Here is a 72,089-nt window from a genome sequence, read left to right as displayed (position 1 = left end):
TCACAAGCATTTTAAGTTGCCATTTTCACAGTTTCACAAACCCCTGAGCCCTCCTGTAACAGGGCTCGAATGCAAATGTGTCCTGTGCTTTTCCAGAAACTTTGCTGTGCCGAGGCAAAGTTCAGAGGCGCCGTGGGTACCTTATCCGGGGACCTACTTTCTCAAATAATGGAAAGAAATCTTCCATATCTTTTTCCTCGAACCTTGTCAGTGCCTGTTATACTTAGAACCTTTCCTGGATCAACCTCGAATTTCTCCTATGACTCTCCACATTTTTGCTTCCAAAAACTTCTGGGGGAATCAGTCCCATCTCTCCTCGCTTTAACTTCAATGACCTCTGTTTGTTTTCCTCTCTAGCTTCGGCATGCAGCTCAATTTCTCTTCGTGCTCCGTCTTGCCGTTTCTTACCCCGAGCTTCTATACTTCCTTACTGTAGCTACTCTAATCGACGTGTTGCCTCAGACTATTCACTTCATTTCAATCGCTGTCGTTTCCCTGTAGCTCGCTCTGCTGAGAAGGCTTAACCCCGTCACCAGCAAGTGAGCCTTCCATATTTTTGGTGGGACTACGAATCCTAGAGCCCTGCACCTCTACACACGCCCCGTTTTCTCGCTTCAGTATTTACGGAGATTACTGTTTGCAAAATTTCCATTTCTGCTGTCACGTTTACCTCACAAAGCTCGTTGCCAGAAGTCTTTACTTTTCGTTCAGTCATTGCTGCACCAGCGAACTGTTCCAGATCATGGGCATGCATCCCCAGTTGTGTCACACACAGAGCTATAACCACACGGATAAACCAAAAGTCTGTAATATGAAATGAAACTTTTGTGATGTTATCTCATTACTTCTTTCCAATTGAACTGTCAGTCATAATGCTACTATTGGTCTAACATTACTACGAAGGCTACTCACTATTTATTTTATGTAAAACAGGAATAACTATTTATGAGCAACAAACAGTACGTTACAAAATTCTAGTAATGGTAATGATACAACCTCTTAAAATCATGAACCAACTACATGATCTGACCACAACCAACGCCCCCCCCCCTACCCCACCCACCCACCCTTACCCCAAACTGGGCGTATGTCTGATATACAAGACAAACGGTTAGCAGTGGAGTCGATAAAGAATGGAACTGGAAAGAAATAACAGGTCAGACAACAGCGAACGAACAGGAAAGTTAACGTCGAATCGGGGCCTAGGTCAGGACTGGAGAAAGGAAGGAAGCTCAGAAATGAAAGGATGGAGGATATGGGGCTGGGGGGAATGTAGGTGAGATGGTGATAGGTGGATGTTGGTCGGGCGTTATTGTGATTTGTCAGAGGGAAGCAGATAGGTGAGAAGGAAGATGAACAGGTCAGAACAGGCGGGGGAAGGCTGAGAAGCCGATGTGGTTGGGAGTGAAGGGGTGTGGGATTTGACGCTGGTGAACTCTATGTTGAGGCCATTGGGTGTTGTTCCCCCAGTTTGCTTCATTTTGACAGTGGACATGGTGGCAAAGGACTAGGAAGGAGAGTTTAAATAGCTGGCAATGATTGAAGTACACACATTGCAGATGCTCCGTGAAGTGGAGACTTGACATTAGGTTCAAGATCGAAAGAGTGAATTTTATAATCCCGACGGGGGGATGAAACCACAGTTAAGTTGTCCTGACTCGAAATATGCTGAACCCCTCTGATCAGACATTTGCAAGCGGTGGACTGGTGCCTTATTTTGCGCACTCTTCTCAACTTACCTTGCCAATCGGGCACTGAGGACAGATCTTTTCGCTGGAAACAGTCATCTAGTCGATTTGCACCGCTCCAGTCACAGCTTATCTGGTTTTGCTTCAAGCAGTGTCCTTATGGTTCTTTATAAGCGGTCACTCAGGGTTTGTCTCGCTCAGGGAATGCTCTTTCCCGGTCCTGACTGTTTAACATCTAGCAATGGACTCCTCAAACGTGTCTTCCGATTTTCTCGTTTCAAATTTGGCCCCTCATTTCCTCTCTAGATTGCAATGTTTCTTTCCAACTTTTTTTGTGTACTGCTGCGAGGTTAGAGCTGAATGCTTTCTTCACTATGGTTTTCTGCAGCATCGTCGTGATCAAACACCAGTCAACCTCAAACCATGATGGTTTCTGCTGTATTCAAATTGATTTCTTAGGAGCTGGAGATGAGTGGGGGTCGGTTGGCAGAAGCGTGGAGAAATTGGATGAGGGTCAAATCTGGAAGAACGGTTAGGATTATAACAATGCTCAAGTGTAAGTACTGATGGAGTCGCATGGAGACCAGACCAGGGAATTTTAGCAGTTCCTCTCAATGAAGGACCATAAGTCTTTTTCTGGCATCTTCAAACCTTCTATGGTCTTGTCTGAAGAACAAATTCCAAACCTCATTAAGTTGACAGCAATAACATGAAAAGTTTGTGGTGATGACAGTGATGGTTAGAAATGGAAACTGGATAAGCACAGAGGAGAAAGGATCAGAACGAGCAACTGACATGAAGAATTGTGAGAGGAAACAGATGTCAAGAATGAACACCAGCATGGATATATTGGATGAATGCCCTATTTCTCACTAATTCTTTGCTTGCAAGTTTCTGTTGTTGCCTTTGAACCCACAAGCTCACTACAAATTCCAGCACCAGGATCAGTTATCTTGCATTCATGGAAACACAGTTATCTGATCTCGTGGAACATCAACGAACCCGCGTGGGACCCAGACCATTCGTGTGTCATGTTTGGTAGAAATGTGTCATCCTTTTCTTTCTCAGCCGACACCGACATCTGAACATGGATTTTAAACCTACTTCTTTGCATTTAGAGTTATCTGCGGTCTTCCCTCTCCTGTGCCCACGCAACTTCTCATGTTTCTGCCCTCTCTGTATCTACTCTCTCTCATAACAACGATAGGTTCCCCTTTACCGCAACTTTCTCCTCCTTTGACCGGCCTTTTCCACCCGCATTGTAATATCATTACCACTCGCATCTCCCTCAATCAGACTGCAAAAAGGATCATTCCACTGACTCACTTTGTTTTGTTTTGCAACGATCAAATTAAATGCTTCCAAATGGCAATTTAATGTTTTGAGAAATATGCGTAATTTCTTCCGAATACAATGATATTCAGTACGTTGAGTCATAGAGTCATAGAGATGTGCAGCAGGGAAACAGATCCTTCAGTCCATCTCGTCGATGCTGGCCAGATATCCGAGCCTAAATCCATCCCACTTCCTAGCACTTGGCCCATATCCCTTTCCATCCTTCTTATTCATGTGCCCATCCAAATGCCTTTTAAATGCTGCAATTGTACGAGTCTCCACTACTTCCTCAGGCAGGTCATTCCATAAACACACAATCCTCTGGTTGTAAATGTTGCCCCTTAGGTCCTATTTGTATCTTTCCCCTCTCATCCTAAAACTGTGGCCCCTAGTTCTTGACTCACCCATCCCAGTGAAAATACTTTGTCTATTTATCCTATCTATGACCCTCATGGTTTTATAAGACTCTGTATTTTAAAACCCTTCAGTCTCCAAAGCTCCAGGTAAAACAGCCCCAGTTTCTTCAGCTTCTCCCCATAACTCAAATCCTCCAATTCTAGCAACATAATTGTAAATCTTTTCTAAACCTTTTCAAGTTTTACAACATCTTTCCAATAGGAAGGATATCAGAATTGCACGCAATATTCCAAAAGTTGCCTAACCAATGTCCTGAACAGCTGCAATATGACCTCTCAACTCCTTTACTCAATTCTCTGACCAAGAAAAGAAAGCATACCAAACGCCTCCTTCGCTAACTTATCTACCTGCGACTCTACTTTCAAGGAGCTATGAACCTGCACTCCCAGGTCTCTTTGTTCAACAACACTCCCTAGGACCTTACCGTTGTGTATAGGTCCTGCTCTGATTTGCTCTTCCAAATGCAGTACCTCGCTTATATCTAAATTACATTCCATCTGCCAATCATCAGCCCATTTGTCCATCTGATCAAGGTCCTGTTGTACTCTGTGATAACATTCTTCACTGTCCACTGCACCTCCTATTTTGTTGTCATTTGTAAATTTACTAGCAATGCCTCCTCTGTTCACACCCAAATCATTGATATAAATGACGAAAAGTAGTGGACCCAGCAGCGATCTTTATGGCACTCCACTGGTTACAGGCCAGTGTCTGAAAAGCAACCCTCTGTCTTCTACCTTCGAGCCAGTTCAGTATCCAAATGGCTAGTTCTCCCTGTATTCCTTGATATCTAACCTTTCTAACTAGTCACCCATAGGCAACCTTGTCGAACGCCTTACTGAAATTCATATATATCACGCCCACCATTCTGCTCTCAATCACAATCCTCTTTGGTGGTCTTTCAAAAAAAAACTCAGTCATTTTCGTGAGACATGATTTTCCACGCACAAAGCCATGCTGACTATCCCGAATACGTCCTTGCATTTCCAAATATATGTCAATCCTCTCCCTCAGGATTCCCTCTAACAACTTGCCCAGCACCGACATCAGGCTCAATGGTCTATAGTTCCCTGGCTTTTCCTTACCACCTTTCTCACGTTGGTACCATGTTAGCCAACCTCCAGTTTTCTGGCACTTCCCCTTTGTTTATCACTGATACAAAATCTCAGCAATGAGCCCAGAAATCACTTTGCTAGCTTCCCACAGAGTACTAGGTACAACTCTTTCGGTCCAGGGGATTTATCCACTTTTATGCGTTTCCTCACACTCAGCACCTCCTCCTCTGTAATGTGGACATTTTTCAAGATGTCACCATGTGTTTCCCTACACTCTGTATCTTCCATATCCTCCTCCACAGTAAACACTGATACAAAAAATTCGTTTAGTATTTCCGCTGTCTCCTGTGACTCCACACAAAAGCTACCTTGCTGATCTTTGAGGGGTTGAAACTTTATTGCTGGAACAGCACAGCAGGTCAGGCAGCATCCAGGGAACAGGAGATTCGACGTTTCGGGCACAGGCACTTCTTCAGGAATGATCTTTGAGGGGCCCTATGCTCTCCCTAGTTACTCTTTCGTCCTTAACGTATTTATAAAGACCCTTTGGATTCTCCTTTACATTATTTGCCAAAGGTACCTCATGTCCTCTTTTTGCCCCTCTCTTATTTCTCTCTTAAGTATACTCCTACTGCCTTTCTCCTCTTCTAATGCTTGCCTGGATCTCTTCTGTCGAAACCTGACATGTGCTTCCTTCATTTTCTGAACCGAAACTTCAACTTATCTAGTCATCTAACATTCCCTGCATCTACCTGCCTTTTCTCTCAACACCTCCTTTCTGAACTCTTCCCATTTTCTCGCTGTCCCTTTACCTGCAAACATTTGCCTCCAATCAGCTTTTGAAAGTTCTTCCCCAATATAGTCAAAATTAGTCTTCCCCCAATTTAGAACTTCAACTTTTAGATTCGGCCTACTTTTTCCATCACTACTTTAAAAATAATAGAATTATGGTCGCTGGCCCCAAAGTGCACCCCACTGACATCTCAGTCACTTGCCCTGCGTTATTTCCCAAGAGTACATCATGTTTTGCACCTTCCCTAGTAGGAACATCCACATACTGAATCAGAAATCTTTTTTGTGCACACATAACAGATTTTTCTCCATCTAAACCCTTAACCACAAGGCAGTCCCAGTCTATGTTTGGAAAGTTAAAATCCCCTACCATGACCACACTATTATTCTTACCAATAGCTACAATCTCCTGTCAAATTTGTTTCTCAATTTCACTCTTATGGGTGTCTATAATATAATCCCAATAAGATGGTCACCCTTTGCTTATTTCCCGGTTCCACCCAAATACCTTCCCTGGATATATTCCCAAGAATATGCTGCCTAAGTACAGCGGTAATGCTATTCCTAACGAAAAACGCAAATCCCCCTCCTCTCTTGTACTCCTTTCTAACCCCCCTTTCTTTCCTTCCTATAGCATTTGTATTCGGGGACATCAACCTGTCAATCTTCTCCATCCCTGAGCCACTTTTTTGTAATTGCTATTGTATCCCAGTCGCAAGTTTCTAACCATGCCCTGAGTTCTCTGCCTTCCTTGTTTGTCCTCTTGTGTTGACGTAAATGCATTTTAACTTTTGTTCAGGCAAACTACACGTTCCAACATTAGCTCAAACCACCTTTGCATATAGGAATTTCACTAACACAATTAGAACAAATTAACAAATTCGCTTCTTTTATCTTTTGAAATAATGAAACCAACCCTGACATAGAAAAGCTCAGTCTTTCTCGGATACTGTCAGTACACTGGAGCAGAGTAAAGCTGAGACTCAGGTCCGGCATACGCAGAATACACAGAAAATGTAAAATGGAGATTAAAGCAGATTCAATGCTTGGAAGTAGCTCATTTGATTTATGTGCTGCAGTCATACAGGAACAAAGAAACATGAGTTGGAGACTCAGCTCCTCCAGTTTGTCTCACCATTTACGAAGATTAAGGTTGAGCGGTGGCCTAACCTCACACGTCTGCCTTTGTCCCAAATAACTTAATGCTTTTGCTTAACAATAACAACAACAACAAAACAAAAATCTCAGATTTCGAACTAACAACTGATCCAACCTCAAACGCCATTTGTGGGAGAAAGTTCCAAATATCTACTAGCCTCTTCTCTACAAATGAATCGTCTTGCCGAATTTTGCTCCCCTGCCCCTTAGTTCTACAAATAAAGGCTACATGGGCATTAGTTTTCTTGATTATTTTCATGACTTTTTAAGATCTATATACCTGGGAAATATTCATCCTGGAGTTCAGTTATTAGTGGTGTACTGCAAGGATCTGTTTTGTGTCCACTGCTCTTTGTCATTTTCATAAATGACCTAGATGAGGGCGTAGCAGAATTGGGCAACAAATTTACAGAAGACACTCAAATATATGGATTTGTGTTCAGTGCCGAAGGATGTTGCAAGTTATAGATGGACGTAGATAAATTGCAGATCTGGGCTGAGAGGGGGCAAATGGATTTAATGTGGAAAAATGTGACGTGATTCGCTTTGGAGGGAATAACAGGGAAACAGAGGACTAGACTAATGGTAAGATTCATGACAATGTGGATGAGCGGAGAGATCTTGGTGTCCATGTGCATAGATCCCTGAAAGTTAAGAAGGCATGCAATGTGTTAGAGGGATGAGGTTTCGGAGTCATGAGATCATGTTGTAACTGTACAAAAGTGTGTATCAGCCGCACTTGGAGTATTGTGTACAGTTCTGGTCGCCACATTACAAGAAGGATGTAGAAGCATTGGAAAGAGTGGAGAGGAGATTTACCAGGATGTTGCCTGGTATGGATGGAAGGCTTTATGAGCGTTTTGAGGCTGTGAGACGACAGGTGACTTAATAGAAACATATAAGATGATCAGTGAATTAGATAAGGTGGACAGTCAAAGCCTTTTTCCTGTGATGGAGATGGCTAGCACGAGGGGACATTACCTTAAATTGAGAGGTGATAGATATAGGATAGAGGTCAGAGGTAGTTTGTTCACTCAGAGAAGTAAAGGTATGGAATGCCCTGCCTGCAACAGTAGTAGAATCGTTAACATCAAAGGAATTTAAAAGGTTATTGGATAAACATATGGATGAAAATGGAATAGTGTACTTTGGATGGAATTCAGGTTGGTTTCACAGGTCTGCATAACATCGAGGGCCAAAGGGCCTGTACTGCGCTGTAATGTTCTGTGTTCTATGTTTTAGAGTTGGGGAAGCGAGGAAGAGACGACATGAGTTTAAGGGTAGAAGGAAAAGAATAAAAGTGAACCTGAAGGGTAACGTTTCCACACAGAGGGTAGTGTGCAGTGTGCTGCCTGCAGAAGTAATTGAAGCGGGTACATTAACACCATTAAAAGGTATTTTAACAAATACATGGATAAGAAAGATTTAGAAGGATATGGACGAAGTGCACAGAAATGTGATTATCGTGGATGGACATTTTGATTGGCATGGACCAGTTTGGGCCAAAGAACTTGTCTCCGTGCTGTAAGACTTCAAGAATCTATGATATATTCTTGGTGGAAACTATCTCGGATAGGTTTCATAAATTCATTGAACTTCCTCACGCTTGTTTGTCTCTCCCAAATTATGTCTAAGTCAAAATTCTCCAATAATGTTCCGACTGTGGTACAAAATTGCCCAATTTCTGTTTTCATGTCGGTTAACACTTCAGAGCTGCTGCCATTATGTCTGTACACAACATCCAGGAGAGTTTCACATCTTTAATGATCACACAGTTTTAACCATACGATCTCTACTGAATGCTCAACCCTCATTATATCCTTCACCACCATTACTTTAATATTAGAACATAGAACATAGAACAGTATAGCACAATACAGGCCTTTCTACTCATGATGTTGTGCCAAGCATTTATTTAAATCCGAGATCAATGTAACCTACACATCCCTCAATTTCCTGCCGTCCATGTGCTTGTCCAGCAGTTGCTTATAAGTCCCTAATATCTATGATTCTACTATCACCACTGGCAGTGCATTCCACGCAACATTTCGCTTTTATCCAGTTTGAATTCCACCTGCCACTTCTCAGCCCAGCTCTGCATCCTGTCAATGCTTTGTTGTAGCCTCAACAGCCCTCGACACAATCTACAACACCACCGACCTTTGTGCCATCGGCAAACGTGCTAACTATCCTTCCATTTCTTCATCGAAGTCATTTGTGAAACATAAACAGAGCAGAGGCGCAAGAATCTCTGCGGGACATCACTGCTCACCGACCTCCAGGCGGAATACTTTCCGTCCACGACGACTTGCTGTCTTCTTTAGTCAGCCAATGGTTTCTAATGAGCAAGGCTTTGTCATGTCGTTTGCTATTTTCCTTGCCCATCCTGTAAAACAGATAACCTGCTATATTTAGTTCTCAATCTCGACTATCCTACAGCCATTATATCATAATCACCAACTTTAATTTATACCTGCAGCTCACTTTATTTATTCCTTACGTTGATAATTTATTCAGCTCTTATTCCGTCATTAACTTTAATGAAGAGATGATGTTTTGGCAGATTTGTCATCACTTGACATACATGCAACATGATTCCAGACTGTTTCTCACTTTTTGGTCACATTACTTGATTTTTATAGATTCTCTCCAACCCCATCCCGATGTTCTCCTGCCAGTAGCTTACGAAATGCCACCCTTTTTTTTCCTGTACCCTTTCTTTAGCCACTTGATTATTTCCATAATTTTCCATCTCTTATCCCTGTTAGCTGTACATTAAGTATTATTTGAAACATATTTTTGAGCCAATTCTGCAGCTCCTCTCTGAATTTGTTCTGGGTCTCTGCGTAAACAGATGTGTTTGTGCGGGTGTTCAAAAGCAGGAGAATAAAGTGTAGTCTGCAATTAGCATGGGGTCATTCCAACCTGAGTAATAATAATAATAACAACAATTTGTCAGTTGATATACGAAGAAATATATCACATATGTTATCCATAAGATTTCGCAACTTACAGAAACATAAAAGTGTAAGATGATAGATTTCCTTAGCTTCTCCATGTCTGGATTAATTTGATCCACATCATGCTTACTCCATCCCAACCACCTGCAGATTCTACCAGATGTTGAAATGTGCCACAAGGTCAAAACAGTAAACAGCACGATCAGGTTTGTTGGAAGCAGAGGAGTTAAGGAGTGGTCAGTCCAGCTAAATGTGACCCATGTAGCTTGACTGTAAAATTCCAGTTTATAATTGCAGCCCTAGCTTATATTGTTGATTGTAATGAACGGTCTAAATGCAAAATAGAAAGGAACGTTTTTGGCACAGAGCAGCAGATAGCCTGTTGCAACATTCACAACTGCAGCTTTCCGAGTGCAATGTTTTCTCCTCAGCTTCTGGAAGCATATGGTAATAAAACGATGAAAAGTGAAAACGACTGTTAACCAGACAGAAATGTCAGTGGCTGTACGAGCTAGCATGTTAACTACATGCTCGCCTTTTTTCACTGCCCTGTCTACTTTTGAATCCACTTTCAGAGAACTGTGCACATGAACCTCAAATTCCCTCTGTTCCACTACACTTGTTAAGGCCATACCATTCACCATGAAACTCCCACCTTGATTTCACTTTCCAAATGCAAGGCCTCACCTTTATCTGTAGTAAATTCCATTTGCCATTTCTTGGCCCACTTCCCTAGCTGATCAAGGCCCTGATGCAAATTCCGATCACCTTCCTCACTGTCCACGATACTGCCTATTTTCGTGTCATCGGCAAACTTACTAATCATGCCATGTGTATTCTCATCCAATTCATTAATTAGATAACAAACAGTAATGGGCCCAGTGCTGACCCCTGAGGCACTTTACTAGTCACAGGCCTCCAGTCTGACAAGCATCCTTCCATCATTACCCTTGGCTTCCTACCATCAAGCCAATTTGTATCTAATTTGCCAGCTTACCCTAGATACCATGCGATCTAACCTTCAGAGTAGCCTGCCATGTGGAACCTTATCAAAGGCCTTACTGAAATCCATATAGACTATGTTTACCGCCCTGCCCTTTTCAACCTTCCTGGTCAATCCATCAGAGAACTCGAACAAACTTGTGAGGCATGATCTCACAAAGCCATGCTGACTAATTCTAATCAAACCCTGTCTTTCCAAATGCATTTATATCTTCTCAAGTCCCCCACCACAGATCTCTTACTGTCGGTAGTTCCCAGGTGTTTCTTTGCAGCCCTTCTTGAATAATGGCACAACATTCGCTACCGTCCAACTTTCTGGGACCACACCCGTGGCTAATGATGATGCAAAACTATCAGCCAGGGCCTCCACAATTTCCTCTCTCACCTCTTGCAGTGTTCTCCGATATATCTGGTCAGGACTAGGAGATTTGTCCACCTTCATACATTCTAATAAATCCAACACCTCCTCCACTGTGATATTGACTGTCCCTAAGATATCACCACTAACTTCCCCAAGTTCCCAAGTCTTCATGTTTTTCTTCACAGTCAACACAGAGGAGAAATATTCATTAAGAACCTCATCCATCTCCTGCAGTTCATGTCCACTTTGGTCCTTGACAGGTCCTATTCTTTTGCTAGTTTTTTTTTCTTTGTTATACTTAAAGAACCTCTTTGCATTCACCCTAATCTTCTGAGCCAAGGCTATCTCATGTCCCCTTTTTGCCCTCCTGATTTCCTTCTTCAGTAAAGTCCTGTATCCCCCAAATACCTCCAGGATTCCCCTGATCCCAGCTGCCTGTACCTGAGCCATACTTCCTCCCTTTTTCTGGTCAAAGCCTCAATATCTCTTGTCATCTAGGGTTCCCTATTCCTGCAAACCTTGCCTTTCACCCTCACAGGAACATGTAGACCTTGAATTCCAGCTAACTCACTTTTTAAGGCCTCCCACTTGCTGGAGGTCCCTTTGCCTGCAAACAAACTACTGCAATCAACCCCTGCAAGCTGTTGTCTAATTCCATCAAAATCCACCTTGCCCAATGTAGAACTTGAACCTGTGGACCAGTTTTGTCCCACTTCATAACTATTTTAAAAGTAATACAGCTATGGTCACTGGTCCTAAAGTGCTCCCCCATTGTCACCCCTGTCACTTGTCCTGCTCTATTTCCCAAGAGTAGGTTGTGTTTTGCTCCGTGCTGAGGAAACTGCTTGAGGAAACTTCCCTGAATGCACTTAAGATATTCCATCCCATTTAAACTCTTAATGCTCTGCAGTCCCAGTATATGTTAGGAAAATTAAAACCCCTGCTATGATAATTCTATTGATCCTACAAGCCTCCTCAATCTCCCTGCATATTCATTTACCTAACTCCTGTTTTCTATTTGAGGGCCTATAGTACAACCCCAATGATGTCACCATCCCCTTCATATTTTTTCACTCCACCCACAAAGCCTCACTGAATGGTTCTTCAGTTATTTCATCTCTGATAACTGCTGTGACACTCATCTTCATCAAAAATGCAACTCCCCCTCCGTTCTTTACACCACCTCTGTCCGCCGAAATCATCTGTACCCGAGTGCATTAAGCTGCCAGTTCTGTCCCTCCCTTAGCTACGTTTCTGTAGTGTCTGCAATATCCCAGTCCCATGTACGTATCCACACCCTGAGTTCATCAGACTTACATGTCAGCCCTCTTGCATTGAAATAGATGTTGCAATTTAATCCAACAGGCATTGCTTGCTCCCTGTCGTGTTCCAGCTTGATCTGTCTCTTCACTTTACTATTTCTGATTACTGTATTTCCTTCCAGCCTCACACTTGCCTCCCTGCTTTTCAAGATCACACCTCCCTGCCAATCTAGTTTAAACCCTCCCTTATAGCAATAGGAAACTTGGCCATCAAGATATTGGTTCCCCCTCCAGTTCTGATGCAACTCATCCTTTATAAGCTTTATAAACCTTTCACTGCAATCATGTGAGTACGCTCATGTGCATTCCTTTGCCTCACAAATTACTGCAAGAAACTGCTCCACCAACTTCCTTGATGGGCTCCCCTTCCAATCAACGAGGTGAAAATGGGGACTGCAGATGCTAGAATTCATAGTCAAGGGTGTGGTGCCAGAAATGCACAGCAGGTCAGGCAGCATCCAAAGAGCAGGAGAATCGGCATTTCATCAGGAAGGGCTTATGCTCCTCGGATGCTGCCTGACCTGCTGTGCTTTTCTGGCACCACACTCTTGACTTGCCTTCCAATCAATTCTGGCAGCTCCTCCCTCATGTCTTTGTAGTTAACTTTACTCTGCCATTACATCTGATTTCAGCTACTTCCACTCAAACAGCAGAGTGAGTTCTATTATATTATTGTCATTACCCCCAAGCTGAAGGTTCCTTTACTTTCAGCTCTGTAATCAAGTTTGTCTCATTATACATCACCACATCCAGAACTGTGTGTTGCCTAGTGGATTCTGCTACAAACTGCTCCAAAAATGCATCATATCAACATTCCATGAATTTATTTTCATGAGATCCACAATTGTTCTGATTTTCCCAGTGCACCTGCATATTGAATTCCCCATGACATTGTCTCTGTGCCTTTTTTACATGCCTTTTCTATTTTCTGCTCCACATCCTGACTACACAATGACAACCTGCACAAAACTCCCATCAGGTTTTTTTTTGCTTTAATCATTCCTCAACTCTACCCACGTTATTTCTACACGTTGTGACTCTATATCACTTCTTGCTATTGATTTAATTTAATTTCTGATTAACAAGGTGGTCCCACTGCTTTTGTCCATCGACCTGTTCCTCCAATAGGATGTGTGTCCTCGAATGTGTTTAGTTCCAGCCCTGGAGACAGAAAACAAAGCTACATTTTAGATCCCCAGAAACCATCCTGTGACTTGGACTGTCGTTGGGAAATATGAGACCTAACATAGCCACCAATTTCAAACTGCATTACAACCTTATTTATTTTGTTTTGTATATTGGGTGAATTTCAGTCAAACAGTCTCAGTCCTTTCTCTGCTGTGCCTAAAATTAAATACCTGAGCCTTTCCATACTCTCTGTGCTGTTACTTGTTGTGGAATCTTTCATAACCCCTGTTGAATTCCAACCCCTTCTACCACCACAACCAACTCCTTTAACGTTTTCCATAATACAATACAATGGAACCCGTGCACACCCCTGCACCATGATTTACTACAAAGCCCTATCCACAGCTCTTAATCCTGACCGTAGAGAACAGCGTCTATTCCCCTGTCCATCATCTCCACAATTACATTTCCATTTTTCTTTCCCCTTGAGTAGCTTCCTGTGTTATGGTGTTCTGGTCAGTTTGCTCATTCTCTCTACAGCCCCTGCTGTCATCTACACAAGGACCAAGAATCTCACATCTGTTAGACACACTCAAGGGCTGAAGTTCCTTTAGCACTCTCTCCAGGATCCCTCTACCTGTCTCATTTGTAATCATACCTTTCTCCTCTGACCACTGACTGAATTTGAGGTAGTTAACGTACGTGGTGTGATGTCCTCTTGAAACATAGCATCTAGGTAACTCTCTGCCTCCCTGATATGTTCGAAGCTCATCGGTTCTGAACGGAGTTCCACAAGCAATGAATGCCTATAACAGAGATAGTCACTATGAACGACAATGTGGACCACCAGCTCCTACATCATATTGATACAATTCAGTGCTGGGCCCTGCAGCTCCATTTTATTGACTTAGTTCTTAATTTGCTTTTTAAAACTTTCCTACTGGTCTTGTAGTTTGTAAACTTTAACCTCAAATATAACCCCCATAGTGACTTAATGATTAGCACTACTGCCTTACAGCAACAGGGACCTGGGTTCAATTCCAGTCTCAGGCACCTGTCGGTATGGAGTTTGTACATTCTCCCCGTGTCTGCATGGGTTTCTTCTGGGCGCTCCAGTTTCCTCCCACAGTCCAAAGATGTGCAGGTTAGATAGATTGGTCATACTAAATTGCACATACTGTTCAGGGATATATGGGTTAGCCATGGGAATAGGGGAGGAGTGGTTTGAGTCTGGGTTTGATGCTCTTAAGGGAGTCAGTGTAGACTTGTTGGGCCTGTTTCCACACTGCAGGGATTCTAAGCATTTACCTTTAATCTGAAAGTAACCTATTGCACATAGTCAAATTAGTAACTATTACCATCTAATGAACTTACGGTTTTCCTGTGCTGTCACTCTTTCTTTTTGTGCTGGGCCATTGAACCTGGGCTTCAATTTATCCTGTAAAAAGACCTTACAAACTATGAACAAAAAAAGCATCTCTTTCCCCTCTGCATTAATTTCCCAAGCTGCCTCCAAATTCTCAGACCCAGGGGATGTGATGGCCTAATGGTATTATCACTGAACTGATAATGCAGACACCCAGATAATGTTCTAGGGACCTGGGTTTGAACCTGCCATGCCAGTTGGTGGAATCTGAATAAAAAAAAAAAACTCTATAATTAGGGATGACCACGAATCCATTGTTGATTGTCGGAAAAACCCAACTGGTTCACTCATCTCCATTAGGGAAGGAAGCTGCCATCCTTACTTGGTCTGGGCTGCATGTGAATCAAGACCCACAACAATATGGTTGACTCTTAAAGCCCTCTGGGCAATTAGGGATGGACAACAAAGCTGCCTAGCCAGTGATATCCTCATCCTGTGAATGAATTTTAAAAAAAATCACTCAGGTTGTGTCTCTCTGAATGTGATCCCTTCTTCCTGACAGTGTGAAGCTATTGGCCCACACCGTGTCTACTCAGTCCATTTTATGTCAATGTAATAATGATGTGATATGTACTCCTTACACTGTTTCAAATTTCATTTCATATTCTGGGATGGTTCTTGAATTATTTTCAAATGTTTTGTTAGTTTGGGTTTAGTTTGTTGTGTGCTCAACATTGATGTTCGTCTCCTGGTTCTATTAAACTTCTGATAAGATTTTTCACTCACAATAAATATATTTTTAAGCTTGATTAAACTTCCTGATCTGTCAAACATTGTGTGTGTCTATTCACTGAAATTCAGGATCTAACCATAAGAGTCCTGGACACAAAATATGGGTCAATGTCACTATATTCTGGGATACTTTCTCCATCACTGTTCATTAGGTAATATTTCCATGAGAGAGAAGTGCAGTTACATATCACTGACACAAAGTGAGTCATCAAACAGTAATCCACAACCACACTGACGTGCTTCTGAAGTGTTGTAATGTGCAAAACAGGGCAACCAGTTCATGCATGTCAAGCTCCCATATATCTGGTCATTGTCATAATGTCATAACATTGATTGCAGCATCCATTTTCACCAGGACATCAAGGATATCTCCTTTGGTTTTCCATAAAATTTGCAGGTTATGCTCTCTTTTACATTCACCATGAAAGGGTCGCCAGGGCTGTGGCTCAACTCATCTGAGTGACAGTTACACTCCTTGTAACACCCTGAGGAAGTTAGCCCCAGCTCTCTAGCCTTTGGGGTGGGACGAACCCATAACCTTCTGACTCAGAGACAAGAGTGAGATCTAAAAGAGGGCTGACCCCCATAAGACAAATTAGCAGAATTAAACCATTCAGCCCATCGAGTCTGCTCCACCAACCAATATGTTAGAATATTTATGTTGTATTAGAATTAGTTTCCAAGTGGTTCAGTGCAAAGTCTGTGTACTGAATGCTTTCTCCCCATAAACTAGCAGCTTGAAAGTTTGATTTGATTTAAAGTGTTAATGAGTTGGAGCTGCAGATGTCAGTGTGGTCTTCGAGTTTGGGTTTCTAAGGCCGGGAAAGGGAGTAAAATCTCTGCTGTCAGCTGGAGTGGACATTTTTAAGGATTGCTGATGGACCATTCTGCTCTCATTCAGGAGCATTCTGTAATTTGGACAAAGTTCTTTCTGTGTGTCATGATTAAAACTCTTGGGGTAATCCACTATTCTGAGGAAAGCTGAGTTAGTTTCACTGAAGTTTTTGAGTATGTTTTAAAAACTCTTTATGTCTTTCCCTTCCTGTAATCTCTTCTACCTTAAATCCTGCACTGGAATATCAGCCTGAAGTTTTTGTGCATCAGTCCTGGAGTGGGACTTGAACCCACAACTTCTGAGTCAGAGAACAATGTGTGGGTTCAAGTCCAACGCCCAATGGATTATTCCATGGATACAGATTAAAGTTATTGTGAAGGCCATATGAATAACTACCCAGGCTTTGTGCTCCCTGTGGACAAATCACCCCTTGGCCCTGACCTCTGTTTGCTGAAACACAGCTAAATTGTACATTGAGTGAAGAATTGTGGGCACCTCCTCTTTTACGTGGACTGTCCACTACTAGGTTATGGTCTTCCTTTTGATATAAAATGGCCGAGATTGTAGCATAATCAAGCTTCTTTACTGACTATATATACACACAAGGTACAAGTAAACTCACAAAACCTACCATGCGATAAGTGCCCGTCTTCAGGTGGTCAAATGGCTGAACAAGGCCTTTATGCAATTTCAGTGATTTACCAGACCACTTCCTGCTGATGATCATGCTATCCCTCTTGAGCTCCTGATGATTAACGTATGAAATATGTGAAACCTGATGCTCACACCCCCTTCAGGGTGTCAGAAAACAATAGTATAGATATTTATCCAACCCTGGGATTGTTGCCAATCACTTGTATTCACCATTTCTCCTGTCAATCTTGTGACTTTCTCTCAACTGAAGTCAGAATTTTAAGGTTCACCAGAGTTTGACCTTGGAATAGGGAAAAAAAAACTTCAGCATTATTGGCCAAGGCCTTCTTAAAGTTAAATAGTCTCAGCTCTCATCTTGTCAGGTCCAGTTGACAAGTAACAAGTTCTTGTAGATGATTGAAGCAGAGGAACATAACTTTTTTGATCCTTGACCATTAAGGAGTGACCACAAAACATTGTTGCCTTCCTCTCTTCAACAACCCTTTTGTAATTTCCCACATACACCATTGTGAATAGCCATGTACAATTGAGTAACTACAAAATTGGCTACACAACACACGTAAACATTAACACACAAATTACTTGATATTATGAGCATTCGAAACACAATATCTACAAAGACTAAGTGGGTTAAAATATATCTAAAGTCTTCCAAAATTATCCTGCAAATGTTTACAAACTGAAATGATCCTGACGCCTATCAGATCACAATATACTACCTGCTAAATACAGTTTATGTTGCTTGCACACACATTTTTTTCAGTATTTGCTTTTGGAAAGCCTGGCAAATACGCAACTGCAAGGGCACAGATTCTGCCTGAGAGTTTGCACTAGTTTGTGTTTGTTGAATCATTGCAAGCTGATTAAAATTGACTGTAATTGGAATTTAAAATATTAGTTACATTAAGTGTAAATTGAACATTTGTGATCTTTGACACTGACTTATGAAACATCAGCCAGGAAGTTTGTACCAACTGCAGAAATGACCATGATGGAAATGATGAGAATTGTAAGTTTCTGCTGATAGTATGCATTTGAGGCAACTTTTCACAATACAGTCAGGATTTTTACACACCAATGGTTAGTGATATTCGTGATTCCAGTCTACATGCTGGGCCAGCAATTATTTTAGCAAACTTCAGGCCAGGACAGGATGGAGGGTAAAGCAGAATCATTGACTCATACGGTTGGAAACAGATCCTTTGGTTCAACCAGTCCATGTCAACCAAATTGGCGGCGGCACAGTGGCACAGTGGTTAGCACTGCTGCCTCACAGCACCAGAGACCTGGGTTCAATTCCTGCCTCAGGTGACTGTCTGTGTGGCATTTGCACATTCTCCCTGTGTCTGCGAGGATTTCTTCCGGGTGCTTCAGTTTCCTCCCACAGTCCAAAAATGTGCAGGTTCGGTGAATTAGCCATGCTCAGTTGCCTGTAGTGTTAGGTAAATGTCGGGGAGCAGGTCTGGTAGAGTTGCTCTTCGGAGGGTCGGTGTGGACTTGCTGGGCCTGTAAGTAATCTAAAAAAAAATCTAATCTAAACTTGCCTGTGTTTGGCCTATGTCCTTTAAACCTTTCCTATTCATATAACTGTACAAATGTATTTTAAATGTTATAACTGTGCCTGCATCTACAACTTCCTCTGGCAGCTCATTCCACATATGAATCACGTTCTATCTGAAAGGTGCCCCTCAGGTCCCCTTCAAATAATTCTCCTCTCACCCAAAATGTATACCCCCAAGCTTTTTACACCCTAGGGAAAAGATTCACCTTATCTATGCAACTAATGGCTTTATAAAAACCTTTCAGGTCACCCCTCAACCTCCTCGGCCGGTAGAAAAACAGCCTATCCAGCCTCTCCTTATAACTCAAACCCTCTCGTCCCAGAAGCATGCTGGTAAATCTTTTCTGAATCCTCTCCAGTTTAACAATATCCTTCCTAGAGCAAGGCGACCAGAATTGTATACAGTACAGCAAAAGTGGCCTCATCAATGTCCTGTACAATCTCAACATGATGTCCCAACTCTCACATTCAATTGTCTGGGCAATAAAGGTTAGTGTGCTAATCACCTTCTTGACCACACTATGTACCTATGTACCTGTGACTCAAACTTCAAAAATTGCCAACCCCAATTAATCAATTTCCATTTATAATCTTAGACAATTCACTGTCGACAATTTTTCACTCATCCTCAAACTTCGTAACCATTACTTCTAAATTCTCATCCAAATCATTTATAAAAATGACAAATTACAGTGGACCCTGCACCGATCTCTGCAGAACACTGCTGGTAACAGGTCCCCAGTCTGAAAAGCAACCCACCATCGCCACTCTCTGTCTCCTACTTTAAAGCAAACTTTGTGTCCAAATGACAAGCACTTTCTGGATCCCTTGTAATCAAACTTTATTAATCAGTCTACCATGTAAAACCTTGTCAAAGACTTCACTAAAGTCATATAGACAAGGTATACAGTCTGCCATCATCAATCTTTCTGGTTATGTCCTCAAAAAACTCGATCAAGTATGTGAGACACGATTCAGGGTGAAGTGGAAAGAAGAGTTTAGTAGAGATAGGTCGGAGAGGAAAGAGAGATGGAATATGGGGAACACAGAAGAATAAATTGCTCCCATCTTCATCATACATCGACCATCAGAGCCCCTTCCTCTCTGTCCTCCTGTGCATGTGATGATTCCACCATTGCACATAATCACTGTCTTATGAGTCTTCTTCTTCTCATCTGCTGTCAAACACATTTGAGATTCCACATCCCACATTGATTTTGTCAATTTGAAAAACTCCAAGGATAAAGAATGTTATTCCCACACTAGAAGCTCTGTCGCATTTTTAACCAAGGGAACTGAGACAGCAGCTGCAATAAGTGAGGTTTTATTTAGCTGGGACAATGACAAATTTAAATCTCCACCTGATCTGCTGCTCAGTCACCTCCATTTAACTAGTAAGTTTCCCCAACTTCAGAACTTCAAGTTGGTCCAGAAATATCTGGAGAAATTTGAACAATGTTCCATGAGGTGTGTAAATTGGATACTGCCATCTACTTACATTTTAAGACACTAGAGGTCACAACAATGTGGCAAGCCATCGTGTATTAAAATATTTACCCAATACCTTCATGTTATTTTTCAAATTTTTATAGAAAATAAAAGTTGTGCTGCAAGTTACTTCATCTACAAAGTATGTAAAGAAAATTGCCACAGATAAACAAAGAAACTGCATGTGCTTCAGACTTCGATCCAATTCTGTCTTTCCCAATATGAAAATTGCACACATGATCTTTAACACATTCAGGACTTCTTGTACATGCAAGAGAATGGTTGGGTGAGATAGATGGATGACCTGGGTGAGTAGTTGTCAGGTTTGATGAAGTAAGCCGAGTGTTTCGGGTGGGAGATGGGTGTGTGGTTGAATAGATCCGGGAGTTAGGTCAGCTCGGAGGTTGAGTTGTGCAGTCATGCTGGGCTTCAGGAGATTCAGAGGTGGTCAGGATCATTGAGGCTTCAGTGTGAATGGTGAAAGAATCAGCTGCTTTTAGGAGCTGGGCTCAGTTTTTAAATAAGATCTCCTGAGTAACTAACCAGGTAAGCACATCAGAAGTTATAATGAATATAACTGCTGCTACTGTGTGCCAATTGTGAAGGGAGAGAGTACTGAAACACTGAAGATGATCAGTGCAGAAATCCACACAGAGAGTCATGAAGGGAATCAGTGCAATCACCAATAAATTAATAAGTTGCTTTGTTCTAGCTGGTGTTGAGTTTCTTGAGTTTTGTTACTCATCCACTCCTGACTTGTGGATGGTAGATAAACCCTAGGAGATGAATGATAAGTTACTCACTACAGAAGTGGAAACAAGAAATAAGGGAAGCAACAGGTGATTTAGGGGAGGTGATGGCCTAGTGGTGTCATCAATAGACTGTTAATCCAGAGACCCAGGTAATGTTCTGAGCATCCAGGTTTGATTTCCATTCCAATTTGAATTCAGTGTGAATCTGGAACTAAGAGTCTGATGACCATCGTTGATTGTCAAGTAAAGGCCACTTGGTTCAGTCAGGAAATTGCTATCCTTATCTGGTCCAGCCTAGTCCAGACCCACAGCAATGTGGTTGACTCTTAACTGTTCCTTTGGACAATTAGGGATGGATATAAATTTTGGCCTAGCCAGTGACACCCACATCATGTGAGTGAATTAAAAAAACCTAGAATTGAATACTTTATGAGATGATCCCAGGGAATATTCCCTCAGAATTTCAAATTTATTGTGAAATACTATTGACTCACTGTGCTGGATTTGCAAGGAATCCTAACACACATTTTTGGGTTATGACTAGTTTCTGGAAGATTTGGCCCAATATCTTTGCTGGGTTGATGAATTCCAGAGCATGTTGTTCTGTTGTTTCTTGTGTTTTTGTTAAAAATTGGAATGCAGCCCAGGTGTGTTCATATTTCAGTGAAATACTGCCTTATTACAGATAGTCATTCTCATCAAGATGTATAGCACAGAAACAGACTCTTCAGCCCAACCTATCCATACTGAACTGATATTCAAAATTAATCTAGTTCTATTTGCCAGCATTTGGCTCATATCTCTCTAAACCCTTCCAGTTCATGTACCCATCCAGATAGATTAGATTAGATTACTTACAACGTGGTAACAGACCTTTCAGCCCAAAAAGTCCACACCGACCCTCTGAAGAGCAATCCATCCAGACCCATTCCCCTACATTTACCCCATTCACCTAACACTATGGGCAGTTTAGCATGGCCAATGCACCTAACCTTCACATTGTTGGACAGTGGGAGGAAACTGGAGCACCCGGAGGAAACAGACGCAGACACAGAGAGAATGTGCAAACTCCACACAGACAGCTTTTAAATGTTGTAATTGTATCAGCCTGCACCATTCCTCTGGCAACTCATTTCATGCATCTGTTACCTTCTGTATGAAAAAGTTGCCTTTTAGGTCCCTTTTGAATCTTTCCCTTCTCATCTTAAATGTATGCTGAGTAGTTTTGGACTCTCTTATCTTGGGGAAAAGACCTTGGCTATTCACCCTATCTGTGCCCTTCATGATTTTATGAACATCTACAAGGTCACCCCTCAGCCTCCGATTCATCAAGAAACATGACAAAAAAGAAAAAAGTATTATCTACACAGCCAGATTTCATTCTAGGATATGACTTATCCAGTAATAACATCAGTTGGAATAATAATACATTGATCAGTAAGTGTTAATACTCTGGATACAAACAAAACGGGTTGTCTTCACTGCATGGGGGTTACTCCGTGTCCTGTTTCAGTGACATCACACTGCAGGGTCACTCCATTGTTAACATTATAATCCCTCAGCGCTGGTGATGTCATCACTAATTGCTTGATGGGATTGAAAGCTGCTTTTTTCTATATCTGATTCCCACTGAACATCCTGCAGTGAGCTTGATTCACGCATTCATCTGCAAATTCACACAGTAAAGACAGGTTGTCAAGAACATGGCTGGGTTCCTGATTATCTGGGAGGTACAACAACTGTGAGGATGATTTATTACAGAACTCACACACTGTTAGCATTTCTTCTGTGTGTCAATGGACCAGGAGATGTGCTTACTGCGTGGAAGCCTCATCATAAACAGGAGTAGGGACGGAATCACAGAATCTGGTGCAGAATCTGGCCCAATCTCTCTCTGTCTCCCAGATCTGCTCCTTGCTGCTGACCTGAACACAGCTGTACCTCTCCAGTTGCTGGCCATGACATAGTGGAGGCCCAGATGTGTCCCCCTGATCCAGGATAGGTCTCAAACGTTGCATCTTGAACAGCTTCTATCCTGTATGCATCCTGTGGTGTGCTGGACGTTAAAGTCATCATGCAAGCTTCATCATAACCCTCAGAGGTGAAAAGTTACTCCATGACATGGATCCTCTGATGGAGCAGAAGGTTCCAAGATCTTGAGAATGATTTTTCACACACATTGCAAGTGAATGGTCTTTCCCCTGTGTGAATACATTGGTGTGTGTAGAAGTTCCATGACTGCGAGAATGATCTGTCACAAACCTTGCATGAGAATGGTTTCTCCTCTGTGTGAACACACTTGTGAACAAGGAGGATCGAAAATTGTGAGAAGGATTGTCACACACCATGCAAGGGATGGTCTCTCCCTTGTGTGAATACGTTGGTGTGTGTGGAGGTTCCCTGATGGTGAGAATGATTTGTCACACATGTCACACCTGAATGTTTTCTCTCCTGTGTGACTCTGTTGGTAAATAAGGAGGATAGATGACGACAAGAATGATCTGTCACACACCTCACACCTATATGGTTTTTCCCCTGTTGATGAACAAGGATTTATGACATTGAGAATAATTTGTCACACAGCTCGCATGCAAATGGCCTTCCCCTGTGTGAATGGGCTGGTGATTCACCAGACCTGATAACTGCATGAAACTCTGGTTACACACGTCACATGTGAATGGTCTCTCCCTTGTGTGAATGTATTGGTGGTTGCGGAAATTTTCTGACCACAAGAATTATTTATGATGCACTTCATAGGTGAATGGTCTCACCCCTGTGTGAATGCATCAGTGTGTGTGGAGGTTCTCTGACTATGAGAAAGATTTGTCACAGATCACGCATGTGAATGGCTTTTCTCCTGTGTGACTACATAGATGTTTACAAAGCACTACTAATGTCAAGAATGATTTCTCACATACTTCACACTTGGATATTTTAACCCTTGTGTGAATGCGTTGGTGATGAGGAGGGTCCATGATTGTGAGAATGACACACCTTGCATCTGAATGGTTCTTTCCGTGTGTGAATAGGCCAATGTTTCACATGTACAAATGACTTGTTACAGACCTCATATTTGAATGGCTTCTCCCCTGTGTGAACATGTTGGTGACTTGTCAGTGTCAATGATCTTGAAAACGTTCGCTCACGCACCTCACACTTGAATGGTTTTTCCTCCATGTAGCTGAACTTGTGTCAATAGTTGTATAATGGATGTCCCTTATGTGTTAGGAGATTTTACAAATTTTGGTAGCCTTCCTCGCACACACATCACACTTAAACAACTCCTCACCTGTCGGAATGAGTCAGTAGTTCATGAGTCTCGACGATTGATTGAAACTCTCAGTGTACTTGGAGCCACACATGTTCCCAGCCTCACCCTGACTGAGCACTCAAACCGAAACCTTCAGAAAAGTTGGTTCTGTTGCAAGACTCCACACCTCTGACCAATTTCAGATCTGATGATATGTCAAAGCTCTCCTGATGGTTTAATTTCCAGGTGATGGTTTCACTGCCCAACCTTCTCTATGTTGAACAATGCTGTGAAAGGACTGAAGTCTTCCCACAAATGTGCAGCAGTTCCTTGATTGATGTTTGGTTTACACCCGCAGTGTCTATCCTCTCTCTACTCTCTGGTACAGTATGCTGCAATCCTTCTACAAAACAAGAAAAGGAAACATGATTTCCTCTGACCCCCGTCTCTCCCTTGTGAAAGGGCTGACTCTTCAGTTCCTCTTATTCATGAAGCCAACGGGGATGGCTCTGATCTAACTGCCCTTGGTGCTGAAACACTATCATGAAGTTTAGGAAGGGATTTCCAGCATTTTGACACAGGGACATGATGACATGCTGATATGTCTTCAAGTGTGCGCAATTTGGGGGGTAACTCCTGTGTTTCTGCTGTTCTCGTTTGTTTCAAGGTTGAGGAGACCGGATTGCAATGTGTTGACTTGAGGATTTGCTCCCGTGCATCTTTGAAATGTATGCATTGCAGCCCCTGTTTGTGATGAAGGGAGTGAATGTTAAAGGTGGTGGATAGGCTGCTGCACAAGTGGGCTGTTTAGTTCTAGGTGTTGATTAAGATTGTTCAGTGTCATCCAGGCAAGCAGGGAGTAGCTATTAAATAACGAATGTTCAAAGAGGCTTGGGCTCCCAGACATTATGAAAAGATCATGAGCAAGTGCCGAAAATAGTCAAAAACATTATTCTTATTGTTCCAGCTGTGTTTCGATTGGCTGTGAGAGCTTTCAAACTGCCAGCCCACCCACTCTGGCCATTCTTTGTACCAATAGTATAGTCCATACTATAATAACCAAAATTGCTGGGAAAACTCAGCAAGTGTGGCAGCATGTGTAGACTGGAAATAGAGGTAATGTTTGAGTCCTTTGACCCTTTTTCAGTACTGATTTAGCTAGAATAGATTGGTATACATGCTTAAGGTGGAGTGAGAGAGGGATAGAGTAAAACGTAGGTGGAGACTGAGCTCATAAAGAGAGATCAGAAACTGGGCCGACAAAGGAGTGGGGAAAGGTCAGCCTGGGAGAATGAAGAGTTGCTGTATGGGGACTATTAGAAGCTAACCATGGGTTAGTTGTGGTTGGAGCCCATGTGATGACAAGACCTGATGTGTGGGGTTCAGGTATGGATATGCAAGAAGATGCCTGGAACTAAAATTATTGAATGCAATATTGAGTCTTAAAGGCTGTATGATCTCCAAATGGAAAATGGGATGCGTCTTTTCCAGCTTGCGCTGAGCTTCTCTAGAGCGCTGCAGCAAGCCTGAGATGGTGATATTTGCCAGGGAACTCAGCCTTTCTTTCTTGTTCATCATCATTACTTTCACCGTTGCTCCTGGTGTTTAAGAAGGTATTTCCAAAAACTGGTTTCTGCAGCCACGTCTTATTTCTCAGTGACTGCCTCTGGCTCAGAATAATTCAATTTGGCTTCTGACTGAAGTTTTATCTTTTATGTTTCTAATCCATCCAGGATCACAGGTATCTTTGAGATGTACGGATAGCTGTTCAGGCCACATGCTAGGGATTCACACTCAGTGTCGTGCATCACCATATGCACACTTTTGGCCTCTCTCTCTTCATCAGCTTGGCCTCATGTTAGCTCAGAGCTGACCTGCCCACAATTCTCTGTCTCATTTGACATTTTAGCAAGACACTTTTATCTTTTCCTTTCAGGCATTAAGGAAGACAAGATCAAAAACTTACAGATACATCCTTCCAGAACCATTCTCTCCTCCCTTCTCAACTCCAGCCCCTCTCAGAACCCCACCACTTGTTGATTATCTACTATCCCTTCTGACTTTCTACGGTTTAATACTGAATATTCTGCATTCAGAAAAAGGTCTCAGCTTTATCCCTGTGCACACCCACCTCAATAGATTTTTGATGCAACACGATGTTGAATTCTTCTGCATCTTCATGCCCATTTATTTAGACTAGAATCATCTCCTGTCCGACAGATCCCTTTACCCACCTTCAACACTCTCCTTCCACATGGTCCCCTCCCTTTGGCCTTACTTGAACAATCTGTTCATCCAGAACTGTCAATGCGACATGGGTTCCCGAAATTCCCCATCCCATTCGCCTCACCCATTCGTACCTATCTCCTTCTGAACTGACTAAGTCCCTGCTCTTAGATCCAACTCTGACTTTGTCGTGAAGTCTACTGATATGGTGGTGGTGTTGTTGTCTGGGGAACTGACCTCTACATTGTGAGGCTGAGCGTCAGCTCTCAGACATCTCCTCTTATTTCCCCCTGGACAATCACCCCACCACCAGTGAACACCAGGCTACTGAAATGTGTTTGGTCACTAATCTCATTTCATCTGGTGATCTCCCTCACACTGCCTCCAAGTTCACAGTCCCCCAACCACAATAACCCACTCTACCTCTTTCCAAAGACAAGACTGTTCAGGCAGTTTCTGTCTGCTACTTCCCCACATAATTCATCTCTTCTGAACTCCACTCGACTTTTCTCTCCCCTCCTCCAGTCCCTTCCCACTTACATCCATGATTCTTCTTATGCTGGATGTCAGTTTCAGAATTTACTTCTTCACAATGGATGTGCAATCTCTTTACACACCCATCCCCCATCAGGATGCTCTCAGGGCCCACTGACCCTTCCTGGAAAAAAGGTCTGAACCATTTCCATTCACTATTATCTCCTCCACCAGGCCAAATTCATCCACATTTCGAAGAACTTCTTCTTTAACACATCTCACTGCCTTCAGATCAAAAATGTGGCCATGGAAATGCATGTGTGTTCCAGTTATAGAACATAGAACATAGAAGAATACAGCGCAGTACAGGCCCTTCGGCCCTCGATGTTGCGCCGATCCAAGCCCACCTAACCTACACTCGCCCACTATCCTCCATATGCCTATCCAATGCCCGCTTAAATGCCCATAATGAGGGAGAGTCCACCACCGCTACTGGCAGGGCATTCCACGAACTCACGACTCGCTGAGTAAAGAACCTGCCCCTGACATCTGTCCTATACCGACCTCCCCTTAATTTAAAGCTATGCCCCCTTGTAATAGCTGACTCCATACGTGTAAAAAGATTCTCACTGTCAACCCTATCTAAACCCCTAATCATCTTATACACCTCTATTAAGTCACCCCTAAACCTTCTTTTCTCCAATGAAAACAACCCAAGTGCCTCAGCCTTTCCTCATACGATCTTTCTACCATACCAGGCAACATCCTGGTAAACCTCCTCTGCACCCGTTCCAGTGCCTCCACATCCTTCCTATAGTATGGCGACCAAAACTGCACACAATACTCCAGATGCGGCCGCACCAGAGTCTTATACAACTGCAACATGACCTCAGTACTCCGGAACTCAATTCCTCGACCAATAAAAGCCAGTACGCCATATGCCTTCTTCACCGCACTATTTACCTGGGTGGCAACTTTCAAAGATTTGTGTACATGGACACCAAGATCCCTCTGCTCATCCACACTACCAAGTATCCGACCGTTAGCCCAGTACCCCATCTTTTTATTACTCTTACCAAAGTGAATCACCTCACACTTAGCAACATTGAACTCCATTTGCCACCTTTCTGCCCAGTTCTGCAGCTTATCTATATCCCGCTGTAACCTGCCACATCCTTCCTCACTGTCTACAACTCCTCCGACTTTTGTATCATCCGCAAACTTGCTCACCCAACCTTCTAACCCCTCCTCCAGGTCATTTATAAAAATGACAAACAGCAATGGTCCCAAAACAGATCCTTGCGGAACACCGCTAGTGACGGCACTCCAAGATGAACCTTTGCCATCAACTACTACCCTCTGTCTTCTTCCAGCCAGCCAACTCCTAATCCAAACCTCCAACTCACCCTTAATCCCATACCTCCATATTTTTTGCAGTAGTCTACCTTATCAAACGCCTTACTAAAATCCATATACATCACATCTACTGATTTCCCCTCGTCCACCTCCTTAGTCACCTTCTCAAAGAATTCAATAAGGTTTGTGAGGCACGACCTGCCCTTCACAAAACCATGCTGACTATCCTTGATCACATTATTCCTATCCAGATGTTCATAAATCCTATCCCTTACAATCCTCTCTAAGATTTTGCCCACAACAGAAGTGAGACTCACCGGCCTATAATTACTAGGGTTATCCCTACTCCCCTTCTTGAACAAGGGAACCACATTTGCTAGCCTCCAATCTTCTGGCACTACTCCTGTAGACAACGAGGACATAAAAATCAAGGCCAATGGCTCTGCAATCTCCTCCCTTGCTTCCCAGAGAATCCTATGATAAATGCCATCAGGCCCAGGGGACTTATCTATTTTCACCCTTTCCAGAATTTCCAACACCTCTTCTCTACATACCTCAAAGTCATCCATTCTACTTAATTGTGACTCAGTACTCACATTGACAACAATGTCCTGTTCCTGATTGAATACTGACGAAAAGTATTCATTCAGTGTCTCCCCAATCTCTTCAGCCTCCACACGCAACTTCCCACTACTATCCTTGACTGGACCTATTCCTACCCTAGTCATTCTTTTATTCCTGACATACCTGTAGAAAGCCTTAGGGTTTTCCCTAATCCTACCAACTAAGGACCTTTCATGTCCCCTCCTTGCTGCTCTTAGCTCTCTCTTCAGGTCCTTCCTGGCTACCTTATAACTCTCAATCGCCCCAATTGAACCTTCACGCCTCATCTTTACATCGGCCGCCCTCTTCCATTTAACAAGGGATTCCAATTCCTTATTAAACCATGGCTCCCTCACACGACCCTTTCCTCCCTGCCTGGCGGGTACATACTTATTAGATTAGATTATATTACAGTGTGGGAACAGGCCCTTCGGCCCAACAAGTCCACACCGACCCGCCAAAGCGAAACCCACCCATACCCCTACATTTACCCCTTACCTAACACTACGGGCAATTTAGTATGGCCAATTCACCTGACCCTGCACATCTTTGGACTGTGGGAGGAAACCGGAGCACCTGGAGGAAACCCACGCAGACACGGGGAGAACATGCAAACTCCACACAGTTAGTCGCCTGAGGCAGGAATTGAACCCAGGTCTCAGGCGCTGTGAGGCAGCAGTGCTAACCACTGTGCCACCGTGCCACCCGGTGGCACAGTTATCAAGGACACTCAATAGTTGCTCCTTGAACAAGCTCCACATATCAATTACACCCTTGCCTTGAAGCTTACTTTTCCAGGCCACACATCCTAAGTCATGCCTCACAGCATCATAATTTCCCTGCCCCCAGCTATAACTCTAGCCCTGTAGTGCACACTTATCCCTCTCCATGACTAGAGTAAAAGTCACCGAATTGTGGTCACTGTCCCCAAAGTGCTCACCTACCTCTAATTCTAACACCTGGCCTGGTTCATTACCCAGAACCAAATCCAGTATGGCCTCACCTCTTGTTGGCCTATCTACATATTGTGTCAGGAAACCCTCCTGCACACATTGGACAAACACTGACCCATCTAACGAACTTGACCTATAGCTTTCCCAATCAATATCAGGAAAGTTAAAGTCCCCCATAACAACCACCCTATTACTTTCACTCTTCTCTTGAATCATCCTCGCAATCCTTTCTTCTACGTTTCTAGGACTGTTAGGAGGCCTGTAAAAAACTCCTAACAGGGTGAGCTCACCTTTCCTATTCCTAACCTCAGCCCAAACTACCTCAGATGGCGAGTCTTCATCCATCGTCCTTTCCACAGCTGTTATACTATCTTTGACAAGCAATGCCACACCTCCCCCTCTTTTACGCCCACCTCTGACCCTACTAAAACATTTAAACCCTGGAACCTGCAACAGCCAATCCTGTCCCTGTTCTACCCATGTCTCTGTAATAGCCACAACATCGAAGTCCCAGGTACCAACCCACGCTGCAAGTTCACCTACCTTATTTCGTATACTTCTTGCATTGAAGTATACACACTTCAAAGCACTTTCCTGTTTACATGCACCCTCTTTTGAAATTGATGCCATGTTCCTAACCTCCCTACACTCCAGGCCCTGCACCCTAAAGCTACAGTCTGGGTTCCCATGCCCCTGCAGAGTTAGTTTAAACCGCCCCCCCCCCCCCCCCAAGAGCACTAGCAAACCTCCCACCAAGGATACTGGTGCCCCTCAGGTTCAGGTGCAGACCATCCTGTTTATAGAGGTCCCACCTTCCCCAGAAAGAATCCCAGTTATCCAAATACCAGAATCCCTCCCTCCTGCACCATCCCTGTAGCCACGCATTTAACTGTTCTCTCTCCCTAATCCTCGACTCTCTATCACGTGGCACGGGTAACAAACCAGAGACAACAACTCTGTTCGTTCTAACTCTGAGCTTCCAACCTAGCTCCCTGAAAGCCTGCCTAACATCCTCAGCGCTCCTCCTACCTATGTCATTGGTGCAAATGTGGACCACGACTTCGGGCTGCTCCCCCTCCCCCTTAAGGACCCGGAAAACACGATCAGAGACATCACGTACCCTTGCACCTGGGAGGCAACATACCAAACGGGAGTCTCTCTCGTTCCCACAAAACCGCCTATCTGTGCCCCGAACTATCGAGTCCCCAATTACTATTTCTCTGCTCTTCTCCACTCTTCCCTTCTGAGTAACGGGGACAGGCTCCGTGCCAGAGGCCTGAGCCCCGTTACTTACCCCTGGTAAGTCCCCCCCCCCCCCCACAAGTATCCAAAACGGTATACTTGTTCTTGAGGGGAACGGCCGCAGGGGGTCCCTGCACTGGCTGCTTCCTCCCAGTCTCCCTCACTGTCACCCATCTATCAGCCATCTTTGGAGTTACTACTTCCCTAAAGCTCCGATCTATGACCCCCTCTGCCTCCCGAATGATCCTAAGTTCATCCAACTCCAGCTCCAGTTCCCTAACGCGGTCTTGGAGGAGCTGGAGATGGGTGCACTTCCTGCAAGTGTTATCAGCAGGGACGTCCATGGCATCCCTCACCTCAAACATGCTGCAAGAGGAACATTGCACTGCCTTCACTGCCATCCCTCTGAGAGTAACCTTTTATAAAAAAAAAACTGGGTCTAAAGAATACAACAAGCAAAATGCAGCACTTACCTACTTACCACAACGGGTCTTATTATTTAGGTTAGAGGAGGAGGGCGGGTGGGGGACACTACCTCTGTAGTGTCTCGGGTTCTTCTCCTGCGCACTTTTAAAGGGAAAAAAGGGAAATAAACCTACCCGGCTGCCCCTCCGGTCTTGGTCACTTCCCCCTGCTGCTCCCGCTCTTTCTGTAAAGAGAGAAAAACACACCGCTGCCCGCTACCGGTAAGTAATTTTAAAACAAACTGTCTTACCTTAGCTGCTGCTCGCACTCAAAGTGACCGTTGGCGTCGAAGGGTGAGTATTTATACTCACTGCTTTCCTTCCCGGCTGCCCCTCCGGTCTTCGTCACTTCCCCCTGCTGCTCCCGCTCTTTCTGTAAAGAGAGAAAAACACACCGCTGCCCGCTACCGGTAAGTAATTTTAAAACAAACTGTCTTATCTTAGCTGCTGCTCACCTCTTAGTGGAATTCTTGGAACATTTCTGCTTCCAATCCTACTAGGATCCCTCCTTCCAAATCTGGTACATTGATGATATCATCAGTGCTGCTTCCCTGTCTAGTCTGGAATTAGAAAAAAAATATCAATTCTCTTTGAATTTTCAACATTCTCTCACCTTCACCTGGTTCATCTTTGAGTCCTCCGACTCACATTCCTCAACATCTGTTTACATTTCTGAGGAAAGGCCAGCCATCAATATCCACCAGAAACGCACCAACTCTGACAATTAACTGAACAATATGTCCTCATGCCCCACTTCCTGTAAAGACTCCATTCCATTCGCCCAGTTTCGTCATCTCGGTTGCGCCTGTTCTGATGATGTCAGCTTCTTTTTTAAATTCATTCATGGGATATGAGCATCGCTGGCTGGCCAGCATTTATTTCTCATCCCTAGTTGCTCCTGACAAGGTGGTGGTGAGCTGCCTACTTGCAGTCCACATTGAGTAGGTGTACTCACAATGCCATTGGGAGGGAATTCAAGGACCCAAATGGCAGCCTCCAAAATGTCAAAAATCACACAACACCAGATTATAGTCCAACAGGTTTAATTGGAAGCACTAGCTTTCGGAGCGTCGCTCCTTCATCAGGTGCACTGGAGGGCTCAATCCTAACACACAGAATTTATAGCAAAAATTTACAGTGTGATGTAACTGAAATTATGCATTGAAAAATTGATTGTTAAGCCTTTCGACTGTAAGAATACCATGATGTGTAAATCACAAAACCGTTTTTTAAAATTTGCATTCTCAGGTTAGCTGTTAACAATGCTCAAAAACTGCATGCAATCATGTAAAACTCCGTTACCTCACTTTTTGGATTGGAATCAATCTAAACATCATGGAATAGACAAAGAACACAGAGGGCTAACACCTTTAACATATTGTCTCGCTATCACCATTGTTAACAGCTAACCTGAGAATGCAACTTAAAAAAAAGGTTTTGCGATTTACACATGAAAGAAGTGAAACTATCATGGTATTCTAACAGACGAAAGGCTTAGCAATCAATTTTTCAATGTATATTTTGCATCACACTGTACGTTTTTGCGATAAATTCTGTGTGTTAGGATTGAGCCCTCCACTATCACCTGATGAAGGAGTGTCGCTCCGAAAGCTAGTGTGCTTCCAATTAAAGCTGTTGGACTATAACCTGGTGTTGTGTGATTTTTAACTTTGTACACCCCAGTCCAACACCGGCATCTCCAAATCCAAAATGTCCACTTTTTTTTTGCTTTTGTATTATAACTATCGTATATGAATTAATCATGTTTTGTTTGAAAACTCGTAGATTGTCCGATCAAATTGCATAAGGAACGCGGCACCTTACACTTACCTTGAATACAAGGACAAGTTGGGGTTTAAACTGTCTTCTTAACATGTTTTGAGGGGGTCTGGTCCATAATGAATTGGGGCTCTTGTTGGGATCAAAATTTCTAATTCCTGATTGGGTTTAGGATTATTGGATTCAAAGGCATCAATTGGCAAAAATTAATGTATTTTATTTTGGGTGTTGAACTAGGTTGGTTTAAACGGGCTGTACCTTGTGTAACAACAGCTCCTCCTGTTCGGAGTTCCTTGTGGGTGGAAGAAGTCACTGAGTGGATGTAAAAGGAAGTGAGCGAGGCTAAGCTTTGCGAAGTTGCAAATAGGTGGGGTGGTTCATGTCTGCGAGGAAAGTTGAGAAAGTTGTAGCGATCATGCAACATTTACAAGTTCCACGGTTACCATCAGAATCTTTGGAAATGGCTAAAATTCAATTGAAAATGAAGCGGCTTGAACTTGAAAAAGATATGAGACAGTTTGAGTTACGATTTAAAGCAGGAGAGAAATAAAGGGAGAGGAAATCCATAGCAGAAGAAAGAGAGCAAAATAGACAAGAGCGAGAGAAAAAGCAAATTTTTCAACTTCAGAGATTAAAACTGAGAACTCGCATTTGACTGGCATTGTTGGAGGTAGCGATGAAAATAGGACTAGTGATGAGGATGGTGATGGAAAGCAATCCCATAGCAGCCAAAGGCTAAATGGCTAAATGTGTCCAAGCTTTGCCTAAGTTCAAAGAGAAACTAATGAAATTGCTGGTGACCGTGTGTGCATTGTTGATCAAACCAAAATAGGTAGGCCAACCTAGTGATGTATTTGCATTGCTGTCAGAGGCACTATCTAGGGAATGTAATGAGGTGCAAATGCCGCCTTAAGTGCATATGACCGAGTACCAGAATTCCACGACATTTCAGGAATCTAAGGAGGGAACATTGTCAAACATACACCGAGTTTGAAATGATCAAACAAAATAATTTTGACAGGTGGATAAGAATGTTGGAAATAGATCAAATATATGATGGTCGTAGAGAGATGATTATTTTAGAGAGACAAACATTATCTTCCTGAAGCCGTCAGAACTTATTTGGAAGAGTAGAGAATTAAATCTGCGAGATGAGCAGTGAAAATTACAGATGATTGTGATTTGGTTCATAAGTCAAAGCTTCTGACTTCAATTTCAAGCTAGATAGAAATAGGAGAAAAGATAAATACACCGATGGTAACGGAAAAGGAGATTTCTTTGAATATATTAAAGATAGTTAACCAAAGGCTAAAAGGAAACCCGTCAGGGGGAAAGAGAAGTAAAAATGGTTAGATGTTTTCACTGTAACAAAGTGGACCACATGAAGTCACAGTGTTGGTGGTTTAGAATATAAAAAAACACTTGAAGAACAGATGTAGAGAAGCAGAATATGCCAGTATGTTTATTTGAAATGGTAAAGGACATCACGATGGAATCTCAAAAACTGCAACAGAATATATAACCTGATTAGTGGTTAGTTTAGAATAAATTTTCAAATCTTTTCAAATAATTTTCCTGCGAGGGTAAGGTTTACTCATGCATGCCAGGAGGAACAAGGAAAGTAATTAAAATTTGAAGAGGTATGGGAGCAAGTCAATATTAATTGCGGGAAATGAGGTGGCATGTAATTGAGAGGAGGTGGTCGAAAAGGGTGTAATATCTGGAATTGGTAAGCAGTGTCCCATTTTATAGATTTTTAACAAATTTATTAACCAGTACACATTACAAACAAACAGTTAGCATAAACCGATGTATACCAGAAGCAGCAATTTACAGAGGAAAGGGGTGGCAAAGCCAGACCCCAAACCCAACGTACAACCAGTTTGCAGGAAAATGAGGACAAAATTCGAATCTCATCTTAACATATCAAAGAGAAACCAATGAACCCAATCACCTGCGGACAGTTCGATAACCTGAACAATAAAACAGTGCATATAACACAGACACCACCAGGCCCTCCACCTTCCGGCCACTCAAAGGCAGCCACCCCTAGTGTCCCATTATATATGTTTCATGTCATATGTGTCAGATAATTGGATACTCTCAGGCAGTGATGAAACACACACTCTTAATACTCATTCCCTTATTTCAGGAACCTTTTACATAGGTCCTAATTGATTGTGTATGACCCCTGTCTACAACAAAAAGTAGGAATTACTGTTTGTTGACGATAATAGATGTGTCAACTATACCACCAGAGGTCACACCATCATTCAGTTTTATGGATAAAGGATTGTGGAAGAGTTGTTCATTTCTTTTTGCCAGATGCACACTACCACACAGATACAATCAGATCAAGGGTCAAACTTTACATCAAACAGCTTCAACAAAGTAATGAATAGCTTAGGAATAAAGCAATTTAAATCCGCTGTGTACCCAGAATCAGCAAGAGCATGAGAACTTGAAAGGCATCAAACTTTAAAGACCAGGTTGAGGGTTTCTGGGCAAGACCTGGGCAAAGGAATTCAAAGAATTGGGTTAAAGGAATTCCATTTGTACTTTTTTTTTGCAATTATAGATGCACCAAATGAATCTATCAAACTTAATTCATTTGAATTAATTGTTGGGCAAGGGGTGAGAGCGCCACCAACATTAGTTAGGAGAAACTTATCAGTTCAGAGACCGCAAGTCTTTGTGTCAAATTTGAGGGAAAGATTAAACAGATAGTGCCAGTTGGCTGGACAGTGTTTTAAAGTCGCCATGTCAGGGCACAGGCTACCTTCGTCAAATATATTGAAGGGGGGCCTAGCCTGGTCAATTACTGTGAGTTCTGTATATTGCAAAAATAAATCTGTACAAATTTCTTCACTACTGCCATGTGATAGTCCTCAAAGGAATAGCCTCTGGCAATCATGTATCCATGACTGTCATGATCTATTGATTATTAGACCTGTCTCCAACAAAGGAATGGCAAATCAGTTAACATTAAGCTAAACGGTTCTTTGAAAACCAGATTGGGAGTTGGGGTGCTGGTTTGACCTTATGCTTTCCCCTAGGCCAGACAAGATATGCCACAGGCTCCTGTTGGAAGCAAGGGAAGAGATTGCTGCATCTTAGGCAAAGGTCTTTGCATCCCCTAGGCCAGACAAGATATGCCACAGGCTCCTGTTGGAAGCAAGGGAAGAGATTGCTGCATCTTAGGCAAAGGTCTTTGCATCCTCAGTGCCCACTGGAGTAGTGCCAAGTGATTGGACCGTGGTAAATGTTATTCCCTTGTTCAAGAAAGGGAATATGGATAATCTTGGGAATTACAGACCAGTCATTCTTACATCAGTGCTGGACAAAGACTTCGAGAGAATTCTGAAAGGCAGGATTTGTGATTACGTGAAAAACCATAGCTTGATTAGACAAAGTCAGCATGCATTTGTCAGGGGCAGGTCGTGCCTCACAAACCGTACATAATTATTTGAAGATATGACAAAACACGTTGATGAAGGTAGAGCATTGGATGTAGTGTACATGGATTTTAGCAAGGCATTTGATAAGGTTCTCCATGGGAGACTCATTGAGAAAGTAATGAGGCATAAGATGCATGGAAACCTGTCTGTCTGGATACGGAAGTGGCTGACCCATCGAAGACAGAGGGTGGTGGTAGATGGAAAGTATTCAGCCTGGAGTTCGGTGACCAGTGGTGTTCCTCAGGGATCGGTTTTGGGACCTCTGCTCTTTGTGATTTTTATGAATGACTTGGATGAGGAAGTGGAAGGGTGGGTTAGTAAGTTTGCCATTGACCCGAAGGTTGGTGGAATGGTGGATAGTGTAGAGGGCTGTTGTAGGTTGCAGCGAGACATTGACAGGATGCAGAGCTGGGCTGATAAGTGGCAGATGGAGTTCAAACTGGAAAAGTGTGAAGTGATTCATTTTGGAAATTTGAATGCAGAATGCAAGGTTAAAGGCAAGATTCTTGGCAGCGTGGAGGGAAAGTAAGATCTTGGGGTCCATATCCATAGGTTCCTCAATGTTGCCACCGAGATTGATATAGCTGTTAAGAAAGTGTATGGCTTTCATTCGCAGAGGGATTATTTTAAGAGCCGTTATTCTGCAGCTATATAGTGTCCTGGTTAGACTACACTTGAAAATTGTGTTCACCTTATTATAGGAAAGATGTGGAAGCTTTATGGAGGGTACAGAGGAGATTTACCAGAATGCTGCCTGGACTGGAGGGCGTGTCTTATGATGAAAGGTAGGTAGGACCTTTCTGATTGGAGCGAAGATGGATGAGAGCAGACTTGAAAGAGGTGTACAAGATGTTGAGAGGCATAGAAAGTGTGGCAAGCCTGAGACTTTTTCCCATGAAATATCTATCACGAGGGTGCATAATGTTAAGGTAATTGGAGGAAGGTTTAGGGGAGATGTCAGAAGTAGCTTCTTTATTCAGAGAGCAGTAGGTAGTAGGGTCAGATACATGAGGGGCATTTAAGCAATTCTTGGATAGGCACATGGAAGTTAGTACAATGAAGGGTATGTAAGTTAGTCTGATTGTAAAATAGGATAGAAGGCGGGCACAACATCGAGGGCCGAAGGGCCTGTGCCATGCTCGACTGTTCTATGTTCTCTGTTCACGCTCTAATCACTCTCTGTTGCCCCTCATGTCCTTTTAAATCTTCGTCCTCTCTCCTTAAGAATATGCCCTCCAGTTTTGAACTCACACACCTGAGGGGAATTTTCTCTTAGTCTTATCTACGTACCTCATCATTTTATAAACCTGTATAAGGTCTAAACTCAACTTCCTGTGCTCCAACGCAAAAAGTCCCAGCTTATCCAGTTTATTTTTATAGCTAAAATCCGCCATTCCTGGCAACATTTTGGTAAAACCTTTTTTTGGAGCCTTCCCAGTTTAATAACATCTGATCTATAATGCTCAGAAGAGGCCTCGCCAGATCCTCTGAAACATGAGCAAAACACACCGGCTGTTGTACTCAAAGGTATGAGCAATGAAGGAAAGCGTACTACACGCGTCCTTAAATACTATGTTTACCTGTGGCACAAATATCAATGAATTATTTACGTGAACCCCCAGGTTTCACTGTTCTACAACACTGCACAGTGAACTACCTTTAATTGTGTAAGTTCAGCATTTGTTTGTTTTACCAAAATGCAATACCACACATTTGTCAAAATTAAACTCCGTCTGCCACACCTCAGCCCATTGTCTCAATTGATCAAGACCTATTTGCAATCTTAGATAATCTTCTTCACTGTCAACTATACCACCAATATTAATATCACCCGCAAACGGACTAACCATGCCTCCAATATTCTCATCCAAACAATTTATCTGCATGATGAACAAAAGTGAATCCGGTGCCAATTCCAGTGATCAACGCAGGTCACAGGCCTTCAGCCCGATTAACAAGCCACTGCCCACCAACACGCTCTGTCTCCAACCGTAAAGTCGCTGTTAGTTTCATTGTGCCATCATTGGAACTGACCATCCGCTTTCTCTTCATATAATCATCATTTTTTCACATTGATTTTGATGGAATTATTTTCATAATCCCTCGTTGAACTGTTATGAGTTGCTTTGTGGCATTTGCTGGTCTTTGTATTTTTCGCAGTCAGCAGGATGTGTGCTGTTACTTCTATTTATGTAAGGCTTTTCTCTCAGATTAAGCAGTTCCTTAGCTCACTAACTGTCAGTGTCCTTTGTTTTATAGGATCAGAGATTCTGTGACAGCAATAGCTGTTATTTCGTATGTGAAGTCTAAGGCTTTCCGCTCAGGTGTATAAACTGGTTTTGTGTTGTCTTAAACATCCTCCATGGTGTTGGGTTATTTCACCGTTGAACAGATTTTCCCAGTTTACTGTGGAAAGTGTACTGTATAACTCATCTTGTTACGCTCATCCTTTCCTAAATCTAAATCTCCAGCAGCTGATTCATGTTTGTTGCTTTGAAACGTTACGTTGAACTCGTCATAACATGATTACGATTTGATAAACGTTCACTCATATTTTGGTTACCCAGTATATGCTCGTGTAAAAGTCGATTTTTTAGACTACATTTTAATGTTAAATTTTGGGGTCCACTGTTACAAGGATATTTCTTTTAAGCGTCTGAACTTCGTACGACAGTCCAAAATACTGTGTCATGAGCAGAGGCCCAAATAATCTCGAAATTTTTTTTTATAAAAACACTAAGGGAGGTTGTCACCTCACTCTGACCTGATGCGTCCAAAACATTTGCACCAAATTCTTCCATTTTCCTCCGTTTTCTCTCGTCTACTGTTGCTTCAGTGTTTTTTTTCAAACTAGCAAACTAACTGAAAAAAATAATTTCATCATGGTAACATTTATGTAGGGGATAATACCTTGACTCACAAATTTGGATCAGTTATCTGTGAAGAACGAGGGTTGACTTTTACATGAGATAGACGGAAATTTCCAGACTTTTTGGCTAAAACTTAGGGATCGACTTTCACATGAGTATATACAGTACTGATGAAATCTGATTCATTACCCATCACTAAATCCAATATTGCCTATCCACTTGTTGCATCCAGGATATATTGCTGGAGGAAACTATTCCGGGTACACTTCAGAAATTCTCAATCTGCCACACCCAATCCATATTTAAGGTGAAGAGCTCCAATAATGGTTTTGCTAAAATTACTGAATATCTGTATTTAAGTAACAACACTTCAGAACTGCTACAAAGAGGTCTATGCACAACACATTTGAGAGTTTTAGATCCTTTTTGATTCCTCAGTCCCAACCAATGATTGCCATTGAATGTCCATGCCTCATTATATCCTTCCTCACCGTGAAAGTAATATTATTTCAAATGACCTCTGCGATTCTCCTTGCCAGTTCTATATATCCTGCAAACTGACGTATTTCTGCCCCAACCCAGACCATCCTACGTCCACGTCTGTATCATAATTACCAATTTGAATTTGTGCCATCAGTTCACTTAATTTATTATGCACCCTGCATTCGAATACAAAACTCTTATTTTGGCCAAACACTATGATCTGTCCCTAACCGCTGATACTTTATTCACTTATTGATTAACTCCAGTTTAATCAGTAAATCATTAATGTTTTATATTACTTGCCATACTTGAAGTGAGATTCCTGAGTGTTTCTGAGCTTTCAGTTATGTTACTTGATTTTGATAATGTAAGGACTCCGCCTTTTCCCCTCCCCCGCCACCACCCCGTCTCCAGCCAAATTTGTTCATGCTGACGGAATGCAATCCCTATTTCCCATTCTATTCGTCCATGCACGCATCGCTTCCATAGTTTTATTTCGAGTAGATGTTTAATCCAATTTTTCAGCTCCTCTCTGAATTTTGTTTGGATCACTGCATAAATAAAAGTGTTTGTGCAGGTGCCCAAATGAAGGAGCATAAAGCTGGTAACATCTGCGATCAGCATCGGGTCATTCCAACTATTTACATAATGATAATTTGTCGCTTGATATAGGACGAAAACTGTGACATACGTTATCCATAAGAGTAGGAAATTTCCGGAAACAGCAAAGAGTAAGATCATGGATTTTCTTCGCTTCTCCAACTCTGGGTCATTCTGATCCACATCATTCTTACTCCCCCTCAGCCTCTTGCGGATTCTACTGACTGTTAAAATGTATCCCACAGTCAGCACATTAAGCAGCAAGATCAGGAATGTTGGAAGCAGTGGAGTTAAAGTGCGGTCAATCCAGGTATATGTGACCCATGCAGCTTCAGTGTAAAATTCCACTTTAAAATTGCAACCCACACTGGTGTTGTTGACTGTAAAATATGGTGCAAATGCAAAGCAGAAGGGAATGTTTTTAGAACAGAGCAATAGACAGACAGTTCCTGTAACCACTGCTGCCGTTTTCTTGGTGCAATACCTGAGCCTCAACTTCTGGCAGGAAGTGCCAATGTAACGATCAAAAGTGAAAGCGATTGTTAACCAGACAGAAAGGTCGGTGGCTGTACGAGCTAACATGTAGATAAAAGAACAAACAGGAGTGTAAAGCAGGAAGGTAGTCGGGAAGTAGCAATCATTGATCCGAACAAATACGACGTCAGTGATAAGAACCAGTAAATCCGCAGATGCCATTGTTATCAGGTAGTGAGAGATACATCTGGAGAGACCACATTTTCCCTGCGACAGGATCACAATAGTTATCACGTTAGCTGTAAAATGATAGCAAACAGAAAACAGAAATTACCCATTAAATTATAACGAACCAGTGACTTTTGCACTTGTTTTGGTGAACTTATCTGACCATTGTATCTGGCTTTGTATGCCACTGGAAAACAGTGCAATTGAAAGCAAATCAAAATAACATTTTGATGTAGCAGGTTGAAATAAAGAAATCAAAACACAAACCTTTACTAAAGAGCATGGTATTATCCCGGTGGGATTCTTAGTGAAAAAAAAATCTGTCGGAGCTGCTGCTATTCTTCTGCAAACAAAATGTGTTATGTATACTCTCTGGCGCTGCCAGGGAATTGGTAGCCAGTTACCTTAATCAGAAAATTAATTGCAGGATAATGAGCTTCATAGTTATAAGGAAGCAAGCAAAGAACCTTAAGGAAAAAAAGAGAATTATTCAATGTACTGATGTTATTGAGAAAGAAAGCAATTGTGAAGCATTTTTCTGAGAAATGACAAAGAAGTACATGGCAAAATGGCTGTGTTTGTACCAGGACCACAGTTTGGGACTAAGTTACCTGTCAGGGAAAATGCTTCGAGTTTTCAGTTCATACTCACAGACAAGTGATTATTACTAGAGGCTGAAGAAGAGCAACAGTAACACAATACAATGCAGTCATATACACCCTGTACTTTCCTCAGATCTGGTTAAGTGAACCATGAAATATAGCGTATTGTGCAAAATTCCTTGTGGCTCAGGAAAGAATCGAGATGTTACTACCTTTCAAGTTATGATTCTTAATTTGAAACTGAGCTCTTCATGTTGACTGTGCAGATTTCCTTTCCTCAAAATCACTATGTTGTTGGTCCTGACCTGGTTAATTTCCACCCACAGCATTCCTAAATGATTGTTCCTTCCCAGCTCTGAGCAGGTGCTTGAACTTTTGCAAAGGGCAAACAGTGGACTCACAATCTGCTGCATAGAACAATGTCAATCCCCTTACTATACTGTCCCCTCCAACTGCTGTATTTGTTTCCCTTACCCTTCACCCCATCCCACATCACAACTTGGTTGACTAATTGTACTGTACTACAATGCTTTTGTCATTGGGTGTGTCCAATCAGTAGCCGTCAATCTTATTCAGGCCAGCTTTAAGAATATTAAAGTGGTTGTACAGTTGCAAAGTCTGTGTTGCTGCCTGTAAATTACATCACTCAAAACCAACCCATCAATTTATTGCCAGTTATTCAATCTGAAGGGTTTATCTTCACGGGCATTTCTCTATGACAACTTCTTTCCTGTTCTCACAGTTAAGTTGCAGAGCTCTTGGCGAAGATTGCCGACAAGAATCTTGGCACCATCCAAGTGAATGCAGCCAATTTGTTTGACCTCAAATCCTCAGTCTTCCACCACCAAGACTCAGGAGTTACATTGTGTGGCATCTACAAGATGAGTTGCAGAAATTCACCAAGGCTCCTCAGACTGGACAAACATTACCATCAAGAAACAGAAGACCTGCTGGTACATGGGAACACCACAACTTGCAAGTTTCCGTACCCCGCACCATCTCACCCCACCTCGCACCACCCCCTCCCCTACCAGAACCCAGCCACTTACTGTTCCCGAGTTGGAAATATGTCAGCGTTCGTTCAGTGTCACTGTGACAAAATACAGGTACTTGCACACAAACAAATTAGTGCATCAAACTTCAAAGATGGACTGCAGCGGTTCGAGATGGCAGCTAAACACCACCTTCATTCTGACAACAGCAGTTGGTTATTAAATGCTAGCCCAGCCAGCAATGCCCACATCCCATTCACGAAAAAAAATGACGCGGTATTGGGAAAATATTAATTGAAGAATTACCAGACTCCAAATGTTCACTCTGCTTTCCTCCACAGACGCTGCCAGATGTGATAAGTTTCTGCTTTTGTTTCAAATCTCAGGCGCTCGTAATTCTTTCTTTTGTATAAAGCGTGAGCATCCTCCTGTTGGCAATATCACGTATTGCTCAGAATAAGACCGGCAATCATTCCGAGCCAAAAACTACCCTTAACACCGTGTCTCTCCGCCCTCTCCAAACCCGCTGTCCAGACAAGTAAACGCAGCCTGTGACAACCTAACAGCTGTAATCTGTCCTCCTTTACCTCTGTAACAATCTCTGTGTGAATACTATCACAAAAGTAGGCAGATAACCACTGCAATATAAGTTGACAGAATCTCACTACATTGTCAACGGAAAATAATTAAAATAAATTTACACCGGATCACAGCGCACTGTACCAAATGATCAATTCCAGGTTCTCGTGTGATGTTTTGAAATGGAAGGTATAAAAACAGAAACTCCGAAGGACTCGAAGAGTGCATCATTATCGCAGGTTGAACAACGCAAGGGTCGGTTGGAAGGGGCGATGGTGGTGTTGTCAGTTGGTGCAACGGCAACAAATGTTCGTGGATTAAATTTACAGTCCTGATGTTGAGGGAGAATCGGGAACGAGAATAGTTCAGAAATAATAAAGAAATTTACGGAAACAAGACAAGACCAGTGACAGAGGAAACCCGAAATCACAGAGTAAATGTGGTTTCGATTCCGTTACCGGGAACAGGAAGAACCGCTTGGATCTCTGGATATGGCAAACCATAGACGGTAAATTAATCCCCATTTTTCTCTGAGAAATGATAGGCACTTGGTGCAGGACACTGTAATAAGCAGATCATTAACCTTATTTACTCATGGAAACCCGAACTAAAACATTAGAATTTTCAAATGGGATCATTAGGCTGAGGTTAGTGAGAGCGAGTGGGACCTGAAGATCTCACAACTGACCTTGTTGTAACGTTACACAAACTTTAAACGGATTTCACAGAATGTTGGGCACAAACGCCAATTTTTTTGGAGTTTTATACTTTCACCATATATCCAAATACAATCTGACAGATTTAAATATCTGGCGAGAAAGACAATTTCCACTTAATCTGAGACTTCAGTTTGCAAGCGGAGATGAGATTTTGGGAGTTCGAGACAGTCCGAGTGAAAATCCATTGGTTTCGTTAACTTGAATCTGTCACATTCCTTTGTCAATGTGAAAGGACAAAAGGAGTCACTCAGATACAAGTTACAGGTTGGTGTGATGGAAATGTTTACTATTCATTAAGAGGGGAAGGTAATGTCAGGAACAGATGAAAGAGTGAGGAATGAGACGGGACAAATGAAAGGTTAGATATAAAACAGTTGGAACAGAAAACACACGTACACAGGGAACTTCGAAACGGCAGAGTTCAGATCCAGGGTCAGTGATTGGGTAGAACCTGCGGGTCAGATACAAAATCGATCAATTGTGGATGGGATAGGGGTAGAATATACTGAAAAATACCCTCCATTTAAAAAGGCTATGAGGGTAAGTTAGGTTGATGTTATTGGGAGCAAAATAACATCGAGCGGTCAGAACATGTTTCTGATATCACAATACAACCACGATATCCAACAAAAACATTCGACCGCCGAATGTAAAGGAATGAGAATTCGGCATTGCATTGATCAATGAAATGACATTCTGCGTAAAATCCGGATAATGGAAGCAAAACCTGGAGTCCCACCTGGAGTCCCACCTGGAGTGCATTTGCAGACCGATGCAGCATTGTTGAAAAGGAAATCTCACTGGAACTACCACTCTTCCCAGTCCGGCTGCAGGAATGCAGGGAGGGAACTGATATCAATTGTCTCCCAACACCTGAACAGAACAGAGTTCCCACTGGGTGGGAGAAAAGGTAACTGAGAACAGACGATGGCCTCATGATGTTGTTGCTAAACCGCTAATCCAGGAAAATCTCCTAATGTTCCAGCGAAGGCTGGTTAGAAAACCGCCACTGGCCCATGGAAATTGAATCGACTAACAACCATGAAATCAATATCGCGGTGAAACCTCACTAATGTTGTTCACAGAAGGAAATCTGCCGACATGTAACCACAACAATGTGCTTGGCTCTCAACTGCACTGATGATGGAGACACCGATATAAAAGACAGATTGAGCCATTTTGCAAACTCGAAAAGAAATAAAGACTCTGCAGTCTTTGCCGGAGAGCTGCAGAAATGCATTCAAAAGACAACACATAAACTGGCAGTGACCAGGACAGAAGGTGGGAAACACGTTGAATTTCTGCTTTTGGATTCGTCTAAGGTAAGCACGAAAGGGAGAGGGTCTGAGATTCGAGCAAAAATACCGATATCCCTCATTTATACAGTTACTGGCTGAATATAATCACTTACCGGGAATTCCGACAATCGCGATAATCGGATAGTACACCATTATCACCTGAAAAACTGGCGGTAGTATAGAAAATGGATAAGAGACCAGAGCAACTCTCATTCTGTCTGAGAAGTGACGGTGTCTCTTGTCGCTGCTCACTGAACGTGAAATGAGAGATGAAGAGAAACCGGTTATTTATAATTGAGAGGCATCTCCCTTGGGATCAGCCAACTGCTGCAACATTGAAATTACTTCCAGCATTCGGACAAAGAGTCAACTCCGTTTATTTTATTGTTTGGGATTCATTACATTTAAATAGAGGGCGCGAGTATTTTCACTGTAATAGACCAAAGATTGGAATAACATTTGAGTATGTTTCTTTCTCACAAAGCCGGTCTTTGACTGCACCTTGTCTGTTCCACATTAAATTGAAGCGGCTTCTGCTGTCCTAGAAGAGATGGGCAATGAAATGAAAAGCAGCCAAGTTATACGTGGTGAAAAAGATGACTAGAATTCCTTGTTTTCCTTGTTCTGTGACACGGTTAATTGTTTGCCCACTATTAACCGCATTCCACAAATTCTTCAACTAATTTCAAGGATTTTGCAGAACTCCCTGCGATGGAGATTCGTCAGCATTCATGAGGGAATTTCGACGTGTTTTCCCTATCATTGAGTGGAAACGCCATGAAATTTGGCATGACATTTACACCACCGCCTGGAATTAAACAGTCAAAAAGCAAATTGAAATGTGTGATCATTGACACATTTGAGAAGCCACATTCCCAGAGAAATTGTCATCCATTGAAAGCAGCAAATGTCCCACTCAGATCTGAAAGGGTAAACCAAAACCAAGAATTTAGAACTGTAGAATATTAAATAGTTTCTGACAAATTTGACAACGAATCTAAATTCTCCCGATTCCCTCCGCAACAGTGGAGATTCTAGGCTCTTCTGTGTTTATTATTTTTCTATTATTATCCATTATTTTCAATTTGATTGCTCCAGTAAAACGACAGAATTTCATGATCACGAACACAAATACAGCAGACTTAATTGGTCATTGATACTGTCCTCCACCAAATACTCAGCTCTCCCTGATGTATATCTGAACTCCATTTCACCAAATCCTGTGTTTATTATTTGATGTCTTCAACTTATATAACGCCTTCTTCATAGTGCTAAAAACTTCAAAATGCCCCAAGCATTTCCGACTTTATTATGAGAGTTTTCTATTCGCATGAAAAATCCTTCCTGATTTCCCTCACAGATTCGGAGAGATATTACAAACCAGGATGAGATCATTCGGCGAATGACCTCTCAGAATGAGGAACCACCTTGATGCAATTCTTCACCTTCTGCTGAGAAACCACCCCAAATAGAGCGTATTGCTTCCAAAACCACTGTGAGTTGTTTCGCGCCCTCGCGACTGGCAAACCGCAGAACGCACATATGCGAGAGATGGTCTAGCTGTCTGGGGATAGAGTACGAAATGCATAGGGATCTCTTTGAGCAGCTGTGGTGTTCGTTTAGAGTCCGAGTGCTGCACAAAATATTTGGCATGTGTTTGGTTCTGGGTGAGAAATAGTGAAGAGCTTTCCTCAATGAATGGGTGTAATTCATAAAAACCTCCAGATTAAAGTTAGAATCGTGAGTTTACAATTAGGGTGATAGAAAACAATATCCTTTGACCCATTGAATCTAAGCCAGTGAAAAGGGACCACCTAAGAGGAACTCAGTGTAGGGACATTGTTAATCACCAAGAGGAAATTGCAGATATGCTGACCAATTACTTTGCTTTAAGGTTCAGAACAGAAAAGGAGAAGCGTTTGGCAGTTCTCCCAAAGAATTTTACAGAGGATCGAAAACCTGGATTCAGGAATTGATCTCTGGGTTGAAAATTCGCTTATATCACTCTGATCTGTCAGAAAGTGACTGAGGCAAACCGGTGATTTACAAATCAGTTACCTCGCATATGTGCTGGGGAAACGTTTGGAATCTATCACCAGTGTAATTGATCACAACAAAGAAAAAAAAACACGTCATCAGGGATTGGAATATGAATTCACGAAAGGATTTGTCATACCTGACAAACGTCATGGAGTTCTTGGAAGAGGCGTTTGGGAAGATGCAACAGATTGTTAGCTGAGTTGGAAGTCGATAGACTGGATCTAAAACTGAACTTTCGAAGGACATTGGTTTCGTGGCAGGAAAGATGGATTTGGAACAATACGTGAATACGCGGTTTGGCGGCACCTGACTCATGGTGTCTGTCGGGATCTGATTTGGGGCCTCTAAAATACACAGTATTGATTAACGACTTGAATAATTGCATAATAAATCAAACACTCAAATTTGTTGACAACATAAAATTTGACAACCGTCTGTAGTTTCAACAGAATATTCATAGATTCGACGTGTGGGCCAAACGGTATCAGATGGATTTTAATATAAGCAAGTGTGTGATTATCCATTTAAAATCAAAACATGATACCTGTGAGAAGGCACAAAATTAAATACAGCTGATGTGCCACGAGTTTTGAAGGTTCGGGTGCACAGTTCTTCAAAATGCTATGAACAATTCGAAAAATTGATCGAGAACACGAATGAAATACTAACCCTCATATCTAACGGGCTGGAGGATAAGCATGGAGACATTATACAAAACACTAGTTAGACTCCTTTTAAAGCACGACGAGCAGATCTGCGCAGCATACCTGAAGAAGGATGTTTGATCCTGGTGGGAGTTCAACATAGGTTTGCAGGAATGATACCTGCAATTCAGAAGTTAAAGAATGAGGAGAGTTTAAAGAATTCGGGCTTCATTGTGTAGACTTCAGAACGTGAAGTGGTGATCTAATCAAGGTCTTCAGGACTTTAACAGGAAAAATCAAAGTGCTATAGTCGAAGAGTTAGGACCCCACGTCAATCATAAGAGATCTCAGCAAGTTTTTCTGCATGCAAAGATTTTAGGAGGTTTGGAATTGTGTTCCACAAATGGAACAGGCAATTTTTATTCAATCGTTAAATTTAATTTTGAGATACATAATTGTTTGTTGAGCTAGGGTATCAAGGGGTATGGTCTTCAGACAGGCATGTGTAGTTCGGCCAAAGATGAAAAATGATCCAGTTGAATGGCGGTGCTGATTTGAGAGACTGCATGGGCAACACCTGTTCTCTGTTCCGATGTTCTTCAGGAGCAGCTTTATTTCCTATAGGGGCTGAAAACCAAGTGAGGAGATGGTGAGTGATGTATCTGCTTTTATACAAATTGTATCCCATAATATCTACGCCGACATTCAGAAAGGCAGTTGATTCTGTGCAAAAACATGGGTGTGAGGAGATCTACTGATAGACTTGTTTACTTGATGTTACATACCTAACTGCTTAGCTTGAGCCGTGTTTTGGATATTGAGTGCGTTTATTGGAAGCAGATTCCTTCTGACTTACAGGCTGACTTTTCTTGATGACTCATTCCTAAATGAGAGTGTATAACTTCTCACTATCTGGGAGGTGCAGAGCGTTTCCTGGCGCAGCAGATTCTTACTCATTTCCTTTTTTGAGTTCTGTGTGCGTTGGGAGCTGGTTATTATCCTGTGGACTGTGAAGGGTTACTTCGCTGTGTGTGATGGAATCTGGATGTCACCTGCCTTTACAAATCCTTCCAAGATATCACACCACCCTATCTCTGTAAGACAGACGTTCACTTCGAGTTAGCCCCAATAAAGCGTGGTCATTATTTCAATATAGGTCACATGGTAACGAACGCAACCAGATCGCCGAGGCAGCAATGTGTTAATGATGATGTAAACTGTTTTTATTGGTGTTGATTGAGGAATTAATTTTAGCTTGGACTCCATTATAATTCCTGCTTAAAATAATGCCGAGGATCTTTCTCAGAGCGGGCAGAAGGAGCACAAAACATCAACTAAATTGTTCTCTCAAGAGATCTTCTCATGCTGCATCAGGAACATTTCCACCCATGTTTTTGCAAAGAATAGTCTGAGTGTCTAAACGTTGGTGTGTATATTATGGGACTTCACTCACTATCCTTAGTACACTCTGCACAAAGTTTTGTTCTGGCCTAATCTATGATTGTGTCCGATTCTGTGAAGTATTCTCCTCGACCTAACCTAGCTTTCACTGTTATTTCCCGATGATGATCATGAGTAGGGAGGCTGTGCACAGGAACATTTCTGAGATATACGCAGAAGAGACAAGGGAAGATCTGCATCAGCACATCAGATCTTATCCATTCCTTGGACAAGGCGTGTGGAAAATTCAGTGGAATTATCGTAATAGCTCCTTCTAATTGACCGATCTCTCAATTTAGTGGTCTTGTGAAATATTTATTACAAACACTATTGACACCATTTACTTCATGTAAATTATGAATAACAATGACTTGGTGGCTGTTGATGGACTGTATTATAATCCTTTCAGATTGATTTCACACGTCTTATTTTTGAGCTGTAACCATATTACCTCAGTGGATAAGCCTTCCAGTACGTCCTCTCTGAGTGCAGATGTGACGTTCTCTCTGATTAGTAATTATACTCGTCCACCTCTTTTACCTTCCTTTCTCTGGTCTAAAACAACAAAACCCTGGAAAGTAGAGCAGCCAGTCCATTCCCCTCATCAAATCTTTGTAATGGCCGAAACATTATAATCCCATGTAGTGATCAAGGCTCTAAATTCATCTGCCTAGTCTATATTACGCATTGCTTTGAAATAAACCCATTTGTATCATCTTGTTCATTTACTTGTCTCTGCCTGTCTTTTCTTTCCGATTTACTGGTCTTAACTCTACCTTCTCCTCAATCCCTCCATTGCTGACCTTTGCTGTGCTGGCCAGCCAATTGCCTCTCTAGTTTAAACACTTCCAAACAGCACTAGCGAACCTTCCTGTGAAGATGTTGGATCCCCTCCAAGCTAGGTGCAACCACGTCTTTCTTATAGAGGTCAACCCTGCCCCAGAAGAGGTCCCAATAATCCAAGAAGCTGAAACCCTGCATCCTGCACCAGCTCCTTAGCCCCACACTCATCTGTCCTATCTTTCTCTTCCTTGCCTCACTAGCACGTGGCAATGGTAGTAACACAGCGAGTACAAGCCTCAAGATCCTGCTTTCTTAATTCCTTGACTCACTACACAGCAATCTCACCCCTCTTTCTTTATGTCAGTGGTACCATTGTGCGCAAAGACATCTGACTGGCCACTCTCCCTCCTGAGAATTTCATGCAGCTGATGAGAGATGTCCTTGATCCTGGCACCAAGGAAGTAACAAGCAATCCTAGAGTCTTAAACACGGCCACAGAAGCGCCTGAGTGTGACCCAATCTAGTGATCCTCCTTCAACTATAGTTCGCTCGGATTTTGCTTGATCCTACTCTGCGGCAAAGCCAGTTGTGACCACCACAGGTCTGGCTGCTGCTGTTAAACTTGCCAGAGAGGATATTCCCCAACAATATCCAAAACGGTAGACATGTTAGAGAGGAGAATAGCCACAGGAGACTACTGCATTACTTGTCTGCGTCTCCTGGCGATCACCCATCTATCTGACTCAACCTGTCGTGTGACCACCTTCCCCTAACTACCGTCTATCACTCTCTTTGCCCCCTGTATGATCCTCATGGCGCCCAACCGCCACTCCAAATGAATATATTTCGAAAGGCCCTTGTGCCTATCAATGACAAGCTGTCCTTTTTTATCCCCAAGCTGCCAAAATATCCTGATAAGACTTTGGAACAAAACCTGGGCCTTAGTCCGATTGAGTCGCAGAAAAACAAACTGTGCGGTTTCCCTCACTATTGCCAAAATCATGATAACCCTTAAATAAATAAACTATGGGAATTTATTTTTAGATTAGATTCCCTATAATATGGAAATAGGGCCTTTGGCCCAACAAGTCCACACTGATCCTCCGAAGAGTAATCCACCTAGACCCACATCCCTACTCCACACTTACCCCTGACTAATGCACCTATCACTATAGGCAATTTAGTATGGCCAATTCACCTAAATTGCACATCTTTGGATTGTGGGAGGAAACCGGAGCACCCGGAGGAAACCCACGCACATACAGGGAGAATGTGCAAGCTCCACACAGACAGTCACCTGAGATGGGAACCCAGGTCCCTAGTGCTGGAGGCACCGTGCCGTCCCGGAATCTTCAGCTCACGTCCATGACTGTCAATGTACATTGTTTCCCAGCCCTGGTCTTCTGTGAATATTGGACACAATCGCTTAACATTCAGTTAAATGGTTCTTTAAAAACTGGGATGGGGATGAAGAGTGCAAGATTGGTCTTTTGCTGAAGTTTAACCACAGTCTGACACGGAGGGCAAATTCTGCAGAATGGCATCACATCTACATTTAGCTTTGGCCACGTGGAATATCGATTCAAGGTGAATTGAATCTTTTGCATTCTACAATGTCCTGACATAGGGATCTCCTATGCCATACGTAACATCCCTGAACGATACTTGGATTGTACCGCAATCTGACTGGGCATCCATGGGGTGTCCATTTTCACATGAGCACATTTCTTTTGTGTCATGAGATTCTGAACTCTCTGTGCTCAGAGTGGGCCACACTTTGATAATTTACTTCGTTTGGGCTCAGACATTTGTGACTTGACTAATGCTGTTGTCTCGAACACTGCTGTCCCCACAATAGTTTCAGCCCTCCTCCCACCTGTTTGTGGCGGCTACATCTTCAATTGGTTCTTCCTCTTGAGCCATTGCTCGGATCATTGTGCAGGCTGGGAATATTCCCAGAATGGTTCCGTGTCATAACTATCCTTGGCTTCCATGATAGTAGAGGTCAGCTGACAACTTTCAGTTTTTCAAGCTCTTCCAGATCGCAATGGCAGAAATGCTCCTTCGATTAGTAAATTGGAATCTATCACTACAGTGTAACATCCCCTGAGACCGTGTTGCAGTGCAAACTCACGTTAGATTTCAGGACAGAACATGCACTCTTTCCAGCTGCTTGCTGATATCTTGGTCTTCTCCAGACTCTCAGATGGAATGATTGAATCTTCGTTCAATAGTAAAGGTTGGCGTGGTCTTGTATCCATCAAATATGTTCTGGGCTCTGCCCTTCGATTTTAAGCCAAAGATCTCACTGCACCCTTTGACAACATTTCTTGGCACCATTTACTTAATTTGTTTCCTCCTGCCTTCCTCATCTGAATTACCTCAGTAATGTTACTATAGACAGAGCTACTGAATAACTCGGGATGCTTTATTGTTCAATGCCTTTTCCTGCTTCTCCTCACAGATTGCCTATGGCCCGACTTAGTTTCCCTCCAGTATTACGCGTGAACGTGCCCTATCTTAACGCAATGAAAACACTTCAGTTTCCTGGTTTGTCCTCCGATCTTGATCGCTAACTTTCTGGCTTGTACAAAGTTAAAAATCACACAACACCAGGTTATAGTCCAACAGGTTTAATTGGAAGCACACTAGCTTTTGGAGCAACACTCCTTCATCAGGTGATAGTGGAGGGCTCGATCGTAACACAGAATTTATAGCAAAACTTTACAGTGTGATGTAACTGAAATTATACATTGAAAAATTGATTGTCTGTTAAGCCCTACATCTGTTAGAATACAGTGATAGTTTCAATTCTTTCATGTGTAAATCACAAAACCTTTTTTTTAAAGTTGCATTCTCGGGTTAGCTGTTAGCAATGGTGGATAGCTGGACAATATGTTGAAGGTGTTGGTCCCCTGTGTTCTCTGTCTATGCCATGATGTTTAGATTGATTCTTAACTAAAAAGTGAGAAAACAGAGTTTTACATAGTTTTACCTAGCAGCTTCCAGCACTACCAGCTTTCTTCCCCTCTGTGTGCATCCAGATTGCAGTTGGTACGGAGCTTGTAAATAGCTCCAACAAAACAATCTTCTCAACTTTTGTTCTATTCCGGAAATCTTGACCCCCTGTCAAAACTGGCCTGTTTCTTCCTCTTGATCTTTCACTATGTCCATCCTGGCTGTTTTCTTCGACTCCTACACCTCAATCTCGAGGCCTCCTGGAACCAGTTCACAAGCATTTTAAGTTGCCATTTTCACAGTTTCACAAACCCCTGAGCCCTCCTGTGACAGGGCTCGAATGCGAATGTGTCCTGTGCTTTTCCAGAAACTTTGCTGTGCCGAGGCAAAGTTCAGAGGCGCCGTGGGTACCTTATCCGGGGACCTACTTTCTCAAATATTGGAAAGAAATCTTCCATATCTTTTTCCTCGAACCTTGTCAGTGCCTGTTCTACTTTGAACCTTTCCTGGATCAACCTCGAATTTCTCCTATGACTCTCCACATTTTTGCTTCCCAAAACTTCTGGGGGAATCAGTCCCATCTCTCCTCCCTTTAACTTCAATGACCTATGTTTGTTTTCCTCTCTAGCTTCAGCATGCAGCTCAATTTCTCTTCGTGCTCCGTCTTGCCGTTTCTTACCCCGAGCTTCTATACTTCCTTACTGTAGCTACTCTAATCGACGTGTTGCCTCACACTATTCACTTCATTTCAATCGCTGTCGTTTCCCTGTAGCTCGCTCTGCTGAGAAGGCTTAACCCCGTCACCAGCAAGTGAGCCTTCCATATTTTTGGTGGGACTACTAATCCTAGAGCCCTGCACCTCTACACACGCCCCGTTTTCTCGCTTCAGTATTTACGGAGATTACTGTTTGCAAAATTTCCATTTCTGCTGTCACGTTTACCTCACAAAGCTCGTTGCCAGAAGTCTTTACTTTTCGTTCAGTCATTGCTGCACCAGCGAACTGTTCCAGATCATGGGCATGCGTCCCCAGTTGTGTCACACACAGAGCTATAACCACACGGATAAACCAAAAGTCTGTAATATGAAATGAAACTTTTGTGATGTTATCTCATTACTTCTTTCCAATTGAACTGTCAGTCATAATGCTACTATTGGTCTAACATTACTACGAAGGCTACTCACTATTTATTTTATGTAAAACAGGAATAACTATTTATGAGCAACAAACAGTACGTTACAAAATTCTAGTAATGGAAATGATACAACCTCTTAAAATCATGAACCAACTACATGATCTGACCACAACCAACGCCCCCCCCCCTACCCCACCCACCCACCCTTACCCCAAACTGGGCGTATGTCTGATATACAAGACAAACGGTTAGCAGTGGAGTCGATAAAGAATGGAACTGGAAAGAAATAACAGGTCAGACAACAGCGAACGAACAGGAAAGTTAACGTCGAATCGGGGCCTAGGTCAGGACTGGAGAAAGGAAGGAAGCTCAGAAATGAAAGGATGGAGGATATGGGGGTGGGGGGAATGTAGGTGAGATGGTGATAGGTGGATGTTGGTCGGGCGTTATTGTGATTTGTCAGAGGGAAGCAGATAGGTGAGAAGGAAGATGAACAGGTCAGAACGGGCGGGGGAAGGCTGAGAAGCCGATGTGGTTGGGAGTGAAGGGGTGTGGGATTTGACGCTGGTGAACTCTATGTTGAGGCCATTGGGTGTTGTTCCCCCAGTTTGCTTCATTTTGACAGTGGACATGGTGGCAAAGGACTAGGAAGGAGAGTTTAAATAGCTGGCAATGATTGAAGTACACACATTGCAGATGCTCCGTGAAGTGGAGACTTGACATTAGGTTCAAGATCGAAAGAGTGAATTTTATAATCCCGACGGGGGGATGAAACCACAGTTAAGTTGTCCTGACTCGAAATATGCTGAACCCCTCTGATCAGACATTTGCAAGCGGTGGACTGGTGCCTTATTTTGCGCACTCTTCTCAACTTACCTTGCCAATCGGGCACTGAGGACAGATCTTTTCGCTGGAAACAGTCATCTAGTCGATTTGCACCGCTCCAGTCACAGCTTATCTGGTTTTGCTTCAAGCAGTGTCCTTATGGTTCTTTATAAGCGGTCACTCAGGGTTTGTCTCGCTCAGGGAATGCTCTTTCCCGGTCCTGACTGTTTAACATCTAGCAATGGACTCCTCAAACGTGTCTTCCGATTTTCTCGTTTCAAATTTGGCCCCTCATTTCCTCTCTAGATTGCAATGTTTCTTTCCAACTTTTTTTGTGTACTGCTGCGAGGTTAGAGCTGAATGCTTTCTTCACTATGGTTTTCTGCAGCATCGTAGTGATCAAATACCAGTCAACCTCAAACCATGATGGTTTCTGCTGTATTCAAATTGATTTCTTAGGAGCTGGAGATGAGTGGGGGTCGGTTGGCAGAAGCGTGGAGAAATTGGATGAGGGTCAAATCTGGAAGAACGGTTAGGATTATAACAATGCTGAAGTGTAAGTACTGATGGAGTCGCATGGAGACCAGACCAGGGAATTTTAGCAGTTCCTCTCAATGAAGGACCATAAGTCTTTTTCTGGCATCTTCAAACCTTCTATGGTCTTGTCTGAAGAACAAATTCCAAACCTCATTAAGTTGACAGCAATAACATGAAAAGTTTGTGGTGATGACAGTGATGGTTAGAAATGGAAACTGGATAAGCACAGAGGAGAAAGGATCAGAACGAGCAACTGACATGAAGAAATGTGAGAGGAAACAGATGGCAAGAATGAACACCAGCATGGATATATTGGATGAATGCCCTATTTCTCACTAATTCTTTGCTTGCAAGTTTCTGTTGTTGCCTTTGAACCCACAAGCTCACTACAAATTCCAGCACCAGGATCAGTTATCTTGCATTCATGGAAACACAGTTATCTGATCTCGTGGAACATCAACGAACCCGCGTGGGACCCAGACCATTCGTGTGTCATGTTTGGTAGAAATGTGTCATCCTTTTCTTTCTCAGCCGACACCGACATCTGAACATGGATTTTAAACCTACTTCTTTGCATTTAGAGTTATCTGCGGTCTTCCCTCTCCTGTGCCCACGCAACTTCTCATGTTTCTGCCCTCTCTGTATCTACTCTCTCTCATAACAACGATAGGTTCCCCTTTACCGCAACTTTCTCCTCCTTTGACCGGCCTTTTCCACCCGCATTGTAATATCATTACCACTCGCATCTCCCTCAATCAGACTGCAAAAAGGATCATTCCACTGACTCACTTTGTTTTGTTTTGCAACGATCAAATTAAATGCTTCCAAATGGCAATTTAATGTTTTGAGAAATATGCGTAATTTCTTCCGAATACAATGATATTCAGTACGTTGAGTCATAGAGTCATAGAGATGTACAGCAGGGAAACAGATCCTTCAGTCCATCTCGTCGATGCTGGCCAGATATCCGAGCCTAAATCCATCCCACTTCCTAGCACTTGGCCCATATCCCTATCCATCCTTCTTATTCATGTGCCCATCCAAATGCCTTTTAAATGCTGCAATTGTACGAGTCTCCACTACTTCCTCAGGCAGGTCATTCCATAAACACACAATCCTCTGGTTGTAAATGTTGCCCCTTAGGTCCTATTTGTATCTTTCCCCTCTCATCCTAAAACTATGGCCCCTAGTTCTTGACTCACCCATCCCAGTGAAAATACTTTGTCTATTTATCCTATCTATGACCCTCATGGTTTTATAAGACTCTGTATTTTAAAACCCTTCAGTCTCCAAAGCTCCAGGTAAAACAGCCCCAGTTTCTTCAGCTTCTCCCCATAACTCAAATCCTCCAATTCTAGCAACATAATTGTAAATCTTTTCTAAACATTTTCAAGTTTTACAACATCTTTCCAATAGGAAGGATATCAGAATTGCACGCAATATTCCAAAAGTTGCCTAACCAATGTCCTGAACAGCTGCAATATGACCTCTCAACTCCTTTACTCAATTCTCTGACCAAGAAAAGAAAGCATACCAAACGCCTCCTTCGCTAACTTATCTACCTGCGACTCTACTTTCAAGGAGCTATGAACCTGCACTCCCAGGTCTCTTTGTTCAACAACACTCCCTAGGACCTTACCGTTGTGTATAGGTCCTGCTCTGATTTGCTCTTCCAAATGCAGTACCTCGCTTATATCTAAATTACATTCCATCTGCCAATCATCAGCCCATTTGTCCATCTGATCAAGGTCCTGTTGTACTCTGTGATAACATTCTTCACTGTCCACTGCACCTCCTATTTTGTTGTCATTTGTAAATTTACTAGCAATGCCTCCTCTGTTCACACCCAAATCATTTATATAAATGACGAAAAGTAGTGGACCCAGCAGCGATCTTTATGGCACTCCACTGGTTACAGGCCAGTGTCTGAAAAGCAACCCTCCACCACCACCCTCTGTCTTCTACCTTCGAGCCAGTTCAGTATCCAAATGGCTAGTTCTCCCTGTATTCCATGACATCTAACCTTTCTAACTAGTCACCCATAGGCAACCTTGTCGAACGCCTTACTGAAATTCATATATATCACGCCCACCATTCTGCTCTCAATCACAATCCTCTTTGGTGGTCTTTCAAAAAAAAAACTCAGTCATTTTCGTGAGACATGATTTTCCACGCACAAAGCCATGCTGACTATCCCGAATACGTCCTTGCATTTCCAAATATATGTCAATCCTCTCCCTCAGGATTCCCTCTAACAACTTGCCCAGCACCGACATCAGGCTCAATGGTCTATAGTTCCCTGGCTTTTCCTTACCACCTTTCTCACGTTGGTACCATGTTAGCCAACCTCCAGTTTTCTGGCACTTCCCCTTTGTTTATCACTGATACAAAATCTCAGCAATGAGCCCAGAAATCACTTTGCTAGCTTCCCACAGAGTACTAGGTACAACTCTTTCGGTCCAGGGGATTTATCCACTTTTATGCGTTTCCTCACACTCAGCACCTCCTCCTCTGTAATGTGGACATTTTTCAAGATGTCACCATGTGTTTCCCTACACTCTGTATCTTCCATATCCTCCTCCACAGTAAACACTGATACAAAAAATTCGTTTAGTATTTCCGCTGTCTCCTGTGACTCCACACAAAAGCTACCTTGCTGATCTTTGAGGGGTTGAAACTTTATTGCTGGAACAGCACAGCAGGTCAGGCAGCATCCAGGGAACAGGAGATTCGACGTTTCGGGCACAGGCACTTCTTCAGGAATGATCTTTGAGGGGCCCTATGCTCTCCCTAGTTACTCTTTCGTCCTTAACGTATTTATAAAGACCCTTTGGATTCTCCTTTACATTATTTGCCAAAGGTACCTCATGTCCTCTTTTTGCCCCTCTCTTATTTCTCTCTTAAGTATACTCCTACTGCCTTTATACTCTTCTAATGCTTGCCTGGATCTCTTCTGTCGAAACCTGACATGTGCTTCCTTCATTTTCTGATCCGAAACTTCAACTTATCTAGTCATCTAACATTCCCTGCATCTACCTGCCTTTTCTCTCAACACCTCCTTTCTGAACTCTTCCCATTTTCTCGCTGTCCCTTTACCTGCAAACATTTGCCTCCAATCAGCTTTTGAAAGTTCTTCCCCAATATAGTCAAAATTAGTCTTCCCCCAATTTAGAACTTCAACTTTTAGATTCGGCCTACTTTTTCCATCACTACTTTAAAAATAATAGAATTATGGTCGCTGGCCCCAAAGTGCACCCCACTGACATCTCAGTCACTTGCCCTGCGTTATTTCCCAAGAGTACATCATGTTTTGCACCTTCCCTAGTAGGAACATCCACATACTGAATCAGAAATCTTTTTTGTGCACACATAACAGATTTTTCTCCATCTAAACCCTTAACCACAAGGCAGTCCCAGTCTATGTTTGGAAAGTTAAAATCCCCTACCATGACCACACTATTATTCTTACCAATAGCTACAATCTCCTGTCAAATTTGTTTCTCAATTTCACTCTTATGGGTGTCTATAATATAATCCCAATAAGATGGTCACCCTTTGCTTATTTCCCGGTTCCACCCAAATACCTTCCCTGGATATATTCCCAAGAATATGCTGCCTAAGTACAGCGGTAATGCTATTCCTAACGAAAAACGCAAATCCCCCTCCTCTCTTGTACTCCTTTCTAACCCCCCTTTCTTTCCTTCCTATAGCATTTGTATTCGGGGACATCAACCTGTCAATCTTCTCCATCCCTGAGCCACTTTTTTGTAATTGCTATTGTATCCCAGTCGCAAGTTTCTAACCATGCCCTGAGTTCTCTGCCTTCCTTGTTTGTCCTCTTGTGTTGACGTAAATGCATTTTAACTTTTGTTCAGGCAAACTACACGTTCCAACATTAGCTCAAACCACCTTTGCATATAGGAATTTCACTAACACAATTAGAACAAATTAACAAATTCGCTTCTTTTATCTTTTGAAATAATGAAACCAACCCTGACATAGAAAAGCTCAGTCTTTCTCGGATACTGTCAGTACACTGGAGCAGAGTAAAGCTGAGACTCAGGTCCGGCATACGCAGAATACACAGAAAATGTAAAATGGAGATTAAAGCAGATTCAATGCTTGGAAGTAGCTCATTTGATTTATGTGCTGCAGTCATACAGGAACAAAGAAACATGAGTTGGAGACTCAGCTCCTCCAGTTTGTCTCACCATTTACGAAGATTAAGGTTGAGCGGTGGCCTAACCTCACACGTCTGCCTTTGTCCCAAATAACTTAATGCTTTTGCTTAACAATAACAACAACAACAAAACAAAAATCTCAGATTTCGAACTAACAACTGATCCAACCTCAAACGCCATTTGTGGGAGAAAGTTCCAAATATCTACTAGCCTCTTCTCTACAAATGAATCGTCTTGCCGAATTTTGCTCCCCTGCCCCTTAGTTCTACAAATAAAGGCTACATGGGCATTAGTTTTCTTGATTATTTTCATGACTTTTTAAGATCTATATACCTGGGAAATATTCATCCTGGAGTTCAGTTATTAGTGGTGTACTGCAAGGATCTGTTTTGTGTCCACTGCTCTTTGTCATTTTCATAAATGACCTAGATGAGGGCGTAGCAGAATTGGGCAACAAATTTACAGAAGACACTCAAATATATGGATTTGTGTTCAGTGCCGAAGGATGTTGCAAGTTATAGATGGACGTAGATAAATTGCAGATCTGGGCTGAGAGGGGGCAAATGGATTTAATGTGGAAAAATGTGACGTGATTCGCTTTGGAGGGAATAACAGGGAAACAGAGGACTAGACTAATGGTAAGATTCATGACAATGTGGATGAGCGGAGAGATCTTGGTGTCCATGTGCATAGATCCCTGAAAGTTAAGAAGGCATGCAATGTGTTAGAGGGATGAGGTTTCGGAGTCATGAGATCATGTTGTAACTGTACAAAAGTGTGTATCAGCCGCACTTGGAGTATTGTGTACAGTTCTGGTCGCCACATTACAAGAAGGATGTAGAAGCATTGGAAAGAGTGGAGAGGAGATTTACCAGGATGTTGCCTGGTATGGATGGAAGGCTTTATGAGCGTTTTGAGGCTGTGAGACGACAGGTGACTTAATAGAAACATATAAGATGATCAGTGAATTAGATAAGGTGGACAGTCAAAGCCTTTTTCCTGCGATGGAGATGGCTAGCACGAGGGGACATTACCTTAAATTGAGAGGTGATAGATATAGGATAGAGGCCAGAGGTAGTTTGTTCACTCAGAGAAGTAAAGGTATGGAATGCCCTGCCTGCAACAGTAGTAGAATCGTTAACATCAAAGGAATTTAAAAGGTTATTGGATAAACATATGGATGAAAATGGAATAGTGTACTTTGGATGGAATTCAGGTTGGTTTCACAGGTCTGCATAACATCGAGGGCCGAAGGGCCTGTACTGCGCTGTAATGTTCTGTGTTCTATGTTTTAGAGTTGGGGAAGCGAGGAAGAGACGACATGAGTTTAAGGGTAGAAGGAAAAGAATAAAAGTGAACCTGAAGGGTAACGTTTCCACACAGAGGGTAGTGTGCAGTGTGCTGCCTGCAGAAGTAATTGAAGCGGGTACATTAACACCATTAAAAGGTATTTTAACAAATACATGGATAAGAAAGATTTAGAAGGATATGGACGAAGTGCACAGAAATGTGATTATCGTGGATGGACATTTTGATTGGCATGGACCAGTTTGGGCCAAAGAACTTGTCTCCGTGCTGTAAGACTTCAAGAATCTATGATATATTCTTGGTGGAAACTATCTCGGATAGGTTTCATAAATTCATTGAACTTCCTCACGCTTGTTTGTCTCTCCCAAATTATGTCTAAGTCAAAATTCTCCAATAATGTTCCGACTGTGGTACAAAATTGCCCAATTTCTGTTTTCATGTCGGTTAACACTTCAGAGCTGCTGCCATTATGTCTGTACACAACATCCAGGAGAGTTTCACATCTTTAATGATCCCACAGTTTTAACCATACGATCTCTACTGAATGCTCAACCCTCATTATATCCTTCACCACCATTACTTTAATATTAGAACATAGAACATAGAACAGTATAGCACAATACAGGCCTTTCTACTCATGATGTTGTGCCAAGCATTTATTTAAATCCGAGATCAATGTAACCTACACATCCCTCAATTTCCTGCCGTCCATGTGCTTGTCCAGCAGTTGCTTATAAGTCCCTAATATCTATGATTCTACTATCACCACTGGCAGTGCATTCCACGCAACATTTCGCTTTTATCCAGTTTGAATTCCACCTGCCACTTCTCAGCCCAGCTCTGCATCCTGTCAATGCTTTGTTGTAGCCTCAACAGCCCTCGACACAATCTACAACACCACCGACCTTTGTGCCATCGGCAAACGTGCTAACTATCCTTCCATTTCTTCATCGAAGTCATTTGTGAAACATAAACAGAGCAGAGGCGCAAGAATCTCTGCGGGACATCACTGCTCACCGACCTCCAGGCGGAATACTTTCCGTCCACGACGACTTGCTGTCTTCTTTAGTCAGCCAATGGTTTCTAATGAGCAAGGCTTTGTCATGTCGTTTGCTATTTTCCTTGCCCATCCTGTAAAACAGATAACCTGCTATATTTAGTTCTCAATCTCGACTATCCTACAGCCATTATATCATAATCACCAACTTTAATTTATACCTGCAGCTCACTTTATTTATTCCTTACGTTGATAATTTATTCAGCTCTTATTCCGTCATTAACTTTAATGAAGAGATGATGTTTTGGCAGATTTGTCATCACTTGACATACATGCAACATGATTCCAGACTGTTTCTCACTTTTTGGTCACATTACTTGATTTTTATAGATTCTCTCCAACCCCATCCCGATGTTCTCCTGCCAGTAGCTTACGAAATGCCACCCTTTTTTTCCTGTACCATTTCTTTAGCCACTTGATTATTTCCATAATTTTCCATCTCTTATCCCTGTTAGCTGTACATTAAGTATTATTTGAAACATATTTTTGAGCCAATTCTGCAGCTCCTCTCTGAATTTGTTCTGGGTCTCTGCGTAAACAGATGTGTTTGTGCGGGTGTTCAAAAGCAGGAGAATAAAGTGTAGTCTGCAATTAGCATGGGGTCATTCCAACCTGAGTAATAATAATAATAACAACAATTTGTCAGTTGATATACGAAGAAATATATCACATATGTTATCCATAAGATTTCGCAACTTACAGAAACATAAAAGTGTAAGATGATAGATTTCCTTAGCTTCTCCATGTCTGGATTAATTTGATCCACATCATGCTTACTCCATCCCAACCACCTGCAGATTCTACCAGATGTTGAAATGTGCCACAAGGTCAAAACAGTAAACAGCACGATCAGGTTTGTTGGAAGCAGAGGAGTTAAGGAGTGGTCAGTCCAGCTAAATGTGACCCATGTAGCTTGACTGTAAAATTCCAGTTTATAATTGCAGCCCTAGCTTACATTGTTGATTGCAATGAACGGTCTAAATGCAAAATAGAAAGGAACGTTTTTGGCACAGAGCAGCAGATAGCCTGTTGCAACATTCACAACTGCAGCTTTCCGAGTGCAATGTTTTCTCCTCAGCTTCTGGAAGCATATGGTAATAAAACGATGAAAAGTGAAAACGACTGTTAACCAGACAGAAATGTCAGTGGCTGTACGAGCTAGCATGTTAACTACATGCTCGCCTTTTTTCACTGCCCTGTCTACTTTTGAATCCACTTTCAGAGAACTGTGCACATGAACCTCAAATTCCCTCTGTTCCACTACACTTGTTAAGGCCATACCATTCACCATGAAACTCCCACCTTGATTTCACTTTCCAAATGCAAGGCCTCACCTTTATCTGTAGTAAATTCCATTTGCCATTTCTTGGCCCACTTCCCTAGCTGATCAAGGCCCTGATGCAAATTCCGATCACCTTCCTCACTGTCCACGATACTGCCTATTTTCGTGTCATCGGCAAACTTACTAATCATGCCATGTGTATTCTCATCCAATTCATTAATTAGATAACAAACAGTAATGGGCCCAGTGCTGACCCCTGAGGCACTTTACTAGTCACAGGCCTCCAGTCTGACAAGCATCCTTCCATTATTACCCTTGGCTTCCTACCATCAAGCCAATTTGTATCTAATTTGCCAGCTTACCCTAGATACCATGCGATCTAACCTTCAGAGTAGCCTGCCATGTGGAACCTTATCAAAGGCCTTACTGAAATCCATATAGACTATGTTTACCGCCCTGCCCTTTTCAACCTTCCTGGTCAATCCATCAGAGAACTCGAACAAACTTGTGAGGCATGATCTCACAAAGCCATGCTGACTAATTCTAATCAAACCCTGTCTTTCCAAATGCATTTATATCTTCTCAAGTCCCCCACCACAGATCTCTTACTGTCGGTAGTTCCCAGGTGTTTCTTTGCAGCCCTTCTTGAATAATGGCACAACATTCGCTACCGTCCAACTTTCTGGGAACACACCCGTGGCTAATGATGATGCAAAACTATCAGCCAGGGCCTCCACAATTTCCTCTCTCACCTCTTGCAGTGTTCTCCGATATATCTGGTCAGGACTAGGAGATTTGTCCACCTTCATACATTCTAATAAATCCAACACCTCCTCCACTGTGATATTGACTGTCCCGAAGATATCACCACTAACTTCCCCAAGTTCCCAAGTCTTCATGTTTTTCTTCACAGTAAACACAGAGGAGAAATATTCATTAAGAACCTCATCCATCTCCTGCAGTTCATGTCCACTTTGGTCCTTGACAGGTCCTATTCTTTTGCTAGTTTTTTTTTCTTTGTTATACTTAAAGAACCTCTTTGCATTCACCCTAATCTTCTGAGCCAAGGCTATCTCATGTCCCCTTTTTGCCCTCCTGATTTCCTTCTTCAGTAAAGTCCTGTATCCCCCAAATACCTCCAGGATTCCCCTGATCCCAGCTGCCTGTACCTGAGCCATACTTCCTCCCTTTTTCTGGTCAAAGCCTCAATATCTCTTGTCATCTAGGGTTCCCTATTCCTGCAAACCTTGCCTTTCACCCTCACAGGAACATGTAGACCTTGAATTCCAGCTAACTCACTTTTTAAGGCCTCCCACTTGCTGGAGGTCCCTTTGCCTGCAAACAAACTACTGCAATCAACCCCTGCAAGCTGTTGTCTAATTCCATCAAAATCCACCTTGCCCAATGTAGAACTTGAACCTGTGGACCAGTTTTGTCCCACTTCATAACTATTTTAAAAGTAATACAGCTATGGTCACTGGTCCTAAAGTGCTCCCCCATTGTCACCCCTGTCACTTGTCCTGCTCTATTTCCCAAGAGTAGGTTGTGTTTTGCTCCGTGCTGAGGAAACTGCTTGAGGAAACTTCCCTGAATGCACTTAAGAAATTCCATCCCATTTAAACTCTTAATGCTCTGCAGTCCCAGTATATGTTAGGAAAATTAAAACCCCTGCTATGATAATTCTATTGATCCTACAAGCCTCCTCAATCTCCCTGCATATTCATTTACCTAACTCCTGTTTTCTATTTGAGGGCCTATAGTACAACCCCAATGATGTCACCATCCCCTTCATATTTTTTCACTCCACCCACAAAGCCTCACTGAATGGTTCTTCAGTTATTTCATCTCTGATAACTGCTGTGACACTCATCTTCATCAAAAATGCAACTCCCCCTCCGTTCTTTACACCACCTCTGTCCGCCGAAATCATCTGTACCCGAGTGCATTAAGCTGCCAGTTCTGTCCCTCCCTTAGCTACGTTTCTGTAGTGTCTGCAATATCCCAGTCCCATGTACGTATCCACACCCTGAGTTCATCAGACTTACATGTCAGCCCTCTTGCATTGAAATAGATGTTGCAATTTAATCCAACAGGCATTGCTTGCTCCCTGTCGTGTTCCAGCTTGATCTGTCTCTTCACTTTACTATTTCTGATTACTGTATTTCCTTCCAGCCTCACACTTGCCTCCCTGCTTTTCAAGATCACACCTCCCTGCCAATCTAGTTTAAACCCTCCCTTATAGCAATAGGAAACTTGGCCATCAAGATATTGGTTCCCCCTCCAGTTCTGATGCAACTCATCCTTTATAAGCTTTATAAACCTTTCACTGCAATCATGTGAGTACGCTCATGTGCATTCCTTTGCCTCACAAATTACTGCAAGAAACTGCTCCACCAACTTCCTTGATGGGCTCCCCTTCCAATCAACGAGGTGAAAATGGGGACTGCAGATGCTAGAATTCATAGTCAAGGGTGTGGTGCCAGAAATGCACAGCAGGTCAGGCAGCATCCAAAGAGCAGGAGAATCGGCATTTCATCAGGAAGGGCTTATGCTCCTCGGATGCTGCCTGACCTGCTGTGCTTTTCTGGCACCACACTCTTGACTTGCCTTCCAATCAATTCTGGCAGCTCCTCCCTCATGTCTTTGTAGTTAACTTTACTCTGCCATTACATCTGATTTCAGCTACTTCCACTCAAACAGCAGAGTGAGTTCTATTATATTATTGTCATTACCCCCAAGCTGAAGGTTCCTTTACTTTCAGCTCTGTAATCAAGTTTGTCTCATTATACATCACCAAATCCAGAACTGTGTGTTGCCTAGTGGATTCTGCTACAAACTGCTCCAAAAATGCATCATATCAACATTCCATGAATTTATTTTCATGAGATCCACTATTGTTCTGATTTTCCCAGTGCACCTGCATATTGAATTCCCCATGACATTGTCTCTGTGCCTTTTTTACATGCCTTTTCTATTTTCTGCTCCACATCCTGACTACACAATGACAACCTGCACAAAACTCCCATCAGGTTTTTTTTTGCTTTAATCATTCCTCAACTCTACCCACGTTATTTCTACACGTTGTGACTCTATATCACTTCTTGCTATTGATTTAATTTAATTTCTGATTAACAAGGTGGTCCCACTGCTTTTGTCCATCGACCTGTTCCTCCAATAGGATGTGTGTCCTCGAATGTGTTTAGTTCCAGCCCTGGAGACAGAAAACAAAGCTACATTTTAGATCCCCAGAAACCATCCTGTGACTTGGACTGTCGTTGGGAAATATGAGACCTAACATAGCCACCAATTTCAAACTGCATTACAACCTTATTTATTTTGTTTTGTATATTGGGTGAATTTCAGTCAAACAGTCTCAGTCCTTTCTCTGCTGTGCCTAAAATTAAATACCTGAGCCTTTCCATACTCTCTGTGCTGTTACTTGTTGTGGAATCTTTCATAACCCCTGTTGAATTCCAACCCCTTCTACCACCACCACCACCACCACAACCAACTCCTTTAACGTTTTCCATAATACAATACAATGGAACCCGTGCACACCCCTGCACCATGATTTACTACAAAGCCCTATCCACAGCTCTTAATCCTGACCGTAGAGAACAGCGTCTATTCCCCTGTCCATCATCTCCACAATTACATTTCCATTTTTCTTTCCCCTTGAGTAGCTTCCTGTGTTATGGTGTTCTGGTCAGTTTGCTCATTCTCTCTACAGCCCCTGCTGTCATCTACACAAGGACCAAGAATCTCACATCTGTTAGACACACTCAAGGGCTGAAGTTCCTTTAGCACTCTCTCCAGGATCCCTCTACCTGTCTCATTTGTAATCATACCTTTCTCCTCTGACCACTGACTGAATTTGAGGTAGTTAACGTACGTGGTGTGATGTCCTCTTGAAACATAGCATCTAGGTAACTCTCTGCCTCCCTGATATGTTCGAAGCTCATCGGTTCTGAACGGAGTTCCACAAGCAATGAATGCCTATAACAGAGATAGTCACTATGAACGACAATGTGGACCACCAGCTCCTACATCATATTGATACAATTCAGTGCTGGGCCCTGCAGCTCCATTTTATTGACTTAGTTCTTAATTTGCTTTTTAAAACTTTCCTACTGGTCTTGTAGTTTGTAAACGTTAACCTCAAATATAACCCCCATAGTGACTTAATGATTAGCACTACTGCCTTACAGCAACAGGGACCTGGGTTCAATTCCAGTCTCAGGCACCTGTCGGTATGGAGTTTGTACATTCTCCCCGTGTCTGCATGGGTTTCTTCTGGGCGCTCCAGTTTCCTCCCACAGTCCAAAGATGTGCAGGTTAGATAGATTGGTCATACTAAATTGCACATACTGTTCAGGGATATATGGGTTAGCCATGGGAATAGGGGAGGAGTGGTTTGAGTCTGGGTTTGATGCTCTTAAGGGAGTCAGTGTAGACTTGTTGGGCCTGTTTCCACACTGCAGGGATTCTAAGCATTTACCTTTAATCTGAAAGTAACCTGTTGCACATAGTCAAATTAGTAACTATTACCATCTAATGAACTTACGGTTTTCCTGTGCTGTCACTCTTTCTTTTTGTGCTGGGCCATTGAACCTGGGCTTCAATTTATCCTGTAAAAAGACCTTACAAACTATGAACAAAAAAAGCATCTCTTTCCCCTCTGCATTAATTTCCCAAGCTGCCTCCAAATTCTCAGACCCAGGGGATGTGATGGCCTAATGGTATTATCACTGAACTGATAATGCAGACACCCAGATAATGTTCTAGGGACCTGGGTTTGAACCTGCCATGCCAGTTGGTGGAATCTGAATAAAAAAAAACTCTATAATTAGGGATGACCACGAATCCATTGTTGATTGTCGGAAAAACCCAACTGGTTCACTCATCTCCATTAGGGAAGGAAGCTGCCATCCTTACTTGGTCTGGGCTGCATGTGAATCAAGACCCACAACAATATGGTTGACTCTTAAAGCCCTCTGGGCAATTAGGGATGGACAACAAAGCTGCCTAGCCAGTGATATCCTCATCCTGTGAATGAATTTTAAAAAACATCACTCAGGTTGTGTCTCTCTGAATGTGATCCCTTCTTCCTGACAGTGTGAAGCTATTGGCCCACACCGTGTCTACTCAGTCCATTTTATGTCAATGTAATAATGATGTGATATGTACTCCTTACACTGTTTCAAATTTCATTTCATATTCTGGGATGGTTCTTGAATTATTTTCAAATGTTTTGTTAGTTTGGGTTTAGTTTGTTGTGTGCTCAACATTGATGTTCGTCTCCTGGTTCTATTAAACTTCTGATAAGATTTTTCACTCACAATAAATATATTTTTAAGCTTGATTAAACTTCCTGATCTGTCAAACATTGTGTGTGTCTATTCACTGAAATTCAGGATCTAACCATAAGAGTCCTGGACACAAAATATGGGTCAATGTCACTATATTCTGGGATACTTTCTCCATCACTGTTCATTAGGTAATATTTCCATGAGAGAGAAGTGCAGTTACATATCACTGACACAAAGTGAGTCATCAAACAGTAATCCACAACCACACTGACGTGCTTCTGAAGTGTTGGAATGTGCAAAACAGGGCAACCAGTTCATGCATGTCAAGCTCCCATATATCTGGTCATTGTCATAATGTCATAACATTGATTGCAGCATCCATTTTCACCAGGACATCAAGGATATCTCCTTTGGTTTTCCATAAAATTTGCAGGTTATGCTCTCTTTTACATTCACCATGAAAGGGTCGCCAGGGCTGTGGCTCAACTCATCTGAGTGACAGTTACACTCCTTGTAACACCCTGAGGAAGTTAGCCCCAGCTCTCTAGCCTTTGGGGTGGGACGAACCCATAACCTTCTGACTCAGAGACAAGAGTGAGATCTAAAAGAGGGCTGACCCCCATAAGACAAATTAGCAGAATTAAACCATTCAGCCCATCGAGTCTGCTCCACCAACCAATATGTTAGAATATTTATGTTGTATTAGAATTAGTTTCCAAGTGGTTCAGTGCAAAGTCTGTGTACTGAATGCTTTCTCCCCATAAACTAGCAGCTTGAAAGTTTGATTTGATTTAAAGTGTTAATGAGTTGGAGCTGCAGATGTCAGTGTGGTCTTCGAGTTTGGGTTTCTAAGGCCGGGAAAGGGAGTAAAATCTCTGCTGTCAGCTGGAGTGGACATTTTTAAGGATTGCTGATGGACCATTCTGCTCTCATTCAGGAGCATTCTGTAATTTGGACAAAGTTCTTTCTGTGTGTCATGATTAAAACTCTTGGGGTAATCCACTATTCTGAGGAAAGCTGAGTTAGTTTCACTGAAGTTTTTGAGTATGTTTTAAAAACTCTTTATGTCTTTCCCTTCCTGTAATCTCTTCTACCTTAAATCCTGCACTGGAATATCAGCCTGAAGTTTTTGTGCATCAGTCCTGGAGTGGGACTTGAACCCACAACTTCTGAGTCAGAGAACAATGTGTGGGTTCAAGTCCAACGCCCAATGGATTATTCCATGGATACAGATTAAAGTTATTGTGAAGGCCATATGAATAACTACCCAGGCTTTGTGCTCCCTGTGGACAAATCACCCCTTGGCCCTGACCTCTGTTTGCTGAAACACAGCTAAATTGTACATTGAGTGAAGAATTGTGGGCACCTCCTCTTTTACGTGGACTGTCCACTACTAGGTTATGGTCTTCCTTTTGATATAAAATGGCCGAGATTGTAGCATAATCAAGCTTCTTTACTGACTATATATACACACAAGGTACAAGTAAACTCACAAAACCTACCATGCGATAAGTGCCCGTCTTCAGGTGGTCAAATGGCTGAACAAGGCCTTTATGCAATTTCAGTGATTTACCAGACCACTTCCTGCTGATGATCATGCTATCCCTCTTGAGCTCCTGATGATTAACGTATGAAATATGTGAAACCTGATGCTCACACCCCCTTCAGGGTGTCAGAAAACAATAGTATAGATATTTATCCAACCCTGGGATTGTTGCCAATCACTTGTATTCACCATTTCTCCTGTCAATCTTGTGACTTTCTCTCAACTGAAGTCAGAATTTTAAGGTTCACCAGAGTTTGACCTTGGAATAGGGAAAAAAAAACTTCAGCATTATTGGCCAAGGCCTTCTTAAAGTTAAATAGCCTCAGCTCTCATCTTGTCAGGTCCAGTTGACAAGTAACAAGTTCTTGTAGATGATTGAAGCAGAGGAACATAACTTTTTTGATCCTTGACCATTAAGGAGTGACCACAAAACATTGTTGCCTTCCTCTCTTCAACAACCCTTTTGTAATTTCCCACATACACCATTGTGAATAGCCATGTACAATTGAGTAACTACAAAATTGGCTACACAACACACGTAAACATTAACACACAAATTACTTGATATTATGAGCATTCGAAACACAATATCTACAAAGACTAAGTGGGTTAAAATATATCTAAAGTCTTCCAAAATTATCCTGCAAATGTTTACAAACTGAAATGATCCTGACGCCTATCAGATCACAATATACTACCTGCTAAATACAGTTTATGTTGCTTGCACACACATTTTTTTCAGTATTTGCTTTTGGAAAGCCTGTCAAATACGCAACTGCAAGGGCACAGATTCTGCCTGAGAGTTTGCACTAGTTTGTGTTTGTTGAATCATTGCAAGCTGATTAAAATTGACTGTAATTGGAATTTAAAATATTAGTTACATTAAGTGTAAATTGAACATTTGTGATCTTTGACACTGACTTATGAAACATCAGCCAGGAAGTTTGTACCAACTGCAGAAATGACCATGATGGAAATGATGAGAATTGTAAGTTTCTGCTGATAGTATGCATTTGAGGCAACTTTTCACAATACAGTCAGGATTTTTACACACCAATGGTTAGTGATATTCGTGATTCCAGTCTACATGCTGGGCCAGCAATTATTTTAGCAAACTTCAGGCCAGGACAGGATGGAGGGTAAAGCAGAATCATTGACTCATACGGTTGGAAACAGATCCTTTGGTTCAACCAGTCCATGTCAACCAAATTGGCGGCGGCACAGTGGCACAGTGGTTAGCACTGCTGCCTCACAGCACCAGAGACCTGGGTTCAATTCCTGCCTCAGGTGACTGTCTGTGTGGCATTTGCACATTCTCCCTGTGTCTGCGAGGATTTCTTCCGGGTGCTTCAGTTTCCTCCCACAGTCCAAAAATGTGCAGGTTCGGTGAATTAGCCATGCTCAGTTGCCTGTAGTGTTAGGTAAATGTCGGGGAGCAGGTCTGGTAGAGTTGCTCTTCGGAGGGTCGGTGTGGACTTGCTGAGCCTGTAAGTAATCTAAAAAAAAATCTAATCTAAACTTGCCTGTGTTTGGCCTATGTCCTTTAAACCTTTCCTATTCATATAACTGTACAAATGTATTTTAAATGTTATAACTGTGCCTGCATCTACAACTTCCTCTGGCAGCTCATTCCACATATGAATCACGTTCTATCTGAAAGGTGCCCCTCAGGTCCCCTTCAAATAATTCTCCTCTCACCCAAAATGTATACCCCCAAGCTTTTTACACC

The sequence above is a fragment of the Chiloscyllium plagiosum genome, unplaced genomic scaffold (assembly GCF_037043375.1).
Source record: "Chiloscyllium plagiosum isolate Xiang-an unplaced genomic scaffold, Cpla_swu_hap1 HiC_scaffold_35, whole genome shotgun sequence".
Classification (NCBI taxonomy): Eukaryota; Metazoa; Chordata; class Chondrichthyes; order Orectolobiformes; family Hemiscylliidae; genus Chiloscyllium; species Chiloscyllium plagiosum.
The sequence above is the reverse complement of the archived record's forward strand: the minus strand, read 5'-3'. Positions refer to the sequence as shown.